Source organism: Lissotriton helveticus, chromosome 6 (assembly GCF_964261635.1).
Source record: "Lissotriton helveticus chromosome 6, aLisHel1.1, whole genome shotgun sequence".
Taxonomy (NCBI): Eukaryota; Metazoa; Chordata; class Amphibia; order Caudata; family Salamandridae; genus Lissotriton; species Lissotriton helveticus.
The window spans coordinates 1750879562-1750951650 of NC_136067.1; positions in this window are offsets into that span (position 1 = coordinate 1750879562).

The window sequence follows — 72089 nt, forward strand, 5'->3', positions numbered from 1 at the left end:
TTACATTAGTCAGCATAAAACCAAGGGGAGTTCCTGGCACATGTAAGCATGCAAAATGACTAATATGGGTATACAATATTTGCTTGCTCAACAAAGTGGGAGGACAGTTACTTCTCCTTACATCAGCAAGAATAGCCTGACAGTTCTATACTAGGAGCAGGTGCATTCTACTAGCTAGGCCTCTCTGAGCATGTGCAAGACTCTGGAAGAGGGAAACAGCACATCCCAAGCACATGGCTACCTAAAATGGCTACCAAGTACAAAATGGCTTTCAGCTCATGTTAATAAATCCCTACAATCTTCAACATGCTATCATATCAGGTGGGGGTAGGAGGCACTTCCATGGTCGTAGGGTCCCTTTACGTCCCCAAATCAGGTCCAGAAACCTTTCTCAAGGGAGCCCTGTCAGAGATTCTAAGCCCTCAAGACAGGCAGGTCCTAGTGGGGGGCGATCTCATCCTGATAATGGACCCAGAGAAAGATAGGTTGGGCCATCGCTATGGCTCCACAGGAGCTATATCAACTGAGGGGAGGAACTGGATGAGTCGCAGGGGATTGGTGGATCTTTAGCGAAAGGCCCACCATCAGAGCACACAATACTCTTTTTAATCACATGTGCACCATACCTATGCCAGGCTAGATCACTTTATTGGGTCCTCAGAGCTTAACACACTAGTAGACGAAGTGGACATCGTCCCAGCTGCACTTTCTGACCATGACGCTGTGTCAGAGACTATCGCTGTCCCTCAGACTCGAACACCAAAGGGGAGGTGGCGACTACCTGAGGTCTTATTACAAAGAAAGGGGGTAACCCAGCAGCTACACAAATGCATCACTGACTACCTCATAACCAATGACAATACCGACACGATCCTGACAGCACTGTGGGGGGCCCTTAAGGCGGTGGTGAGGGGGGGAATTGATAGCAATCTCCACGGCAGAAACCAGACAGCAAAAGCAAAAAAGGGAAACACTCACAGCTAAGGTGCTAAAATTAGAGAGAGAGTGCATAGTTGATCTCGATAGAGCTGAGTATGCGTCCCTGCGGCTTAAGCACACATACTACATAGGAGGAGATAAAACAGAGCGTCTCCTGGCAAGCAAGATTAGAACCTGCGTCCATCTGTCTAAAATCACAGCCCTCTCCAACGCCCAGGGTGAGATGGTGGAAAACGACGACCAGATAGCGGAAGCCTTTCGGGACTTCTATGTCTCTCTCTATAGCAAGGACTCGAATATCAACACCAGCGGGGAGGCATATCTCCGACAGGTAGCAATGACAGCTTTCAATGCAACCGGAGCCGCAGCATTAGACGTGCCTATTAGGATCGAGGAAGTGATCGGCGCGATTTCTTGCCTTAAACCCTTGAAATCTCCTGGGCCAGATGGCTTTTCTGACATTTATTTATTTATTACCTCCTCACCCAGTCTGCCTTAATCCAGGTTACTATCGCCTTGGTCATGTCCCGCCTGGACTATTCCAACAGCGTCTATCTGGGACTTCCAGTGGGCCTGTTGAAGAGACTTCAACTTGTCCAGAATCAGGCGGCTAGACTCATTTTACAACAGCCAAAATGGTCTTCTATTAAACCAGGACTAGAAAAGCTACACTGGCTTCCGATTTCCCAGTGCATAGCCTTTAAAGTAGGTTGTATCACCTTCAAGGCCACACAAGATAAAGGCCCTGCCTTTATTCATCGTCTGATTTCTAAATATATACCCACCAGAAGTCTGCGCTCTGCTCATAAATCCCTACTGGAGGTGTCTCGCTTTAAAAGGAAGCGACAGGGAGGCTGCTGCTTTCGCCATCTAGCAGCCTCACTTTGGAACTCTATCCCCTTACCGATTAGGCACAGTAAGGATCTACTCAACTTTCTTAAGGGATTAAAAACTTGGCTGTTCTCTCAAGCCTACCATTTGCCATTGTTAGCTTAGTGTTATGTTGGACGGATTCTTCACTTTTCCTATAGCGCCATGAAGCCCACGGGCGTACGAGCGCTTTACAAATTGATTTTAACATAACATATTATAAAGTTTTGTATAGCGCGAACAAGACCCGTGGGTATCAGAGCGCTTAACATAAAAAAGTAGGTTACATATAAACAAAATATTAACACTTATAAAAACAAACAGATATGAGGTAGATGATAATATGATTGTGATAGTGCGTAAATATATACATATTCCTAATAAATGTGCAATTTGCAAATAAGAGGTAAGTTAAGGCTTAACTTATGTCATAAGCCATATACACAGACATAAGTGAGGTAGGAGATTATAAGGTTATGGCTGTGAGATAAAGATATACTTTCACGTTGACCTGAGGTAGCGGTAAGGATACATCTTAGTCTAATACAAAGCGCCTATCTTGTGTCATTGATTAGCCTTCATATTATTCATGTTGAAGCTTACCCATCTGAAGACATAAATGTACTGTATTAGGGCAGCACTAAGTTATAACATTGAATTATATTTACATTACATTACATTTTTTATAAAACTTTTTTCCTGCTCCTGGCACTAATTGTAACCCCTTCCAGGCTGATGACAAGCTCAGCTCGTCATGAGCGTAACCTGCCGTGCGCTCATGACGAGCTGAGCTCGTCATGTAACGCGGTAATTTCAAAATTGCCGCGTACAGCGGGAAAAGCTGCCGCATCGATGCGGTTAACCCGACTTTTGAATTGCTTTCAGGGACCTGGATCTATCCCTGGAGGCAGATATTATTGTGTTGCCCAAACCGGGGAAAGACGTCACCCAGTGTGCCGCTTACAGGCCGATATCCCTACTCAACCTGGACCTAAAACTTTTTACAGGGGTCCTCGTGGCCAGACTTGGATCACGATTGCCTGGTATAATCAAACCAGATCAATCTGGTTTTATTCCAAACAGACAATGCAGCGACAACACTAAACGCCTCGTGCATCTAATCGACAAGGCCCACTACACAGGGATAGACGCCATGTTACTGTCGGTAGACACTGAAAAGGCATTCAACAGGGTGGACTGGGGCTTTTTAGACAAAAAAATGGCACCTTTTGGCATCAGGGCCCGCTTTAGGGCCTGGGTCGTGAGCTTCTACGATAAGTCGAGGGCGAGGATACGAGTTAACGGTATAAGCTCCCAACCGTACGACATCAGACAGGGCACGAGCCAGGGGTTGCCCGCTGTCGCCCCTCCTCTTCGCACTCTACGTAGAACCCCTAGCACAGAAGATCCGCGACAACCCTGAAATCTCAGGTATTCCCTTTGGAGAGGAACAGCGCACAATCAGTTTGTACGCAGATGACATCTTGGCAGTTCTAGAATCCCCCAAGCATTCAGTGCCGGCCTTCCTGCGGGAGCTGGCGGCCTTTGGGAAGGTGTCCAGCTTTGAAATAAATATGGGGAAATCGATGCTCTTACCTCTAGGTCTCAATGAAATATGCAACTAGGTGCATCCCCAGAATATGGCGACCTTCAACCTCCCGTCTACTGAGTAGACAGTCACCCTGAACTATACGAATCTCACCTCCCAAATACACGGAGATTTGCGAAGATGGCAGAAGCAACCGCTATCACTTCTTGCCCGCATCGCTGCGGTAAAGATGTCCGTCTTACCCAAAATACTATACACCTTCCAAACCATTCCAGTTGGGACCCCACAGGAACCATTCGTAAGCTGCAAGAAGCAGTGCAACACTTTATATGGGCAGGGAAACGGCCACGGATGTGCAGAGACCTCTCTTATCGACCTCTGGACGAGGGAGGGCTTGGGATTCCGTACATACTGAGCTGCTTTCAGGTGGCGCAACTCAGATACTTAGTAGAATGGAGCCGGTCCGAATCCGGGAAGAGGTGGCTCTTTCCTGACAGAGCCATGGCGCGGTTATTCCTCTGGAAGATACCCTTCTTGAGGCGACCCGACAGACCGACGTATCTTAAAAAATCCCCAATTACCCACACAGTGATGCATGTATAGGATATGGTAGCGACTAAGAGGGGGCTCGCCTCCTTTCCCTCGCCGCTCACACCATTGTTCGACAACCCTGAATTTGAGCCGGGATGAAAAAGCGAGCGTTCCCGCAGTGGCAGACCTCGGAGTGCAAATCCGCACGTCACCTATTTGACCTTGAAGGTTTCCTTAAGTTCTCTGATCTACCACAGCTATATGACATTTCTGAACTGAAACGGTTGCAGTACTTCCAAATCAGGCACTGGTTGACGCAGCCGGAGGTACGCCCAATGGTAGGTAGACAATTGATGACCTACGAGAAATGGTTTATTACCAAGGAGTCAGACCAAAAGCTGATTACTGAACACTATAAGATGATCTGTCTTTCAGCTCCCCCACGGCCTTCAGCCGGACTGAAACGCTGAGAGACAGAGTTGGGTAGAGATCTCTCTGAAAAGGAATGGCAAGCCATATACTACAGGGCAAACCACACCGTCAAGAACATGGCGAGTAGGGAAGCAGCGGTCAAAGTAGCCACTTATTGGTTCTTATCACCATTCAGACTGAACAGAGGTAATCGTGACCGTAGTCTGACATGCTGAAGGAGGTGTGACGAAGAGGGCATATTGACCCATCTATTATGGGAGTGTCGGGAAGGGACGGGATATTGGACGACAGTTCTTAACGACATCGACAAACAATTTGACTCTGAAATACCTCGCTTTCCTGCATACACGCTCCTGGGGTTGCCCAACGCACTTAGATTCCCACTGAAGTCAGTTATGGGGAGACAGATGGGACTGGCAATGGAAGCGGCTCTTCAACACATCCTATCGCTATGGGGTACACAGACTCGCCCTACACATAATGGTTGGCTGCACAAGCTATGGTACATTATAGGTATGGAGCGTATACAAGCCAACCTCACCCACTCCACTGCCTCTTTTAACACTATATGGCACCCTTTACTATCTCTACTAGCACTAGAATTAAATGAAATCACATGCCTGAAATATCTTCGCCTCCTGCGACTCACCGACATCTCCTAACCAGGGGAAACCTCCGAAGGGTAGATATACTTCAATCCTCTCGTACGCTTACCAAACATGAAATGATCAAGGTAGAGTGGTTCCGGGGGAGGAGGGATAAGGGGGTTGGGTGTTTTTGGTACTCGGAGTTTGCACATTGCTTATCTAGCAGATGCTTTTGCCCTGCTTGGCAGTTCTGGACACTTGCTTCACTGACGAACTCTCGTTTCGGACCGCAAAGATGTGGGGTGGCTGGGTTGGATCCGGGGGGGTTCCAATCGACTTAAAACGGGACTGCAAGGGGTCTGTAATGTGTCTATTTAGTTGCCTGAAACTCAATAAAACAAAGTTAAACCAAAAAGTAACATCACCTACCTGGTGTATTTGCAGACTCCATGGAGCCCTTTGAGGGTCCTTCGCGTGAACCACCTCCAGCCCCACTTCGAGAGGTCCGAAGTGAGTATGCTCATGGTGACAGATGATGGGGTGGAAGAGGAGATTGAGCCTTTCCCTGACCTCCTGTTTACCAAGTAGCATGATGGGTCAGTGGAGGGTGTGATCTTTTCCCCTACACTAGCTCAAGAGCAGCAGGGGGACTGTTGCCAGTTGTTGGGACAGTTCGCCCCAGTGTTCTCTTTGACCCCCGGTGTTACTCACTGGTGCACCCATGACGTGGACCCTGGTGACAGCCCTCCTGTAAAGCACAACATGTACAGGTTGACTGACCGGGTCAGGACCAGCATCAACGAGGAGGTCTCTAAGATGTTGGCATTAGGGGTGATGGAGCCCTTCAACAATCCTTGGGCCAGCCCAGTGGTCTTGGTCCCAAAAGCTGCTGCACCCGGTGCCACTCCAGAACTCCGGTTTTGTGTGGGCTACCGTGGGCTCAATGTCATCACTAGGACTGATGTGCACCCCATCCCCAGAGGTGATGGGCTCATTGAATGGTTGGGAGCTGCCCGGTTCCTCAGCACATTTGATTTAACGTCTGGATACTGGCAGATTGCCTTAACCAATGGGGCCAATGAGAGGTCAGCGTTCTCAACCCCAGAATGTCATTACCAGTTTCGGGTGATGCCCTTTGGGTTGAAGAATTCCCCTACCACCTTTCAGTGTTGCCTACCTGGATGTCCATGCTGTGTTCAGTTCCAGCTGGGAAGAACATTTACAGCACCTCGAGAAAGTATTGAGGGCTCTGCAAGGAGCAGGCCACACGATCAAGTCCAGTAAGTGCCAGATCGGGCAGGGTTCTGTGATGTTCTTGGGGCACCAGGTAGGAAGCGGCCAGGTGGCGCCCCCACAACCCAAGATTGACACCATTCTGGTTTGGGAGCCCCCCAAACACAGACCGAGGTGAGAGCCTTCTTAGGTCTCACTTGCTACTATAGGAGATTTGTTAAGAGCTATGGCACCATTGTTGCCCCCTTAACAGAGCTGACTTCCAAGAAGCAGCCCAGGAAGGTGATCTGGACTGAGTCCTGCCAGAAAGCTTGTGATGCCCTGAAGGCAGCCATGTGCACGGCGCCCGTGCTCAAGGCACCTGACTTCTCCACAGAATTTGTCGTGCAGACTGACGCTTCAGAGCATGGTGTGGGATCCGTGCTCCCCCAACTGAACGAAGAGGGCCTAGATCAGCCTGTAGTCTTCCTTAGCAGGAGACTACTCACCAGAGAACAGAGGTGGAGTGCCATAGTAAGGGAAGCTTTAGCTGTGGACTGGGCACTGAAGAAGCTGAGACCATACCTGTTTAGGACTCACTTCCAGGTTCAGACAGACCACAGGCCCCTCAGATGGTTAATGCAGATGAGGGGTGAGAATCCAAAACTGCTGAGGTGGTCCATCTCCCTACAGGGAATGGACTTTATGGTGGAACACCGCCCCTGCACAGAACACGCCAACGCAGATGGTCTGTCCAGGTTCTTCCGCCTTAGTGAAGAGAACTCCCAGGAGGTTGGGTACTTCTCCCTATTTTCAGCTGGAGGGAGCCCCAGACCCACTAGGTGCTTCAAGCTCTCTTGTCTATGGGGACGGGTCGATTTTTAATCACCTGGCTATACAAGGCCCTGGGAGTACACTGGCATCTCACTAGAGACACAGCGTGGCAAATGGGAGTATGACTTTGGATGAGCACTTCACAAAACTGAGTGGAATAAGACCCTGGAATTCCCTCAACTGGTATCCCAAAACGCGACTTTCAAGAGCATACAGTACAAAATGCTACAAAGGGCATACCTGACACCTGAACAACTCTTAACAACACATGCTATGATCGTGTTTAGCCCTCACCTCATACTGGCTCTCCATTCATGCCACACTCCGTGAAGTCACTGAACTGCCTGACAGCTACTCATGGGAAGCATCTGCCCTGGTTATCTTTAAATGCAATAAACGTACAGCTGTAAAGGCATGTTTTGCCTGCCCGCACTCCTCCTACCCAAACAAACCCTTCCTTTACACTGGAGAAAGACCGTGCCCCATGGGGTGGACAGCTGGTATGGGGCGATACAGCGTTGGGGGAGAGCTGAATATGAGGCCCTTCATTACAGAGAGGCTTGGTGTCTCTGGAAGCATCCCATCTCCGCAGCCCGGGACACATGCCTAGGCCATTGTCTTCTGCTCTCTTGCAACAACCACACACCAGAGGCGTAACACAGGCCCCCGCATCCCCAGCGGCTATTATCTTATCAGTCCGAGACACAGATCCTGGTGTTCCATGAGTGTCAGCTGTGCACCCCCTTAATGTTTATGTGTTGCCACTAATTAAATTTAACATTTCCAATATGCAGTTTTGTAACTATGCAGATAAGCCTTAGTTCAAGTTCAAGTTCAAGAATTTGTATAGCGCGCTACTCACCCAGAGGGTCTCAAGGCGCTTGAGGGAGGGTGTGTGCATTACTTATCGAATAGCCAGGTTTTAAGCTGCTTTCTGAAGGAGAAGTGGTTCTGTGTAAGGCAGAGGTGAGTGGGGAGAGAATTCCAGGTTTTGGCCGCTAAGTAGGAGAAGGATCTTCCTCCCATGGTGGATCTATGGATGCGCGGAACTGCGGCGAGGGCTAGGTTGGATGATCGTAGTTGGCGGGTGGGTGTGTGGAAGGACAAACGTGTGTTGAGGCATTCAGGACCTAGGTCGTAGAGGGCCTTGTGTGCGTGGGTGAGGAGACGGAACGTTATTCTCTTGTTGACGGGGAGCCAGTGGAGGTCTTTCAGTTGGCCGGAAATGTGGGCTTGACGGGGGATGTCCAGTATAAGTCTGGCTGAGGCGTTTTGGATGCGTTGGAGTTTTTTCTGTAGTTTGGCTGTGGTTCCTGCGTAGAGTGTATTTCCATAATCCAGTCAGCTAGTGACCAGTGCGTGGGTGACTGTCTTTCTTGTTTCGGTGGGAATCCAACGGAAGATTTTTTTGAGCATGCGAAGGATGTTGAAGCATGAAGCTGAGACGGCGTTGACTTGTCTGGTCATCGAGAGGGAGGAGTCTAGGATGAAGCCCAGATTACGTGCGTGATCTGTAGGTCTGGGTGCTGTACCCAGGGCCGGTGGCCACCATGAGTCGTCCCAGGCAGAAGGGGGATGATCCTAAGATAAGGACTTCCATTTTGTCCGAGTTTAGTTTTAAACGGCTGTTCTTCATCCATTCGGCTACTTCTTCCATTCCTTCGTGTAGATTGGTTTTGGCGGTGTTAGGGTCTTTGGTGAGGGAGAGGATCAGCTGGGTGTCGTCTGCGTAGCAGATGATGTTGAGGTTGTGTTGTCGAGCGATGGATGCGAGGGGACTCATGTAAACGTTGAAGAGGGTGGGACTGAGTGAAGATCCTTGTGGTACGCCGCAGATGACTTCGGTGGCCTTAGATTTGAATGGGGGAGGTGGACTCTCTTGGTTTTCCTTGTATTCCGACATTGCTGAGGCGTTGTATGAGGGTGCTATGAAAGACTGTGTCGAAGGCGGCGGAGAGGTCAAGTAGGATGAGGGAAACTGTTTCTCCGTTGTCCAGTAGCGTTCGGATGTCGTCTGTAGCTGCGATGAGGGCGGTTTCGGTGCTGTGTTTGGCTCAGAAACCGGACTGTGAGGGGTCGAGGGAGTTGTTGGATTCAAGGAAGGCAGCGAGCTGAGTGTTAACGGCTTTCTCAATGATTTTGGCAGGGAATGGGAGGAGTGAGATGGGGCGGTGGTTCTTAAGTTCAGACGGGTCTGCTGTGGGTTTCTTCAGAAGGGCGCTGAGCTCGGCATGTTTCCAGCTTTCTGGGAAGGTAGCGGAGTTGAAGGAACAGTTGATGACATCGCGGAGATGGGGTGCGATGATGCAGTCTGCTTTGTTGAAAATGTGGTGGGGACATGGGTCGGTTGGCGATCCTGAGTGGATGGAGTTCATCAGGCGGATGGTGTTTTCAGTAGTGATTGGGTTCCAGGCGCAAAGGTTGTGAGGGTGCTGTTTTGGTTCGGAGGTGGGTGGAGTGGACTGTTCTTCGGACTGGTTTTCAAAGCTGTTATGTATGTCAGCGATTTTGTTGTGGAAGAAAGAGGATAAAGATTCGCAGAGGTCTTGGGAGGGAGTGATGTCGTTGGTGCCTGCGATGGGGTTAGTAAACTCTTTGACGATGTTGAATAGTTCCTTACTGTTGTGGGCGTTGTTGTCGAGACGATCCTTGAATGCTGATTTCTTGGTGGATCGGATCGATTGGTGGTGTCTGCGGGTGGCGTTCTTGAGGGTGGTCAGGTTGTCACTGGTTGGGTTTTTTCTCCATGTTTTCTCGAGAGTACGACATAGCTTCTTGGATTTCTTAAGGTCATCGTTGAACCAGGGGGCCTTTTTGCTACTTTGTCTGATCTGGTGTTTTTTCAAGGGTGCTAATTCGTCAGCGCTGTGGGTGATCCATTGTGTGAGTTTTGCGGCAGCTTGGTTAGGGTCCGATGATATGGCAGGAGGGTTTTGGTTAAGCGATGTGAAGAGTTGGTCGGTGGAGATTTTGTTCCAGTTTCTTCAAGGAATAGGTTGTGGGGGGTTGAGGGTCGTGGTCTTTTTGTAGCTGAAGTGAACGCAGCTGTGGTCCGTCCAGTGGAGAGCTGTGGTGTGATCAAAGGAGATGTGTTTGCTTGAGGTGAAGATTGGGTCGAGCGTGTGTCCGGCAAGGTGGGTGGGGGTGTCAACAAGTTGTTTGAGTCCGAGATTGGCCAGGTTGTCCAGAAGGGTGGTGGTGTTGCTGTTGTTTTTCTTTTCCAGGTGGAAGTTGAGGTCTCCCAGAAGAATGTAGTTCTCGGAGGTGAGGGCATGTGGGCTGACAAAGTCAGTGATGTCTCGTTGAATTGTGTGCGGGTTCCTGGTGGTCTATAGATGAGGGTGCCTCTATGAGTGGTCCTGGGGTCGGTGTGGATCTGGAAATGGAGGTGTTCGGTGGTAACGAGGGTATCGTCGGAGCTGGTCGTGATTCGGATGGTGTTCTTATGGACGATGGCTATGCCTCCTCCTGTTTGGTTGGTGCGGTCTTTTCGGATGATCTTGTAAGCGTCCGGGATGGCTATGGCGATGTCGGGGGCTGATGATGCGTTCATCCAGGTTTCTGTAAGGAAGGCGACGTCCGGCGATGTGGTGTCGAGTAAGTCCCAGAGTTCAGTGGCGTGTCTGTGGAACGAGCGGGTGTTCAGCAGGATGCACTTCAGGTGGTTAGAGTGGGAGCCGTGTTTGGGGTTCGTGGATTTGGTGTGGGTCCTGACGCAGGCGAATTTGCAGGAGTGGCAGGCGAAGGGTCCATGGGTGTGTCCTGGGGCAGCTTCGCAGCATTGTGGTTTGCGGCCGAGATTAAGGGCAAGGAGGGTAGCGGCGTCATACGTAATGCGGGAGGAGTGGGTTTTGCGAGGACCAGGGGGTCTGGCTCTGGGCGCGGTCCAGGCGCGGACGGGCGTAGACGGGCTTACCTTTGGTGCACCTTCGGCGCGCATGGGGCGCGACCGCTGCGTGTGAACGCTGCGCGGAAAGGCATCTGTCATATGTGGAGAGAGGGAGGGGGGGCGAGGGAGGGTCAGCTGGGAGGCGGGAGCGGGGTGGAGCTACGGGCTGGGAAGCACAACAACAAACAAAATGGCTGCACCAGTTCAAAAGCGAAACTGGGTGAGACTGGGGCACAATCAAAGGCACAATCGAGCACAAATACTTAAAAATACAACAATGGTTACAGGACAATGCGCAGCGTGAATTGAGCAGCACTAAATATGCAAAATGAACAAAGCAGGCAGCAATGCGGGGGTGAAATAGCGCAATGCGAGGCAGCAGAGCGAGCGGAGCGCAGATGCGGTGGTCAGAGTCAGCTGGCAGGCGCTGCGATACCGCTTATCTGCTTCGAAGCGCTCAGCTATCTCAGGTCACCAGTTCTTGGGAGCGTGGGGGAGCGACCTCCTCTGATCGAGTCAGGAGAGTCACCATTAAGTCTAACATTAAGATGTGTCCATGTGGCTTGAATGGCTAAATGCATAAGAACTGTCGTAAACTGAATACATGGATAAACTTAGATTATGTTGTTGAACGCTCTTGATTCCTGCTGGCATCAAGAGTGCCAAGTTGCAAAGCCTCACAGATCCCAACTCTGCATAGTATGTTTCAACGTATATGTAGCTTTGTAGAGTGAGAGACGATGGAACTTGAGGCAATGGGAGTGACTGCCCCCTCAGAAGCCAGGAGGTGATCCACCCTGCTCCCCATTCTAAGCCCACTGCATGCCCCAATATACTTTTTCAGGAACCCACCCAAAAATTCCCCAAGTTACAGAAGCAGGGTAGGGTGTTTCCTGTCCCTGCATTCCCAGTGATTGCAAGCCACATTGTGCCTTCTTGCCTTGCCTTCACTCTCTTTGCCATCCTGCTCAGCACCGATCAGTGTGAAGTGGTTGAGGGCAGACGTTTTATGACATTTCCAGCTACCCACTGTTTCACCCATAACATCCTTTCAGCATGAAATCTTTACCGGAGACAGGGGATGCATAGTTGGAAAAATCCTGAATACTTTTCCTAGATTGGAATTTATTGAATTTCCCTACTGTTTACAGATATCCCTGCTCTAGAGATCGTGCGTGCTAAACAGCACCTGCCCCCCTTTAGAAAACCTACATTGATGGATGACCAGTTATGCATCACCAACTTCACAAGTGCCAAGGGAGGATCTCAGGATTATAGGTAAGATTTTACCACTTTTTCCCCACATAGGGCACAGGTGGTTCTTGAATAAGAAGAAACAAAACTGGACGACATCAAAGCTGGCTATTTTGAATGACCTCAAATCTTTTTTAAATTGGTGACTTCACGTGAAAAATGGCAGCTGGCATTTTGTTCCTTTTAATCTAAAGGGCTTATCCTATTTGGGTGTTCAATGATAAGTTTACGCTTACTTGCAGTCTTGCATACCCTTGTTTGGCTCTACAGGATTGGATAGGTCTTCACAAGTTCAGGAAGCCTAGATTCTGAGATCGTACGTTCTTTCTTCAGGCCTCCCAGGACTACAATGGCCTACCCCGTGGAGAGCAGGCTGACAGAGGGTCACCAAATCAGAGAGGTTTAAAGCAGGGCCATAGGGGGCAATTATCCAGGGGCCCCACCGGAAAGTGAAGATTCTCTTCATTAAACCTTGGTCTAATCAATTTCTCCCTACAAACCTCTCCCACTCTCTACCACTCACCCAATATCTCTTCCCAGTGCCATTTTGAGGATTTTTTTTTGGGGGGGGGGGGTTGGCCAAGACATAGGTTAACTGTTTTTTGTGACCCTATTAAAGTTTAAAACATAACTCAGTATTGTTTGGCAATATGCGGGCTTTAATTTGCACGAAAAGGGTCCTAAAAATCAAATTTGTCCCATACTAGGGCCCCAAAATATGTCTTGCCCTTGTTATTTCAATTCCAAATTCTCCCTTGCCAGTAGTTCTGACTAGTATGCGTTTTGTGCTTTTGGTTTCTTAGCGCTTAGAAGCTCTGCACGCACTAGATTTCATGCTTTATAAGGAAGGCAGCATGCCACGGGATACATTGAAGGTTATGAAAAAGCAGTATGACAAGAACGTCAATGTTTATGCAGCATTAAGTATGTAATCAACGCTGAATGACAGCAAGTAGAACAGACATACTGTAGTATCGAGGTTGTGGGTCTTTTCGCTCCGCTGTGCTTTACAAAATAGGTACATTTGCGTCTGCGATGGACCACAAGTTTAACAAACTCCAAAATAACATAGTCTAACTAAAGCCTTGCAAACACATTTTAATCAGGAGAATGTAAGCAGCGCGATTGGTTAGCCAGGATAAGTGTCTCCGTGCGGCTGTGTTTTGTCTGCCTCCTATCTTTCAACAGCTAATTTAAAATCTCCTCCCTCGCTGTGCTTACTCAGTCACACTTGCCTTCCTTGTAGAAGGTCAAACACTGAGGTCAGCCTTATATCTCGGATTGCTGGTTTTATCTCTCGGTGGTGACTCTGATGAAGCACCCTTTGGATCATAAAACTTGAACTATAATATAAAGTAGTTAAATGAAACACTTCCTTGGGACGCACTTAGTTTTTTTTCTTCACGGCAATGTCAACATTTAATCACACTGAATATGTTTAGACAAAATAGAATAGTTATGAAAAAAGGAAAATAAAATGAGTTATATATGGTCATCAACTGTTGAGGAATTATTCAAAAGAGTAAGAACTAAAATATGTTTAGAGTCTGTATTCATTCAAGAGGTCACAGTGCCCTTCAGTAGACAACAACTCTGTTGTTTCTCATTAGCTTATTTGTTTCGCCAAAGTGAGAGGAGGGAGGCATAATCAGCACATCGAGAGGGCGAGCTTGTAAGCATTGACTTTAAAGATTGAACCAAAAGCGGAGGTAAAGGTAATCCGGAGGATTTGTTGTTGGCTGCTTCATGCTCTCTCTTGCTAGTGGTCGATAAAGGACAGAGGAATATTTAGGGCGTGGTATGCTTGTGACGTGCCATAGTATGCTTGTGACGTGCCATAGTATGCTTGTGACGTGCCATGGTAAGCTTGTGTCGTGCCATGGCATGAGTGTGACGTGTCATGGTATGCTTGTGACGTGCAATGGTATGCTTGTGACGTGGCATGGTATGTGTGTGACGTGCCATGGTATGTTTGTGACGTGGCATGATATGCGTGTGACGTGCCATAGTATGCTTGTGACGTGCTATGGTAAGCTTGTGTCGTGCCATGGCATGCCTGTGACGTGCCATAGTATGCTTGTGAAGTGCCATGGTAAGCTTGTGTCGTGCCATGGCATGCGTGTGACCTTTCATGGTATGCTTGTGACGTGGCATGGCATGCTTGTGACGCTGCATGGTATGCTTGTGACTTGGCATGGCAATGGTTGTGAAGTGACTGCGGCTGCAAACAGTGCAAGGTCTAACTAGACATGGAGGCAATCTGCCATGTGATTACAGTAGGGAATGCACTTTCTACTGTGAGTTAAACTGCCTAATCCTTTCTAAAACAATGTTTGACGCTTTTTTGATGAGGCATGCAGGTTTTTTTGTGCATTGTTATTTCATGGCAAATTGCTTCAAAGGAAAACATCTGACTGATTCGAGATTAGTAGAGCTAACATTTGCACAAAGTCACAAATGGACACACGTTGATACACAATAAATCATGTCTCTTTATAGTATTGATTGTTTCTGCCAGGCACTTTAACCAGCCTCGTTAGCCCTGGTGTCACGTTATATACACGTTTTTGATCAAAATAAAATCAATGGATAAAGAAGGTTTCCCATCTCCATAGGCAGAGAATTGTCCTGAGTCTAAGGTTTGCAGGTGCCCAATCGAATAAGGGCAGATTCGATGGGTATGGAACATAGGGGAAGCTGAAACTCCAAGAGTAAAAAGCCAACGATGGCTCATTTTTCGGACAACTCGTTTTGATGAAATCCTTCAGCAGCATGATTGGCTTGAAGCTCTGCACAGACATCTGGTGCAATGAATTGCAAGACAGGTTTGTCCAATCCGGGTTTTAAACTTGTTTGGCATGTGTTGCCATTGGCCCAAACGCTCTACGCCTGCACGTTTCACACTAAGAAATTGCAAAGTACTTCATTGATATTTTCTGGGCCCAAGCCAATGCTATATATTATTCAACTGCCTTGACTTGCAAAGCAATTCGCGTCAATAGGAGAGAAGTCAGGACACCTCCTGAACTGTACACAGCAGTAGGGAGCAATAGAAAAGGCTGTATTAAAAAAAATGTTGATGATTAGTTCCATCCACTCTACCTTCATCGTCTCCCCAGCGTCCCTCTTTCTCCCACCCATTTGGCTGCACTACTGTTTTTTACACACTCACCCTGTTTCATTCCTCCTTTGACCCCTCTCCTGTTAATGAGCTGCAACTCTGCTTTCACACCTTAAATGGTAGTTGCAAGATATATGTTTACGGATCCTTCCTTCCCTTTCCCTTTCCCTATCCCTTTCCCTTTCCCTTCCTTCCTTCCTTTCTTCCTTCCTCCCTCCCTCCCCTTCCTCCCTTCCTCCCTCCCTCCCTCCCTCCCTCCTTCCCTCTCCTGATCTCATGTACAGGGTAGGCAGCACTCCATTCAGCATTACAGTGAGGGGAAAGTGCTATGTCTACAATAGTAGGAGTCGCAGCGCTAGAGTCTAATTATGTCCCAAACTATAGTGTGTCAACCCTGTTGAACATTCAAACGTCCTACAGGCAGTTTTGCAAAGGAATTCTCTACCACCCTCAGTGGTCGAGCTACAAAAACATTTTGATCCCATAGAAATTTTCGGACTTCTTAAGAAGATTAAGATTGCAGTGTTGTTAGGTTGATATATTCTAAGACACAAGTACTTTCAAACGTTCATCTGTGTTTTAAATGTGGGTATAGGGAAAGGCAAGCATTTCTCTGACCACCATCACTGTCATCTGTAGACACACATGTACACGCGCACATCATTCACAAAAACCAATAGACACATTTTGCATAGTTAGCGAACGCAACTTTGTATTTATAGTTAAATCGCATTCCTCACAGGAATGGCATTTAGTGAATCTTTGGCATCATTTGCTGAAACTGCAAAAAACTTTTCCTAAGTTTGCTTCATCCACAAGGAGATTCCAAAAGGGCTGAACCCCAAGTTATTTTTTATGGGGAAATATTTAGGGGGGGTAAAGGTAGTGAGCAGCAGGATTTTGGCTGCTTGAGTTCAGCGTCTCATGACACAAAAGGTCCTGCACCAAAGCCTCAGCGCAAGGAAGGGGTGGGGAAAGGAGGCTTTAAAAGGGTTTAACACTGGCCTCAAAAAAGATTTACTGGACAAATCCCTCCACTCCTGTATAAGCAATAAACTCAATACGAACTGTGTTTGAGGTCAATCTGATAGCTCAATAAGAATCTTAATAATAAAGAACTCTTGAGTAGAGATAGAATTTTGGTTAATTTATTTATTAATTTCTGAGAATTTTATGTTATTGGCCAACGCATGTTTCACAATATCTGTCGCTTCTTCAGGGCTAAAATATTAATATTACAAAATGTAATATAACGTTCTCTGGTTGTAGAAAAAATACTTTATGTACAGTAATGATCAGAATGAAGATTCTCTTGAGTATTGAACAGTGTGTTAATGTATATTGGATATTCATATAAGAAGCGCAAAGGAATGACACTTCACCCATGGTACGATGGTCATATGCAATGGTAATGAGGGGGGAAAGTTCCTTCCCACTTCTTATATAAATTTCCGTTGTATATGAACATACTGTTCAACGTTCAGGAGAATCATTACATTGCATTTTGTGATATTAATTTTTTAGCCCTGAAGAAGCAACAGATGTCATGAAACACGTGTTGGCCTAGGAAATAAACTTCTGAGAAATGAATACATAAATAAAAAAAAATCTATCTCTACTCAAGATTTCTTGATTATTCAAATTCTTAATGAGCTATCAGATTGACCTAAAACACAGTCTGTGTTCAGTTTACTGCACCAACCCCTGTTCTGAATCGGCAAAGGCAATGCACAGCACGACTTGGCCACATTCTTAGTTGGGTGCTGGTCCTGGACTGCGGATAGGGCCTGCACTCAACCATGGATGTTACCTACCTCTGCTGTCTGCAGCTTAAGGCCATGCACAGTAAGGGTTAGCAACATAAGGGTTAGGTACATGGCTTAGTTGTATGTCAAGACCCACAACCCACCTCTTGTGTGCCTAGTTAAGGATCATGTAAAGCAAGAGTGGGCTTCATACTGTGTTGGGGGATATAAATTGGCACAGCCCAGACCTGGTGGTCTGCCTCATTGCTCATGGCTGAAGGACATGTGTGGCTGGAGTTGGCTGCCCAGACAATGGGCGCAGGGCCGACACAGGATCAACCCTGCTGCATGGGAGATTAGTAGTGAGTTTGGTTAACTGCAGAGCTTTGTCTGTACCCAACCTCCTGTATGGCAAACCCCTGCTGCACACACTCTATGGCTATCCACAATAGGGTTTGACTGCAAAGGCTAGGCTGTGACAGACCCTGTACCCAACCTGAGGATGCAGCCAGTCCCCTGAGATTTCCCTCAGCTTTATGCAGTAGCAGGACAGAATACATTAGCCACTGCAAACTCACACACAGCCAAATCTCACTGTACATGGGACTCCAGGGGTTGGGCACAGGGTATGAGGTCAGGACCTACGCAGTGCTTCCTATGGGGCCAACCCTCAATGTTTACACAATTAGCAAGCTAAGTCCACTTCTGATGTCTTAACTGTCATGGTGACTCATCCATCACTGCCAAGGGTAATAACTGTCAAGATGTACTAATTTTGCAATCCGAATGCAATCAAACTGATGGCAGGTTCTGCACCAAACAAAACAAAAATCTAACTTAGCACTACCTCTGTGTAGGTTAGCAGAAGAACCTGGGCAAGGAAATGGGATCAGCTGGAAACAAAGAGCCTGGAAAATGTCACACTCCCTGGCTGCTTAGATAAGCTTAATCTGCTCTGTAAGAGTGTTGATATCTAAAAACAAGAGTAGACCTTTAGTATGGCTAGTGTGTTGACCTTGGTATGTGCTGAGCAGAGTTCTCTCATTGTGTTAAGAACACACAAGAGTGTTTTATTCCATTGGCAGGGGTCAGCCCCACTCCAAATTAATAACCCAGTTTCTGTCTATTAGACTGGGATTCCTTGTTGTCTGAGGTATGCATCCAAGCCAGACAGGAAGCACTACTCTAGTCTGGGTACGCTAGATACATGTTAAAATCTAGATTGTGGCGTAAACATTATCGGCGCCATATTGTCCCCTTTCGGATCCATGCGTGCGCGTAAGCAGCAGCCATTTTGAAGGCCATGACCCCTCTGCCCACTGCCGATAGCCAGCGCGTCTCACCCCCTCACACCCCGGCTTCGCAAGCACACCCCCCCCTTTTTTCGACAGCCCCGGCCTCTCCTGCTTGGCCCTAAATGCACTTCCAGCGTGACCCTGCCTCCGAGCCACATCCCGCGCTGAACCCCCTCACACCCTTTCATCTCATTCATGAAACAGGCCCCTTTGATAACCTCTTCCTCCTTGCCCGATTGTTCGGCCCGACCCCAGGCCCTCACTTAGCCCAACAGATGCGGTTTATTGCCTCTACAGTAGGACCTCGCCTCACTTCAAAGGAGCGGGGATTAATCAATGCCCTCACACCCCTAGAACCGATCGATTACCCGCATTTCTGTTCCCAGCGGAATACCCAGCTGCGCGATAGCCAGCATGCTGAGATTAGGGGTGGGGACTCCTACTGTAGATATGTGTGGGAGCGGACCTGAACCGGGGATTCCAAAGACGCCTTTCTCCGGACTTCAAAGCATTACTAAGAATGTGTTGCATGTAATAAAGTAATAAACCAGTGTATAAGAGGCCAGGCCTCAGAGATGTTGAGAGAGCACCTCGAGAAGATACCCTGTTGTCTGATTTGACGTGTTCTGTTCCGTCGGAAATAAAGTCCTGTTTCCTGCCTTCCAGTCTCCAGCGCCTGCCTCTTTATTTGGGTAATCGTGAGTTGGGTGAGAAGCGGCTAACGCCGGGCAAACCTAGCAAAGGGGTAAACGACCTGATCTGCCTGAACCCTTTTTCCACAATTGGCGCCCAACGTGGGGCCCATCAGCGACACGTGGATCCAGTGGGAGAGGTCCCGACGACGGAGTGAACGACTGCAACGATCGGGAAGAGCTCCTGCCCGATAGACCCTCGTCTGGCAGCCGATCATCCGAACTTCACTGGTTCCGAACAGACCTCTCTCGAGTGATCTACGGTCCTGACTGGGAACCATCAGGAGTGCCACAGCAATTACAGAGAATAGAGGACGATCGGGCGCTGGAAGCGGAAGACGAGAAACTGTCCATACGGTCCGGGTAAGGTCGTGTAACACGACAAACTAGGAAATATTTGATTGTTTGATTGGAAAATACTAGTATTGCTCTCCGAATTGTTGGTTCTCTTGGAGATTCTCTGTCTGCAAACTGAGAGGGATAAAAGTATTCTCTCTTCCTTTGCATGCAGTGAAGGGTAAATAACGCAGGCTTTTGCCCCCGTTGTAATCCGTCGTGCCTATCTTTTCTCCCCCACTGATTGATTGCTTGCCCGAACATTGTTTGTTCGAGGATTGTTTTTTCTCGAGAATTCTCTGTCTACAAACGGGGAAGGGTAAAAGTATTCTGTCCTCCTTTGCAGATAGTGAAGAATAGGTAACGCAGGCTTTTGCCCCCGTTGTAACCCGTCGTGCCTATTTCTTTCTCGCCACTGATTGTTTGATTGAACGGACATTAATTGTTCGATATTGGTTCTCTCTTTGGGTATTCCCTATTTTCGAATACTGTAGAATAGAAATATTCTGTCTAGTCTTTGCGAAGTAGTGAAGGATAGGTAGTGCAGACTTTTGTCCCCGTTGTAACCCGTCATGCCTATCTTCTCCCCATTGGTCAGTAGTTGGTTCAGCCCGGACCGCTTATTAGAGGTGGATCATCCGGCTCCTCTGGAGGGCACCCCTAATAAGGATATGTTTTTAAAATATGGACTAGTCACCGTAGCTTATAGTAAGTTATGGAATAAATATACTAAAAAGGATCAGGAAAGTCAGTGGCCACTGATAGGATCCTTCGATGACACAAAAATAAACGTGCTGGAAACAGCCCTTTGTAACAGTAAAACCACGCCCACTATGCTTGATAGTTTCGGCATGTGGCGCAAAGAAGCAGAACAACGAAAGAAAAGAGAAGAAGCGAGAATAGGAAAAGAGTTGCGAAAGGCAGCCCACCTGGCCGCTAAGAAACTAGAAGAAGACATAAAAGAAAGGGAGAAAGCCAGACAAAAACAGGAATCTGAATCGACAGGCCAGTGTCCTGTTAGGACCCCCTCTACGCTCTACCCTGAGCTGACCTCCAAACAACGGGCGAATGATGAGCTGCTGGAATCAACTCAGTGAACTAGATAGGCAACGGAAGCCCGGAAAGAAACCGGTAAAAGATATACTGGAACTCCCGGACAAAATAGTTCAGAAGCTAAAGACATTGATCCCAGAGAAGAAGGTAGACTGGTCGGTAGTCACGGCTTGCCGTCAGAAACCCCAGGAAGACGTATCAGAATACTTCTCCCGATTTGAGACGGTGTTCTCCGACTACAGTGGCCAAGACATGACCACTGCAACCGGACAACACCTATTCGTGCAAAACTACGTGAAGGGTCTATCGCAAGAGGTCTCCCAAAAGTTACAGATGAGCGAGAGTAGTTGGGGGGCCTCCAAACCTGCAGCTATCCTTCAGATGGCTCAGTATTACGAACACCAAAAGAACGAGAACGAGAGGGCGACTGAGAAAAAGAAAAAGGACTTGAAAGAGCGAGTGATGATTGCTCAATTACAAGGAGTGACGACAGGAAGGGAACGGTATAGAGGAAACTACCAACCAAATACACCCCCTAGAGACCGCACACCCACACCCGGCGCTCCACAAACAGACCTCGATGAGAACCAGTGTGCGTTTTGCAAAGGATTTGGTCATTGGAAGTCTCAATGCCCGGTCCTCCTGGAAATGCTTAAAAATAAAGAGACAAGAGACATGGCCCCAAAACTAGAGGGCAGGAGCGAGGGCACACCCACGACACCAACAATGACAGACCTGGCAGACCGAACACATTTGACCGCCCCCGACAGAACCAGTGCCAACAGTCTGACTGCGACAACACTCGCGACTTTGCATAGGGCTGCCAAGGGCAAGGAAGGGATCCAGTCGAGCTCTATGTTGACCAGCAAGGTCCTTACGTCACCGCTAAGGTCCTAGGTACGAAGTCTCCATTTCTGGTAGACACTGGCACGACACGTAGTGCGTTATCTAAACGACTGATTCCAAGGGCACCCTTGTCTGGCTCACACATAACATCAATAGGCTTTGATGGAACGCCCTCCACTAACCCTTTATCCGCACCGGTTTCCTTCGACTTGGACAGTAACCCCACTGACACAACGTTTCTGCTTTCCTCCAACACCCCCGATGCCATTATGGGTCTTGATTTACTAAAGCATTTCCGAGCTACTATCAGGTGTTCACAGGACGGGGTTCGGGTCATCCTGTACGATAACCCGACCCTGCTCAGACATCATCATGCACTACACATGTCTTCCATCTCAGACGCTGACGCATCCTTACTTGACTCTCTACCTCTGTATCTGTGGGCTAAAACGGACGCTGATGTAGGACGAATGATGATCGATCCCGTGCGCATAACTGTCCGCCAAGATGCGATACTCCCAAAACTCCCACAATATCGGATATCGCCCGAAGGTGAGAAGGCATTGGTAATGATAATTCAGTCCTTGGTAGAGGCAGGAGTGGTAGAGGAAGTAGTCAGCAATATTTGCAACAGCCCCATCCTACCCATTGTGAAAAAGCAGGGCGAGGGAGATGAGAAAGCGTACCTCTTCATCATCGACCTTCGAGAGGTCAACAAGGTAGTTGTACCCCAGTACCCTGTAGTCTCAGATATCGCCACCATTCTGACCCTGATTCCTTCCACAGCCACCTCCTTCACTATAATTGACCTCAAAAACACTTTCTTCTCCATCCCCATCCACCCGGACAGCCGCTACCTTTTCGGCTTCACGTTAAAATCCCGCTCATATAGATTTTGTAGAGCTCCCCAAGGCTACACAGAAAGTCCCAGCATCTATAGCCAGGCCCTCAAGAGACAGCTGGACGCCGTTCAGCTACCGGAGGGAGTGGTGTTGATACAGTACGTCGATGACATCCTTTTGGCGGCCGACACCACTCCACTTGCAGTCACAGCCACCCTCCAATTCCTGCACTTCCTCGCGGAAAACGGCCACAAGGTCTCCAAAAAGAAGTTGCAATTCTGCCAACCCCAGGTCACCTACCTAGGTCACCTCTTGTCCAAAGACGGGAGAAAGCTTACACCTGATCGGATTCAGGCCATTCTGGAAACCCCGTCCCAAAGACCCAGAAACAAGTCCGCTCCCTGGTAGGCCTCACCTCCTTCTGCCGGCAGTAGTTGCCAAATTTCAGCCTCATTGTAAAGCCGCTACTTTCCCTACTAGCCAAAGATGTCCCCTTCCCACTCCCTTGGACCCCCGAATGCCAATCGTCCTTCAAAGAACTTCGAGATGCCCTTTGTTCTGCACCGGTCCTAGGAACCCCCGATTACACAAAGCCCTTCTCTCTCTACACTCACGAAAGGGAGGGGTGCGCTTTGTCTGTCCTGACTCAAACCATTGGCCCCAAGCAACGACCATGTGCCTATTTCTCTGCCACCCTTGACCCCGTAGCGAGAGCCTTGCCTGCCTGCCTTCGAGCCGTAGCTGCCGCTGCTGTCTCTATCCGACAGAGTGAGGGGATCGTACTCTCGAATTCCCTCACGGTATTAGTGCCCCATGCTGTTGACACCCTCTTGAACCAGACCAAGACGCAACACCTGACTAGCGCCCGACTGACTGGATATGAACTGACTCTGCTTGCACCCCACATCACGCTGAAAAGATGCACCACACTGAACCCAGCCACTTTGTTGCCCCTGCCCGAAAACGACCCGAACGTCCCCCCTATACATGACTGTGTGACCCTCACAGACGAGCAGACTAGGAGTAGAGTTGACCTCCGAGACACCGCCTTCATGGACCCTGACGGAGAGCTATGGGTAGACGGTTCTTGCATAAAACTCCCCGACGGCACCACCTCAGCTGCCTATGCAGTTACCACAGCCCAAACCGTAGTTGAAACTGCCCGCATCGCGCAGCGATCCGCACAGGCGGCAGAGCTGATTGCCCTCACGCGAGCATGTATTATACCGACAGGGACTACTGCAAACATTTACACGGACAGCCAGTACGCCTTCGGAGTGGTTCACCATTTTGGACTTTTATGGAGGGAGAGGGGATTCCTGACGTCCCACGGCACGCCCATCCTCCACGGAGATTTAGTCTCCGCCCTGATTGAAGCAGTTCTCCTTCCCAAACGATTAGCGGTAATCAAATGTCAGGCACACAAGAAGGTGACAGACTTAGTCGGACAGGGAAACGCGTTGGCCGACATCACTGCCCGAACCACAGCTGAGAATAGGACAACGACACGTATGTATGTGACCAGGTCACAAGCAGAAAAATGGACTGACGTTAGGGAAACGATTAGGGACATCCAGATGGCCAGCTCACCACACGAATTGACCGAATGGGCACGGGTGGGATTGAAAGACGAGGAAGGCTGCTGGCGGATGAAGGACACCAACAAATGGTTGTTACCCAATTCATACTTGATCCCCATACTGACTATAGCACACTCCCCTGCACACATAGGATCTGCCCCCATGATCGAACTCATCTCCAGGGTTTGGCACAACGACAAGATTCCCGACTCAGCCAGACGCCTGGTCCAGCAATGCCTTATCTGTTTGCAACACAACCCTGGGAAAGGAACTGTGGTACCCCGGGGAGGGTTTGGGGTCCCCGACCATCCTTTTGAGGTCCTCCAGATGGACTACATCCAACTAGAAAGATGCCAAAGCCTGAAGTATGTATTGGTCATTGTGTGTGCTTTCAGCAAATGGGTAGAAGCCTATCCAACCCGTGATAACACTGCCATGACCACTGCCTAGGTACTGCTGAAAGAGTTTTTCCCTCGCTACGGTCTTTGTCGAATTCTATGGAGCGACAACGGCCCCCACTTCATAGCTGAAGTTATCCAACTAATCTTGAAAGGGTTGGGTGTAAAACAGAGGTTTCATGCAGTTTTTCACCCCCAATCTGCTGGCTTAGTTGAGCGACACAACGCCACACTGAAACTAAAACTGTCAAAGATAGTGGCCACCACGGGACTTAAATGGCCAGATGCCCTCCCACTGGCGTTGCTATTGATGCGCTCCACTCCCACTAAGCACCATTTGACCCCCTACGAGGTTGTATTTGGGCGACCGATGAACCTCTGGACTGCCCCTAAACCGACCTCCATTCACGACGTCCCGGACGTCCTACTGTCTGATTACTTGTGCAAATTGACTAAAACATTGTCTATCATTCATCAGCAGGTGCAGCAGGCCATCCCCGATGCTTCCAGGGGTCCGGGTCACGATATCCAACCGGGAGATTATGTGCTGATCCGGAATTTCCAATGGACAAAGAGTCTGGAACCCCGGTGGACGGGCCCCTGGCAAGTACTGATTACCACCCGAACGGCTCTTCGAGTGGAGGGGAAGCGACACTGGCTACACGCGCACCACTGTAAGAAGGTCTCCTCGACCCTGACCACAACAGAAAACGTCAGCACCCAAGAAGAACTGCTGGACAAAGACCGGCCATCATTGAACTGTTATCCTGATATCAAGGCACTCGAACTTGCAAAATTCTCTGATCCCACTGTACCATCCAGGGAAGGGTATTTCCTGCGTCGAAAGGAGGGAGCTTCGGCTAAGTAGACCACGGACTAAGTTGAATCTCAGAACGGTAGCCTAAACACAACCAAGGGTTACCCGAAGAGAGGCTAAACGAAGTCAGCGGTTCTGCCCACTACCGAGCACCTTGAAGATGATGGAAGCGCCAGATAAGAAGACAACGGAAGCAACAGGAAATACCCGTTATCGGAATCCAAAGACTGACAGTATACACAAATCGAAGACAATTGTTCTTTTCATTGTCCTCCTCTTTTGCCTCCTCCTCATGACTTCTTTCTGGATCATGGAAGAGAGCGCACCCGCTCATCGGATATTGCTGACCACTGCACAGCCAACTACTACGAAGGAGCATCACCTGATCTCCCTTTCGCCTCAGCTCCGAGAAAGGCGTAAGGAGTTCTGGAACAATTCCTTCGTGCAACTGTTGCACCAACACAACCTTGCCGCCAACGCCACAAACTGCTGGATCTGCGGGTTGCTCCCGCATGCCACCGGACACTCCATCCCTTTCATCCCTTCCCATTCTCAGTTCACGGTTCTTGCCTTGCCTGGTTGACCCTCTTGCAAGAGAGCTACAGGGACAACGCCACTTCTGGTCAGACAGTGTCGCACTTCTACCACGGGTTCTGGCTGAACAAAACCGGAAGGACTTCTGCTCCCTTTTGTCCTTTGACCTCTGGCTCCTCCTTCCAGATGGACATCCCTGCTAAGGAACGAGTCGAAATGCAGGTGTTCCATAATCCAGCCAGACCCACCTTCTCCTACTTACGGAAGCGAACTGCTGCCACTCTGACGGTGGCTCTGTCTGTTACCAATGTCACAGGCCTCGTGTGCCTCGAAGGCTTGGGAACACAGCCGGTAGGTCACAGCTCCTGCCACATCACCAGAACATTGGATGCCATCGATCCCCCCTCCTTTGTTGCTTCTCCGAATATGTACTTTGTTTGCGGCACCAAAGCCTACACTTGGCTTCCAAAAAGCTGGGGGGGTACCTGCTACGTCGCCTTCGTTCTCCCTCCAACGTACGTGGCCCCAGCAAACCACCACAGACAGAAGCGCGCAAAAGACATTGAACAAGCCGACTCCACTGGAGCACAGTTCTTGGATACAGTGAAAGGACTGGTTCCTCTGTGGGGCCCAATGGCAAACAGCCGCGCCATCCGCCACCTGACCCAGGCAGTAGAAACAACCATGAACATCACGGCTGGCATCCTCACTAACAATACGGCCGAACTTCAGGCAGTCCGCCTGGTGGCTCTTCAGAACCGCCTTGTTCTAGATGTGGTTCTAGCTGACCGAGGAGGAGCATGCCGCATCATTGGGTCCAGCTGTTGCACCTACGTGCCAGATAACTCGCCCTCAGTCTACAAAGCAATCGAACACCTCCACAGACTTTCCTCAGAGGTTCACCAGGAACAGGAAGGATGGTCGCTTGGAAGCTGGTTTTGGGGCACCTTGAAGGACTGGGGATGGAGGTTATTCACATTTATATTGATACCGGTCGTAATATTGTGTGGGTGTTGCCTAGGTATTCAATGTTTGCCACCTCTGTGTTCGCTCATTGCTAACTGCATGTGCCCTAAGACTTCGGACTTCAAAACTGAACACATGAAAGCATTGTATGACCTCGAAATAAGAAATATAATGGGGATTGACGTAAATAGACAAGCTGGCTAGATATGTTAAAAAGGGAGGACTGTTAAAATCTAGATTGTGGCGTAAACATTATCGGCGCCATCTTGTCCCATTTCGGATCCATGCGTGCGCGTAAGCAGCAGCCATTTTGAATGCCATGACCCCTCTGCCCACTGCCAATAGCCAGCGCGTCTCACCCCCTCACACCCCGGCTTCCCAAGCACACCCCCCCCTTTTTTCGACAGCCCCGGCCTCTCCTGCTTGGCCCTAAACACACCTCCAGCGTGACCCTGCCTCCGAGCCACATCCCGCGCTGAACCCCCTCACACCCTTTCATCTCATTCATGAAACAGGCCCCTTTGATAACCTCTTCCTCCTTGCCCGATTGTTCGGCCCGACCCCAGGCCCTCACTTAGCCCAACAGATGCGGTTTATTGCCTCTACAGTAGGACCTCGCCTCACTTCAAAGGAGCAGGGATTAATCAATGCCCTCACACCCCTAGAACCGATCGATTACCCGCATTTCTGTTCCCAGCGGAATACCCAGCTGCGCGATAGCCAGCATGCTGAGATTAGGGGTGGGGACTCCTACTGTAGATATGTGTGGGAGCGGACCTGAACCGGGGATTCCAAAGACGCCTTTCTCCGGACTTCAAAGCATTACTAAGAATGTGTTGCATGTAATAAAGTAATAAACCAGTGTATAAGAGGCCAGGCCTCAGAGATGTCGAGAGAGCACCTCGAGAAGATACCCTGTTGTCTGATTTGACGTGTTCTGTTCCGTCGGAAATAAACTCCTGTTTCCTGCCTTCCAGTCTCCAGCGCCTGCCTCTTTATTTGGGTAATCGTGAGTTGGGTGAGAAGCGGCTAACGCCGGGCTAACCTAGCAAAGGGGTAAACGACCTGATCTGCCTGAACCCTTTTTCCACATACACATTAAACGATAACCTGTGCCCACCCTCTGGTAGCTTGGCACAGAGCAGCCAGGCTTATCTAAAAAGCCAATGTGCAAAGTATTTGTGCAACACACACACAGTAAGACAAAGAATACACCACAAAACGACTCCACAGAGGATAGACAAATAGAGAATATTTTTCTGAATAAAACAAGATCAGAAAGACAAAAAGCCAATCAGTAGAAGTTGGGAGATGACTTCGTATAGATTAAATGCAAAAACAGAGCTTAGATATCCCTAGGTTACATGAGGTCAAGAGGGACTGCAAATCCAAAGTTCATGCCAACTGTGATGGAAAGCAGGCCAGCTACAGGACCCACGCAGAGCCCACTGTTTCAAGTTTCAAGTTTAGTTTATTAGCATAGTTAATTAAAACCATTGCAATAAAAGGACTACAAAATTCGTAAGCAGAGCCCACTGAGAAAGCACCTTTAATGGACCAAAGCATCAATACTGAGGGCATGTTGCGTCAATCTGTTCCATGCAGTCGGGTCACTGCATTGTCATCAAGCGTTGCTGAAGTGAAGGCAATGTGTGGTCATGAAGCCGCACAGAGCGTCATCATCAGGCCGCACCGAGTGTAGAACCTCTATCATCTAATAGCCTCTGAGCCGGCATCGAAGGGCACTGTGTTGGTTCCGATTGGTGCAAAGGTGACAATGCTTCGGTTTTGGAGCAAAACAACTGCAGAACCCACGTCTGAGGACAATAACTTGGAGATAGCACCTCAGGTAAGGGAAGACTCACAGAAGGCAGAGTCTAGCAGCACCAGCAGAATTACAGGACATCTTTTATGTCCCTGAGACTTCAGAAAACAGGAGGCAAGCCAGCAAGCCCTTGGAGATCACTTGGAGAGAAAGCAGAGTTCAGCTCTCATTCAGCAGAGTCAGGGAGCAGCAGCAGGGCAACAAGCAGAAAATTAAGTCCTACCAGAAAAACAATCCAGTTGAGTCCTTCAAGTAGTAAAGTAGTTCTACTGACAGAGGTTCAGTTCAAGATACAGAAGTGTTTGATTATTGGGGGTCAGAGACCCGGTAATTTTACCCAAAAGGGTCTCTAATGTAGGGGTGACTTCAAAGCAGCTCTCCGAAGTGCACACAGATCTCTTTCAACCCACTCCTGTCTGCCAGACTATCTGTGGGTGGGGGTTGAATCAGTTCATTGTGTGTGGACAGGACACTACCTATTGAAGTCTAAGCGTCAGCCCCTCCTATTCCTCCCTGCCCAGGCAGACCCATCAGAATGCAGATGAGTGTTCAGAATGCAGATGTGCCTCGCCTTCCTGTGTTTGTTGCTGTCCGGAGGTAATACACAAATGTTGCTGTCATCCACTCCAGACATGTATTGGGTACAGGCTGTCAGGCATATTCAGCAGTAAGTGCAGATTAATGTCCACTTTCTAAAAGGTTCATTTCTAAAACAGTAATGTTAGATCCAACTTCACCAGTATGGAGGATTTATTATTACCATTCCAAACATATGAAACATGATCGAACCACTCTTCTGTGATCAGGAATTACATCTTAAAAGTGTATTAAGGATTTCACAATGTTTGCCTATGAGAGGAGTAGGCCTCACAGTAGTGAAAACAACTAAATAGGCTGTTTGTCACTACAAGGTCATGCAATACTTACCAGTACATGTCCTACCTTTTATTTACACAGCACCCTGTCCTTATGGCTACCTAGGCCTACCTTAGAAGTGACTTATGTGTAATAAAAGGGGAGTCTCAAGCTTGGCAAGTTGTCCTAAATGCCAGGGTGAAGTGGCAGTAAACTGTACACACAGGCAGTGAAGTGGAAGGTATGAGACAGGTTTGAAAGGCTACTTAGGTGGGTGGACCAATTATTGCTGCAAGTCCACAAGTAGCATTTGAAGTACAGGCCATGGGTAAATGATATACCACTTTATAAGGGCCTTGCAAGTAAATCAAATATGCCAAACAGGTGTAAACCAATTATGCCATGTTTAGAGGAGAGAACACGTGCAGGTTAGCACTGGTCAGCAGTGGTAAAAGTGTCCAGAGTCCTAAAGTGAACAAAAAGAAGGTCAGAAAAAAAGAAGGAAGGCAAAACGTTTGGGGTGACCCATCAGAGAGGGCCATTTTCCAACACTGTTTTATATAATATACCTGCCGACACTCTCTTTAATTTCATCTCTCTATACAGAAATGAAACTCATTATTGATTCTGAGCTGAAATTCAGTTAAAGTTAACATAGGACTGTGAACTGTACTTTGAGTTTTTATATACTGTTTGCAAAAGAGAGCTACCTTCAATGTGATAAAATTACTTTTGGAGGTTCTGCTGACATTCAATTCAATATATAATTTGTTTCAAGCCTTGATAATAATATCCTTGCTTTTTTCAATATCCGTATGCCATATTTGTCAAATCGCAATAATTCTGTGCCAAAATGACTCCACTGTATATGCATAGAAGATATGCAATAATGATTAGCTTTTTTTTTTATTATTGGGAAGTATAAAAAGATTACAACAAACAAGGAAGAGATCAATACACATACAGTTTCTTGCATAACCAGACACATTTAAATATGAGTCTCAAAAAGAGGTGCTTTTTCTGATACATCACATAAATTCATGAACATGAACACAGCCTCTTTAAAACAGAATCTAAAAGCACAGATCTAGAACTCATAAAATGTAATTCAGGTAGCTGGCCATAAAAGCAGACTGGTTGCAGAAGCTCAGTCCTTTTCTGTGTATCTGGATGTGTCTGAATGATAGTGAGCTCAAACTCATAGCCGATAATGAATTCCTGCCACCAGACTTTAGGGTCTGGTGGTTCACTTTGAAGCCTAGTCTTGGCAATACCCAGCCTGGCAGCTCTAATGGCAAAAAAACAAATACTGCAATTTGAACAGTACATTAAAAGAGTAGCCCAACATAGCCATCTTCGGGTCCTAGTTGGCATCTACATGCGTCAAGTTCTTCAATTTACTAAAGATAGTTGTCTAAAATATTAGTAAAGGAAGACAGTTGGCAAAAACATGCTTGGCGTCAGCATCTGAGCCTTGGCAGAAAAGCAGTTAGAAGCCTCCCGATAGCCCATTTTGAATAGGCAGTAGGGTGTAGAATGCATATCATAGGAGCTTTAAAAGAGTGAGTTCTGAAATTTCTGGACTAGCTTTTTAGAGAGCTTAATGTCTCACGGGGAGACATAGAGAGCCAATTTTTCCGACCACTTGGTTGCTAAGTGGATAACTGCTTGTGGAAATAACACAAATGAGATAGAGTTTGTAATCATAATTGATAACTCCTTGTAATAAGGAATAAGTACGACAAAGTTTGTAATCCTTGAGGAAATCTCTTTGTGAAGAGGAACAAGTGCAAAATAGTTAATCCTGGTGAATGGCTCCATGTGAACAAAATATGTGCAATTGAGTTTTTACTCTAATAGTTGACTCAATGTGGGAAACACCAAAGGGCCTTTCTATATTCTTTGCTAGTGTGATTTCAAAGGTGTTTTTTGTTGAGTGCGCAGAATTCAGATTTCAAGGATTTCAATAGCAAATCCCTGCTGCAGTAACAATGATGATGATGGCCAAGCAAGGAGACTATGGAGCATGAGTAACTTATACTAGAGGCTCCAAGGGAAATCCACAATTCTATCTTCTTATATCTTTAATCACCTCCACTGCCAAATTAATGGGTAGGATTCTTCTGGAACAATTACAAATTTGAGTGGACAAGAATATCATGGAGCTACAATTTGGCTTTCGTTCCGGTCTTGGGACAATAGAGCAATGTCTCAAACTATATCTAATAATAAGCAAACACATGGTGGCCTAGGAGGGGAAGATTTATTTAGCATTTATGGACCTGAGTTTGACTTTCAACTCTGTTAATAGATCCAAGCTCTGGGACATTATGATAAAAATTGGGGTATAGGCGAGTACTATTAATTTCTTGAGGGAACTACACTCAGAAGTGACTGCCAGTGTGAGGTTTGGGCTGTGTGGGGAAGCAATTGAAGCTTAGAAGCTAGCTAGAGGTTATGGCAGGGCTGTGTCCTGGCTCCCTTTTTCTCACTGTACTTGAATGGGTTTTAAAAGTGCCTATTTGATATTAATGTTAATTGCCTTTGGGTAGGAAATAGCGATGTTCTATCCCTGATATATGCTGATAACGCAGTGCTATTAGCTAGAACTTTGATTGAGTTACAACGATTGCTAGATCAGTTCTGCATCTTCGTGATGATTTGGACCTTAGGATAAACCAGGAGGAAGTACTTGTGATGGTCCATTGGTCAAATGAAAAGAAAGATATGGTCTTTACAGTATATATTATGAACGTCAGCACAGTTACATCATCTCTATATTTGAGACTCTTGTTTAATGATACACTTACCTGGGGCCTTTTCAAAACAGCTAGAACCACTGTGCTAGCAGAAGCTCAGAAGTGGTCCTTAGTTTTGCCACCAGGATAGACAATGAACCTATTAGAGAACTGATGACAATCTATGAGGCTAAATGCTGCTCAGATGCCATGTATGGGGCTGGTATATGGGGAATCAGCAATCAACCAGAACTGGGAAAGATTGAGAAGGGCTTCATTAAAAGACTTCTGCCCACACCAAAAAACACCAGTACTGACACATGTCATACTGAAGGGGGGCTGTGCTATATAAATGACCTTGTGAAGCTTCAGCCTTAGCTTTTATAGCTGAGGATCTGTACTAAGATTGAGACTTCATTCAACTGGAAAGTCCTTGCTGATTGTCGTAAGCTTGACTGGAGATTAAAAATACATTGAATTGCATACATACACAATACTTGTATTAAAGTGAACTTATTTGATCTTTTTCAAAATCCAGGTACTTATTTGGCTATTTTTTCTAAACCTTTGAGGGGAAAGTTTTTGACCACATCTTCAGATGAAAAGCCATTCAAGCATGTTGGAAAATATGCTTTTCTATCTAATGCTATGATTTGCACCAGTTCTAACATTGAGCCTTACCTAGTTTGGTCAGACAGTAACCTGTATCACATGTTCCTGTTAACTAGATTAAGGCTAAAAGTTGTACATTTTCTCAAGGTCTACCCAGGCCAAGGTACATATGTTAGTAGTTTACCCCCTTTTCTATGTGATGGTTGTCCTGCACAAAGCACATTGCACTTTCTACGCACAAAGCCATCTATGGCAAGGCCCCAACCTACATTCAAGATCGCCTGGTAAGCTACATACCTAGCAATTGGCTCCATTCCTCGAAGGCTAGCCTGCTGGCATGCCCCCATTGTAACATGGCCTCAAAAGGAGGTAGAGCATTCTCAACCTCTAGTCCTCAACTGTGGAACAAGCTACCAGAGTATCAGCGTAAGGAACAGGCCCTCCTTCCATTTAGGAAGAAGTTAGAAACACTCCTTTTTGTGGAAGCCTGGGGCACAACTTAATCAATTACACCCCCTCCCCCCCACCATGTGCTAGGGTAGGGCTCTCTCTCACAGCTCTTAGAGACCTGAAGGTGATTATGCACTTTACAAATTACAATCACAATTACAATACAATTTCTATTATTATGTAAGTTTTACTCTGTATTTAGGTAGAGTTTCATTTTACCATTTTTAAAACGAGCAAATTGTAGACAATGCAGGGTTGTTATGGTGTTTCTGCAATCATTGACAAAACAGAGATTTTGCATTTTAGTTGCAACCTTCATGCAATGTGCAATACTTCTGAGGGCACAGAATGGCACAAGAATGTGTTTTTAGTATTGTTCTTTTTTCTTTCTTTTTAATCACCAAGTAGTTATTACTCTTTTAATAGTTCATATGTCTGCATATGCTGCTATTTTTTGTTATTTCATGTGAGATTGTATTGGATTGTACCTTTTATGATGACCGAATGATCAAATAAAGAGTGTCTTAACTTGACTATAGCCATTCAAGGTGGCTTGTATTGTTGTCAAGACCCAGTACAGTACTGTATCCTTCTGAAATATGAGGCTTCTATCTTTAAGGCATTCATTCTCTGAGCAACTCTCCATCATTTTCTGCTGCTTAAGACATGCAAGTTCAGGACCTTTGGAGTGGCGTATAACATGGGACATGTTCAGTAAGCGCAGACTGCTCTGCATCCTCATATTAACTAATCAAACCGCTTAACTTTGTCCCGTACATCAAATCCGTAGAAAATCTTGAGATCCCTGCACTAGGCATAAATTGCTAATGGTCTCACCTCCTTCCATTCAGTCATCAAAGTTATCATCGAAATGTTTTGCCCAACTCTTAACTTTGTATAGCTCATGATGGATCAGTTTGAAACTTGAAATACACTGTAAACCAAGCATGCCAAAGGTCTGCTACATTGTACGCATATTTGTTAAACCTTACCAAAGTTACATATGCCAAAACACATTTCCATTGGCAGGCTGGATTAGAAAAAATTTCAAAAGACATGTAGAAATACATTTTTCTACACCTATGTGGACACCGATCTCTACATCTGTATTTTTACTGCCAAGTGGAATGTTGCCATATGGTCCAATGCCACTTGTGATTTTCAGTGCCTCATCCTGATGGCATACAGTAATATTGTAGATGCCAAATCACAACGGCAGTCCATCATTTTCACTGTGAGTTTTGAGTAATGAATGTTGCTCTGTTCTGGCCACTCACAAGGTAGGGGCCCAATGGTGGCACTGGTCAGCCACCTACTGCCACCTAAAAAAGATGGTGGATGTCTGTAGGCTGAGGTAGACTCACCTGTAGTAAAGGAATACAGAGATTACATTTCTCATAATCCTAGGGTGATGGTCATTTTAGAGCCAAGCAAGTATGAAGAGAAACTATGTCCTTTCCTATTGGTCTGTATTGAACCTTGTAGCAAGAAGGAAGGAACGCTTGACGGAAGTTGTTGAGAAAATCATCCAGTCTTTGGGCCTGATTTAGAATTTGCTGAAGATCATTCCGTCACTACATGATGGATATCCTGTCAGCCTTATTACAAGGGCCATAGGATACAATTAGGGTAACCAACTGGCATGGGTGCAAATTCAGGACGGTCAGCGTAAAAATTTAGGACAAAGGGTCAAAATTCAGAACAAAAATTCAGGACAGAAGGTCAAAATTCAGGACAAAAATTTGGGACAAAATATAAGTTTTACAGACATATCAGAGGAGGTGGCACAATCATATATATAAGTAAATAGACAACCAAAATAAATACAAGTCAAAATAAGTTTATATAAGGTTGCGCCAATTGTGCACTTCACAGTTTTTCAGTATGCGTGCAGCTTTACAAAGCAACATCGAGCCCTTTCGCCAATCAAGATTTGTGCTAGTAACAATAAACATTAATAAATAGTATTTTTGTATTTGTATGTTGAAATCTGTCTTTAAAATGTACAGTGAAAACGCTGTTAGTTATTTTATTTTCTCCAGCATGGCGCCAAGACAAAAGCAGAATGCTTTGCCCTAGTCCCATGCAGGCGATGGCACACCACATGCTGTCACTACAACTGGGCCCATTCTCATTCTAAAGTGCTAATCAGCTGCAGTCTCAGAATGACAATGGGCCAGTCCACAGTCTGCACAAGGTTCAGGAGGGGCGGCTCCAGGCAGCCTCTACAGATTAAAAGATAAGAGCGAGAGGCCCGAGTGAAATCTTTTAAACTCAAGGGGCCTCTCGCACGGAAAACAGCATTCCTTACTGAAATTTCCTATTTCGATTTTAGTATGATGCCTGTAAGGCATCCGTAATTTGAGATCCCCAAATTACGGACGCCTTACAGACATCATACTAAAATGACGGACGGTCCGTGAAATTTACGGACGGTTGGTCACCCTAGATACAATGCAATGGTAATAAGGCACACTGGATATCTATCACATTGTGATGTAGTAATTCATTTGTCATACCCTAAATCAAGCCCTTTTCTTGCATCCCAGAATTCAGCACTCCTTAATGTCTGTGGGTTCCTCTTAAGGGTACAAATGGTATAGAGTCAAAATATCGAGTTTTTAATATCGACTAGACACAATATCGAGTAAAAAATATAGAATTCTCATAATATCGACTAGAAATAATATAGACAACAAAAATATCGACTAGAAAATTTTAATATCGAATAGAATGGACATAATATCGTATCAAAAACATAGAATGGACATAATATCGACTAGACATAATATAGACAACAGAAATATAGAATTTAAGGTAAGTTAATATTATTTTTAATTTTTTGTGTAATATAATTCTGTAGCGGGTTGTGGGTTCATAGGGGAATAGGGTGGAAAGTAATTTAATTATAATTAATTAAATATGTTAATTTATTTATTGTTATTGATTTAGAATTAATTGCTAATTAATTATTAATTGGTAATTAATTAAAATATAATTGCTAATTAATTATAATTGATTAATTGATAAATATGGTAATTATAGTAATTTATTTTCTGTAGCGGGTTGTGTGTTTATAGGGGAATAGGGTGGGAAGTAATTTAATTATAATTAATTAAATACGTTAATTTATGTATTGTTAATTATTTAGAATTAATTGTTAATTAATTATTAATTGGTAATTAATTAAAATATAATTGGTAATTAATTATAATTGATTAATTGATAAATATGTTAATTTTAGTAATTTATTTTCTGTAGCGGGTTGTGGGTTTATAGGGGAATAGGGTGGGAAGTAATTTAATTATAATTAATTAAATATGTCAATTTATTTATTGGTATTTATTTTGAATTAAGTGTTAATTAATTATTAATTGTTAATTAATTAAAATATAATTGGTAATTAATTGTATTTGATTAATTGATAAATATGTTAATTTTATTAATTTATTTTCTGAAGTGGGTTGTGGGTTTATAGGGGAATAGGGTGAGAAGTAATTTAATTGTAAGTAATTATATTTAATAAATATATTTTTTGTGTCTAATTTTTATTTATTTTTATATTGTAAATTAATTTATTGGTAATTGGTAAATAATTAGTATTAGTAGGTAATGTTTATTATTAGTTAATTTTTGTTTGTTATTTTAATTGAATAAATAATATATTTTATACAATTTTAAAATAATTTAATAATTTTGTAATTGAAATTCATATTTATGTTATTTATATTTATATATGAAGTATTTACTTTCCCTACTATTGCACTCAATGGAGTGGGATTAGTAATTTGAACCCCTACGCTATCCAGCGCTTTCCCTACTGTTGCACTCACTGGAGTGGGAATGGTAATTTTTACCCCTACGCTATCCAACGTTTTCCCTACTGTTGCACTCTCTGGAGTTGGAATAGTAATTTTTATCCCTACGCTATCCAACGCTTTCCCTACTGTTGCACTCTCTGGAGTAGGAATAGTAATTTTTACCCCTACGCTATCCAACGCTTTCCCTACTGTTGCACTCACTGGAGTGGGAATAGTAATTTTTACCCCTATGCTATCCAACGCTTTCCCTACTGTTGCACTCTCTGGAGTTCGAATAGTAATTTTTACCCCTACGCTATCCAACGCTTTCCCTACTGTTGCACTCACTGGAGTGGGAATAGTAATTTTTACCCCTACGCTGTCCAACGTTTTCCCTACTGTTGCACTCTCTGGAGTTGGAATAGTAATTTTTACCCCTATGCTATCCAACGCTTTCCCTACTGTTGCACTCACTGGAGTGGGAATAGTAATTTTTACCCCTACACTATCCAACGCTTTCCCTACTGTTGCACTCTCTGGAGTTGGAATAGTAATTTTTACCCCTACGTTATACAACGCTTTCCCTACTGTTGCACTCACTGAAGTGGGAATAGTAATTTTTACTCCTACGTTATCCAACACTTTCCCTACTGTTGCACCACTCTCTGGAGTGGGAATAGTTATTTGTACCCCTAAGCTATCCAATGCTTTCCCTACTGTTGCACTCTCTGGAGTGGGAATAGTAATTTTTACCCCTATGCTATCCATTGCTTTCCCTACTGTTGCTCTCTCTGGAGTGGTAATAGTAATTTTTACCCTCTCACTATCCAATGCTTTCCCTACTGTTGCACTCTCTGGAGTTGGAATAGTAATTTTTACCCCTATGCTATCCAACGCTTTCCCTACTGTTGCGCTCTCTGGAGTGGGTATAGTAATCTTTATCCCTACGCTATCCAAGTCTTTCCCTACTGTTGCACTCTCTGGAGTGTGAATAGTAAATTTAACCCTCTCGCTATCCTACGGAAAAAATATTGTATATGTTTTGTTAATAATATGTATATATATATATATATATATATATATATATATATGTTTTAAAAAAAATAAAGTTACATTAATTATTTATTAATTTTACGTTTATTTAAGTATTTTAAGTATGTTTAAATTAATTATATTTATTAATATTTTACTTTAAAATTACTTTTACGATATTTAAAAAAATTCGATATTTTGACTGTATATTTTTTCCTATCGATATTTTGGAGTCGATATTTTTGTACTTAGCTGTTTGTAGATAGGAAGTCGATATTCTGGCATTCTATATTTTTACCTCGATATTTTGGCAAGTCGATATTTTGACTGTCGATATTCTGTCAGTGATCCGGTACAAATGGCTCTTCAAACCCATGGACCTAATAGAGGCTCAGTTGGGTGAATCTCTGATAAGATTGAGTGGAGGGGCAGAGGGGCATCGCCCCACTGCTCTCAGAGCAGAAAGAAATAAAAATAAAATGTTACTTACCCATGTTATTATCATTTTCTTTTTCTTTGCTACGGGCCTGGGTTAGGGATGGGAGGGGCTGGTGGTGCGGGGGAGATGCAGTAAGCACACACTAAGGGGCCCATAATGATGGCATAACAATCGCCATCGCCGAGCCAGCGGTGGATACCATTACTCTATTGTAACGTGAAATACCCCCGCCATATTACGATGGCGGGGGTATCGCGGCGGACGCAAAGTCCGTCCATCATTCTGATTGCCGGCTGGGCGGTGTTGGGCCGGGAATGTGGTGGTGGTGCCTAGCAGGCGTCGCCAGCCATAATATTATGTGGGTGGGTAACAGGCCCTTCAATGGCGGCGATGCCGCCATGGAAGTGCTGGTGGGGATTGGCTTTGGGGACTCGTCACGGAGCCCCTGGGGGATGGGGGTGCACTTGAGGTCTACCCATGGTACCCCCCTGCAGTTCCCCGCACCAAGTGGCAGGCACCACGTGTTGTCTGCCACGTGGTGCAGGGAAATGCCAGGCATGCGACTTTGGCATTGCAGCGGTACCACCTGCCGCAATGTCAAAATGTGGAATGTGACCGCATGTCTGGCAGGTGGTCCCAACACCGCGATTATGGCGGGCAGACCCAGGTCTGCCCGCCATCCTAATAGGCCCCTAAGTGCGCATGACTGCTTGCCTAGCCTTCTTGGGCCGGCCAAATAGTCATGCGCACTTTACATGATCCTCACCAGGCTGTAATACACAGGTCACAGGTATAGGAAGCACATAACATCACCTGCTCCCTGCTTTTCTTTAGTCTCCACTCGCCCTACGGCAAGGTGATGATCAATGGGTCTTATATTACATTCAGCTCTGGCCAAGATTGGGCTAATTCAATTTAGAAACTCCTCACCCTTAAATATTTGCCATGAGGTGGCAACATACGCTGCCAGAGCCCACAAGGCATGGATAAATGTATATATGTTCACTATGCAGCTTTCAGGGGATGGGGATCAGCCTGCAACCACTCCTGCTCCACACAGCATTCAACCATGCACTCAGAAGGTTAGCCTCAAGGTCTGCACACTGAGGTTAGATGATTGCAATGGGGGCCAGACCGTAGGTAAGACCGTGCATCCATCAATCTTTGCTGTGCACAACTGCTCTGCCCATCGTCAAATTGGGGATTGGTTGGCTAGGAGGTAGATGCTGTATATCATCCAAATACTCAAAAATCTTTGTTACTAGTAATTTATGGTTTATGCTCATAACACATTATATATTACAGTTAGAGTGAAGTTATGGCTATGAAAAGAGAACAGAAATACAACAACACACCGAACCGGGGGTCTAACAAGCCTTATCTAAATGGAAAGACAAAACACGTCTCCAAATGGTAGAGTGTAACTGTATGTGCTAAGTGCTAAATTACAAGAAAAATCACATCCGGAACCAATGCCTTGTTAGTGATAGCGTGGTTAGGATCAGTTATGTGCTCAAAATCTGGATAACCATCAACTATTCTAAGTGATCAGTTTTATCATTTGGTCAACCAGCTTGGGGGCATGGTGAACCGCTTGATCATAGAGGACACCATGCCTGTCTGCACAAAAGTAAAGACCCGACCAAAAAATCACTAAGAAAAATCCAACAGGCAATTGGTTTTCTTTTGCCCATTAGAGCAGTAGGAAGAAACAAGCAGTGCAAAAAAGGGAGAGGTGAGTTAAAATAAGATGTTGTGTCCTAATGATGACCACTTTTATTCAAGGCAAGGACACAACCCTTCATTAAAAACGGATCAGCACAAGATGCAGCTTAAACAAATAACTGCCATACAGGGGCCAATATGTCTCAGCCAAACGGGCTTTACTTCCCTCAGGCTTTCTTCAGGGCCCCTGTTCTTATAATTGCTACTGCATTAATTCATGTGATAAATAAACGAAATAAACAAAATAGTGAAAAATACTTGCTGTGGTGTAGTAAAAGAGTATGTTCCTCCACATCAATGGGTACAAGTTACCTCCAAATTGATGGGGGACTGGACCTCACCTCACCTGGACCATGCTCAGGATATTGAGGCCCTGCTCTAATCCGTCGGTACCTCGAGACTTCCTCTGAGTCTATGAAAGAGAGCAGGAAATCCCCTTGAAACGGAAAATGAACAGGTATTTTGTAATCCTTAAGCTAGATCATGCTCACTGGAACATTCCTGAATCTTGGAAACATGCAGCTGTTGAAGAAGCTCTCTGTGGCCCCTTCAAAGTTCGCCAACTGCAGACTGTTCTCACTGCTACCATTCCCATCCAAGGACTTAGAGAAATTCATCAACAGACACTTCACCTATACCTCAATGACAACCAACTCCTCAACACCACTCATCTCAGTCTTGATTCAGACCCAAGGACAGCACAGAAACTGAACAATTTGATGCCATGGATGACCTCCAGATGACTTTGGACAGAGGAGACGCAGCAGCTTTCATCCCCCTGGGACCTCTCTACAGCGTTTGATACAGACTCCCATCCCATCCTCATCCAACACCTACATGACATTGGAATTCAAGGGTATGCGCTCTGTTGGATATGCTCTTTCCTGACTGGAAGGATCCAGTGAGTCACCTTGGCAGCATCCACCTTGGATGCCCTCAACCTCATCTGCATAATTCTGCAAGGATCCCCCTTCGGTCTGACACTCTTCAATGCATACATGATCCCTCAATATCAATATTCTGTCCTATGCTGAAGACACGCAACTCATTCTCTCCCTCATGGAAAATGCCCAGTACCCGGATCAAGTTCAATGCCTGCATGACTGAAATTGCTGCCTGGATGAAGACCAGTTGTTTAAAGCTGAAGACCAATAAGGCTGAAGTTGTGATCTTAGGGATGAGCACATCACCATGGGACTCCACAACATGAACAACAGAGCTAGGACAGAAAACCCCCTCTACCACTCACACCAAGAACCTCTGGATCATCAGCAGCAAATCCAACATGGCCAACCTAGTCAATGCCGTCCCCACCTCATGTTTCACTTCCGTGATGAGGCTGAGAAAGATTTTTAAATGGCTTCCATCAATACCCGGGAAACCATCACTCATGTCCTGGTCACTAGCAAGCTTGACTACAGGATCAACAACAACTCATTAGAATGTTGCTGACTATTCAGAACACTATAAACAAAAATGGTCCTAGACATTGATTCATCACATACAGTGTAAAATTATATCAAATATTCTTTTTACTTCCGATCACCATCCGATTGAATCCGTTATGGTTGATACAAGTCAAAACAAAACAAATATATTAGCCCGAGATATTAATTGATGCAAGAAAACCACACTTAGAGCAAACAACTGTGTCTCACCAAGGTCCGAGAGACTCTCTAATTTAATATATACTTAGAAAAATGACATAATATACTTCCACAACTTAAAAAATACAGTTATTTACACAAGGGGTTCACTGTCAAGTGACGTGCAAAGAAAAGAGTGATAGTAAGTGCTCGTGTAGGTAGAGTGACCAAGAAGGTCTATTAGAGGATATAAGTTGATATATAGTAGTGTTTTTTTGACAGAGACTAAGGTTCAATCCTTAGTGTAAAACATGGGTGAGAATGCCCTTGATGTTTTTATTGCAAAAAATGTAACTCTTTCTTGCTGGCACGTGATTGAATGATCCTCCGTATTCTAATTGACACAAGGGAAAAGGGCGTTGGAAGAATAATACAGGTACAGGCTCGGGGGAGAAAAAGGTTGTCGACGTTTCGACCCAAAAGCAAACAGGGTGGCTGATTTCCTCAGGGACGAGTCTTCATCAGGAGGGGAAGAGGGTGGGGACTCAATATGCACGGAAACAAAGCAACCCCAAAGTGAGTGGGCACCCTTCACTGGTGTGCCACTTGTGCAAAATCAATCAGCGCCCAATAGCTATGGTATAACTCAAGCTGTTCCAATGTGCTTGTCAGCACCACGATATGTTTCACATGAAGAATCCAAAGAATTGATTTAAGATGTAACTTAATTAGCATCTAGAGACCGCTAGTCGTCAGCCTAGCTCTGTTCGCACACACTGCAACTGAAGCCGTGACTCCGAACGGAGCTAGGCTGACGACTCTCATTTTGGGACCCTTACTTGCTGTACTAATCTTAGAAGGGCAATCTCTGCATAGCATTGGTCTCACTCTTTGGTGGGTGTGTGCATGTCAACCATAAACCCCTTCCTAACACTTTGGTAACCCCTCTTTACTCCTCCCTAAACTCTGCCCATTATGTAATAAGTATGCTCTATTTTTTAACCAGTCTCTCTGCCCTCCCCCCCATTTACTACTGAGCTTACATGTGTGATTATCTTTCCATAGACAGGATAGGAGTGGCGAAAATGAAATTTACACTTGAAGGTTTGTGAATAGCAATTTTCTAGCTTGCACAACTAAAAGTACAGCAAAATGCAGTTTGAGAATAGTACTTATGTATTCTTTTTTTCGTAATTATAAATGCAGCCGTAAGTTCAGAAAAATACACTATTTCTGTTAGCAGACAAACATCATCGCCTAGAATTCTATGGGGACCTTTCACATTTTCTATATCATCTATATCCATTGTTTGCATGCATTTAGCCCAGAGGGCTACAAGATCACCCGGAGGGACCGCGACAACCAGACCGGAGGAGGCATCGCCATCATCCACAGAGACACCATCCGCATCACGACCAACACCGACGACACCCTCACCACCGCTGAACACCTGCACTTCCAGATCCACACCAACCCGAAGACCACCCTCAGAGGCACCCTGATCTACCGACCCCCGGGACCGCGCACACGATTCAGCGAGGACATCGCCGACTTCGTCAGCCCGCACGCTCTCCCCTCCGCCGACTACATCCTCCTGGGGGACCTCAACTTCCACCTGGAGAACAACAACGACCGCAACACCACCACCCTGCTCGACAACCTCGACAACCTCGGACTCAAGCAACTGGTGACCACCCCCACCCACCTCGCCGGACACACACTCGACGCCGTCTTCTCATCCAGCAAAGACGTCACCTTCAGCCACGCAACAGGACTCCACTGGACGGACCACAGCTGCGTCCACTTCACCTTCAGAAGAACGACGATCCACCACCTCCAGCAACAGGTTGCTCGAAGAAGCTGGAACAAGATCACAGCCGACCAGCTCACCGCCTCCCTGAGCCAGCACCCTCCCGCCAACTCAGCGAACCCCAGCCAGGCCGCCGACAACCTCACGAAGTGGATCAGCAACTGCGCGGACGAACTCGCCCCCCTAAGGACCCCGCCCAGCAGATCCTGCAGCAGAAAAACACCATGGTTCACCGACGAACTCAAGTGCTCCAAGAAGAACTGTCGAGCCCTCGAGAAAGCCTGGAGAAGGGAACCAACGACGGACAACATGACCACCCTCAAGCTCGCCACCCGGAAACACCACCAACTGATCCGCGCCACCAAGAAAAATGCATACAAGGACCGGCTGGACAACAACGCACACAACTGCAAGGAACTCTTCAACATCGTGAAAGAGCTCTCCAACCCCAACGCCGGAAACAACGACATCACACCGTCGCAAGACCTCTGCAACTCCCTCGCGTCCTACTTCCACAACAAGATCACGGACATACACAACAGCTTCAACAACCAACCAACGCAAGCCACAACCGCAACGACGCCACCACCCACCACCCTCCGCACCTGGACCCCGATCAGCACCGAAGACACCATCCGCACCATGAACTCCATCCACTCCGGATCTCCGACTGACCCCTGCCCTCACCACGTCTTCAACAAGGCCGACGCTGTCCTCGCACCCCACCTGCGGGACATCATCAACACCTCCTTCGACTCCGCCACCTTCCCTGAGAGCTGGAAGCACGCCGAACTCAGCGCTCTCCTCAAGAAGCCCACAGCAGACCCCACCGACCTCAAGAACTACCGTCCCATCTCGCTCCTCCCGTTCCCGGCCAAAGTCATCGAGAAGACCGTCAACAAACAGCTGGCCGCCTTCCTCGAGACGAATGGATCCCTCGACCCCTCACAGTCCGGCTTCCGAGCGAACCACAGCACCGAGACCGCCCTCATCGCCGCCACCGACGACCTTCGAACTCTGATGGACAACGGAGAAACAGCGGCCCTCATCCTCCTGGACCTCTCCGCGGCTTTCGACACTGTCTGCCACCGCACCCTAGTACAGCGCCTCAGCAACATCGGAATCCAGGAGAAGGCACTGGAATGGATCACCTCCTTCCTCGACGGAAGAACACAAAGAGTCCGCCTACCACCGTACAAGTCAGAGGCCACCAAAGTCATCTGCGGCGTACCCCAAGGATCCTCGCTGAGCCCAACCCTCTTCAACGTCTACATGAGCCCCCTCGCGGCCATCGCACGCCAACACAACCTGAACATCATCTCCTACGCCGACGACACCCAGCTGATCCTCTCCCTGACCAACGACCCCGCCACCGCCAGAGCCAACCTGCACGAAGGGATGAGAGACGTAGCCGAATGGATGACGACCAGCCGCCTGAAACTGAACTCAGACAAGACGGAGGTCCTCATCCTGGGCTCCACGCCCTCCGCCTGGGACGACTCCTGGTGGCCCCCCGCCCTGGGCACCGCACCCAAACCGACGGACCACGCACGCAACCTGGGCTTCATCCTGGACTCCTCCCTCTCCATGACCAGACAAGTCAACGCCGTCTCCTCGTCATGCTTCAACATCCTGCGCATGCTACGTAAGATCTTCCGGTGGATCCCCACCGAGACGAGGAAGACGGTCACCCAAGCCCTCGTCACCAGCCGACTGGACTACGGCAACGCCCTCTACGCCGGAACCACTGCCAAACTCCAGAAGAGACTCCAGCGGATCCAGAACGCCTCGGCGAGACTCATCCTCGACGTCCCCCGACGCAGCCACATCTCCGGACACCTGAGAGATCTGCACTGGCTCCCGGTCAACAAGAGAATCACCTTCCGGCTCCTCACCCACGCGCACAAAGCCCTACACGACCAAGGCCCGAGCTACCTCAACAACCGGATCAACTTCTACACTCCCAAGCGCCTCCTCAGATCAACCAACCACGCCCTCGCCGCCGTCCCCCGAATCCGAAGAGCGACAACAGGAGGAAGATCCTTCTCCTACCTGGCCGCCAAGACCTGGAACTCACTTCCGACCAATCTGCGCCTGACCCAAGACCACCTCTCCTTCAGGAAGAAGCTCAAGACCTGGCTGTTCGAGCAGTAGCGGCACCCCCCCCCTCCCAGCGCCTTGAGACCCTACGGGTGAGTAGTGCGCTCTACAAATGACCTGATTGATTGATTGATTGATTGATATTCTCAAGAAATATGATTATTTTTGTTTAAGCGTCATAGTGTCAATGGTAATGGAGTCTTGTTTAGACTTAAGTGAACACCATGGACCTTTAATAAAATGAAGTTATGAGTTATGCGATTAAGGTCAAGGATCCGTAATAATAGCACACCTCGGGGAGCTTACAAATATGAAATGTGATGCCCTGGCGCTTAACTTATTGAGATCCATATAGTTCACAAGTGGATGTAGAATCCCTTTGGAACATTGCTAGTAATGTTAATTTCTGTGCAGAGTCCAAATGCCTGTTACTCTGGAGGTATAGGAAACAATACAGCATGTACCAATATCAAGCAACACTTTGACCTCAGATGCTCCGACGTGACTCTGTTGGTTTCAATTTGAAAAGTCAGAATTATTTTGATGTGATGCAACAGAAGGCGTGACATCCCTATGTGCATTGAAACCAGCACATTTTGTTTACTGTATTGTGTTACTTATGAACACAAAGGGGAAGATTTAATATTTTTAAGTGCAACACAGTGCACCAAACAAAGTTGCTGTGCAGAGCCATACTTATTAAAAATTGCCTGCTGCTGCTGTCATCCTCTGTGCAGATACAGAAACAGGCTGTCTGGTGCGAAACACAACCTCTGTACAATGGAGCAGAGGTGTGTGCGTGATGTGTAGCATCTGTGCTGTACAATGTAGTATACATGCAATTTGTGAAATATATAGTGAAATAAAAAAAGTTTCTCCAAGCTTTTGCCTGCTTCAAGGAAGGTTAATTTTTTTACACAAGCTTGGTCTGACTATCTTAGTGGACAGTGCTTTGCATCAAAAAGTATGGTATTTGCAATGATCTGCCCATTTCATGCCGTTGTAACTTCCCTTTGATGCTACATGATGCAAAGTAGCTGAAAAGTGCTTTTTGCACAGAGAAAAAGGCATCTTGAGGTGTTATGTCAGCCACCTTCAACTGAATCCTAGCTTCAATTGAGAGCAAGTTGAGTATTTTTAGTGAAGGGAAGAAGGGGTCATACTGATGTGTGCCTGTTAACAGTCTAGCTGCTGCATTCATTGTTGCTTTCATTGGAGCCTGGCTGGCTTTCGGTAGACCTAAGAGTGTGGCATCTCATAGTCAAGCATGATGAGACACAGTATGCTGATCTGATTTAGCTGTAAATGTAATTGACCTAGTTTCAGTGACATCTGGCAGATATTGTCTATGCACATGAATAATAAATATGAACATGAGCAACGTTAGTATTCATGTACCTGTACAAAACCCGTTTAAAGCCATTTAAAATGTGTATGGGTGGCAGTGTACACATAATTTGGCTCATCTCTGATTAACTGTGTTTCTGGTTCAAACTTCCCTAAACTCAAATTCAATCGTTGGACCTTCTTATAGGACTGTATTTGTTTCTTTTATATGTTTTGATTTCTCAAATCAATTTTCTTAATTTTGTCGGAAAGTGTGTACCTTGGTTTCGACATTTTCTTTTTTTATTTCTTCACTGTAATATTGTTTGGCTAGTTGTTAGACATTCACCATGTCCATTTTCTCTGAGGAAGGCCTCACATCGGGACCATAGCCTAGCTCTCCCACAGTCTAATACTGCAGTTCTCTATATTTGTGCATTTTTGGAACATGCATTTCCAGGGAACAGATACTTTTTACATCCAAATGGTCTCAAGTTCAAGTTGTAGTTCACATTAAGTGTGTGGTACAACTGAAAAAGTTGTCAGGACTTGAACCATTCAAGAGAACTTCAACCAGTAAAAAACATTGACAAATCCAATAATATCCTCCTGTGGGACCAAATACCTTAGCCATTGGATTTATGTGAAGTTGAACGGCATCTCCGATACTAAGCAGTATCGCTAAAGAGGGCAAAAGGGTGCTATGGCACAGTGGCATACGTCCGACTAAAAAACCACACTGGTCCCTTGTTTTTCTTCTTATTTACTGATCTGAGTTAGATTGGTAGATATACAGAAAAATGGCACAAAAGCATTTTTTTTACCGAGTGAGTGGAAGCAACACAGAGAGCACAAGTAAAGAGAAACAATACGGAGTTCGCAGGTGGGAGGGTGCAATTGGGTGAGCGGGGCAGCAGAAACACATGGAGGGTGCAGAAGCAACACAGAGGGCACAGGAGGGAGAAGCAACAAGGGGGCATGGGTGGGCAAGCAATAGATGGGGTAGGAGAGAAGAACAAGACATGGGTAAGAGAAAAAACATGGAGCGAGGGTTGGGGCAAGAAGAATAATAGCAAGAGAGGGCTATTGAGGGAAGAGAAGGCCATGGGCAGGAGAGGGCAGAACTAGTGCTAACGCGGGATTACTGGTTACTAATTATCTTACCAAATCCCAAACTATGTCGACTGAATCGTTGGTACCTGTCGTTGAGTAAAGGTAATCTCGCAATAAGTCAATCAATTTAAGAACTTACACCACTCTAAATGACCACCAACCAAATTTTAGTTTTAAAGATTTAATATAAAGTCAAAGATAACTGAAGATACAAACTTCTCAAAATGAGATTCAAAAGGTAAATTGGTATCACTATAAACATGAACTTCTTGAATAATCTAAGTCTGAAGAACAAAATAATAAGTACAAGCTCAAAGACCATAAGGGTTGTCAAAATAGATATAAGTTGCAATCTCAAAGTCATTACAGAAAAGAAAATTAAGGTTAGTCTGTCCCTACACTATTTTAAATGACATCCCTACTTAGCAAGATCTTAACCCTCTAGGTGTCAGCCGTGGTGACTTCCTAAGAAGATCACGCACTTCTCTTTGTCTCTTCTCTGATAATGGGTCTCTCCTGATCAGCCTATCTGCCTACCCATCCGCTTCCTTAGGCTCCCAAAATCATCTGCTCTGCTCTCCTCCCGGGTCGCTTTCCCTAATACCAAATCACATTTCCAATAGAAACGCCCCTTGGGACGCCCCTCACGTGGTACATCTTTGCGCGGCAAACTCCATGATGGTACTCTTGAAGACCCTCGTTATAGTTGACCTTGGTTCCCAGGCTTCTTCTTCAGTGCGCTGATACCCCCTGAAATTCCTGGAAACTCCTACAGGCCTGCGCAAGGCGCCACTGAACAAAGTCCCTTTCATTCGAGCTGATTAGGACCCTCGCACCTGCATACAGCTCGTCCTGCAGTGGGCCTCAAATTCCAGACTCCACCATATCTTTAGTCATAAAACACTCTCAAAGCTCGGTGCTGGACACCTCGCGACCTCTTCTCTAACGAGCACATGACGATTTACACGACATGACATTATCTCCTCTGGCCTACTTGATTTACATGCAGCAGGTCCCTGCACTCTTAAAACGTTAACTTGATTTAAACAGCAAACATTCTTAGCTAGCATACGTTTCTAAAATAACACATCTATAAAGCATATACTTTTAACCCTAAGTTCAATAGTACATTTTGGAAGAACCATGTCAACCTTATCTCACATTAATTTAGCAGCACGTTCAGGTTTGCTGTGAATTGCCCTAAGGCCTACACATAATACTGGATTTTCAAAGTTACATTTAATTCGGACATGATTCTTTTAACATGAGAACATGAGGTTTTCACATATATTCCAACATTTCTACATTAATCTCACACCGTTATAATTATAGTTACTCTACTTAACATTCTATACATTTCACTACTGAATATAAAACACTCGTGTGCAAAACATGTTTAAACTAACTACGTGCTTGTAAATATGGCGTACTTATACATTTTTTTTCTCAAACTTGTGCTCTCTCAGTCCCCCCTTTGATGACCTTCAGGGGTCATCATCACCAAGACACTAAAAATGTAGAACCTTTTAAAGTGAAGACAGGGCAGTTCCACCTCTTTTCATACTCTCTAATGCTTTCAGACTCTTATATTGAGTATCCTGCATTGCTGTCAACTCTTCCTCCTGTTTCCTCATAGTTCTCTGCAACCTATTTGCTTTATAACATTGATACAAACGCACCAATCCCCACAAAGTGATTACACAAATCACTATTATGATGATGGGTTTCAGTATGTACCAAACGATACCCTTCCCTAGGTTGGCAAACCAACTTCCAACTTTACCCATTCCATGGCCTACTTTTTCCCACACATTTACCTTTGCTAGGTCCTCAATTTCGTAGTGTATGGCAGTGATATTTTGTATATACTTCTCTAGAGGTTTTGAATTGTCTGGAATGTAAGTACAGCATTCCTGGACCTTCAAGGCCTTACAGACTCCTCCCTCTTTTGCTAACAGAACATCTAAAGCAAGTCGGTTCTGAAGAACCATTGCCCTAATCGATTGCATCTCACCTTCTATCAGCATCAATGATCTTGCAGTACTAGCAGATAGCCTATCTACGACTGTAGCTAACCTCCTAATTTTGATGTCATTCATTATCAATCCTAAGAAAGGGAATGCAGCACCGAGTACATCTCCAACTACTTCTGCTGCACCCAGCCCTCGCTTCCATCTAGTTGATATTTCTTTCGTAGGCGTGTCTAAATTCTCAACATGATATATTTTAGGGAAGACAACAGCCAGATAGCATGATCCGTACCAATTATCTGGTAACTTCACATAGGCACTTCTTCCACATACAAAATATACATTTGGTATTGCTTGCATCCCTTTCAAAAAGTTCTTAGAGTAATACTCCAATTGAAAGGCATGTTCACAATGGACTTGACCTACATAAAAGTTTTCATAATATGAGTAACTCCTGTGAATGCACAGTTTTCCCCGTTTATCCTTATCCAAAGCAATTGGACCAATACTACCCTTTCTTTGGTGTGCCCTCTCCTCCTTGGTCCAATCTGTTTCCCATTGTCCTGATGCTTTCAAAATCTTCTGCCTCCTGTATCTAGTATCTACCTGTGCTATAAACTTTTTCTCAACTTCTGATATTTGACAAGTCAGATTGTTCCTTCGAGCATGTGAAGTATCTAACGTTTTCCATGGAATAAACCATTTGTGCAGTCTGTCTTCGCTTTTGTAGTAGTCCCATTTGTTCAAATGCTTGAAATTCGGAACCTCTGGCAATGTCGAGTCGAAATTCGAGAAATAATACTCGAATCCTTCTCGTCCATAAAACATGCTCAACAATAAACTGCACGTTATTCCATATGTCAACGGAAGATGATGGTATCTGATACCCTCCTCCACTGAAGCTGGTAATTGCATACAAACGTAACAATCCTTTACTTCCATGGCATCAACATATTCATAAAGCAATTTAGCATAAGCATTTGACTTGTAATTTCCCTGTGACTCGTCGGTGTGAAGCCTTTTTATTTCTGCATCTAACAATGCTTTGTCTTTCTCATTGATGTTTCCCTTCTCTTTAATAATGGTAGTTTTCGGTGTTGATACTCCCTTATCCTCCTTAACTGCGGTTTCATCCCCTTCGTGTCCCGCTAGGAATGAAACAGTTACCACTAAAATTATAAGAGAAACCACTACTCCTAAAAGTGTAACAGCTATACATTTTGCCCTGCGGTTCGGGTTGCCAGCCTCCATGTTCTCAAACAGTGTAGTTTTTGACTTTCTTCCAGCATTCACTTCCTCTTCTTTTCAAACAAAGTCTTTCTCTCTTGCAATGTCTTTCTTTGAACACTTGGAAGCTTGACAATTTGTTTCCGCAAAACAGTTCAAAGTCCAGTAGAAAATAGACAACCCTAGCCCTTCTCCATCCACTAAAATGAAACCCCTATCACTTTTCTTCTTCCACTCGGCGCTAGGTTATCTTGCAACAAGTTTTTACAATTTCTTTTCAACAGTCTTATTTTCGTCTGAAGTTATGTATGACTCAAGGAGTGACACTACGTCTTCATAAATGTCCATCCGAAGTATCATTCCCTCAGGTTCTGGGCAGTTCGTCCCACAACATGGAAAGTCAACTTTTTCTAGGATTATTCTCCTTATTTCGCTCAAGACAAGTGGACGGACAAAATTGAGAGTTAGCGTTTTTTCAATTTCCACTCCTGGTACTATCAGTTCTACATCCACAATTACAAAGGGGTCCGTTCTAATCAAGATCACTTTCTTCACCTTTCCAGTTCTGCGCCCCTTTGAAGACATTCACAATATGGTATTAATCCACAACAATAAGCGCTCCTAGCATTTCTACTACTCGCTCAAGCATTTCCAAACGAAGAAGAGTTCCCTCCAATATTGGATACCGTGAACAGCAAACTGGAAACTCAACTGTCTCTAAAATCAATTTTCTTATTCCACTCAGGAGAGCAGGATGAACGATGTTGAGTGTCAGCAACCTTTCGGTCTCCGCTCCTGGTAGTAGAAACCTTATTTGCACTGTGATGATCGGGTCAGTTCTGATCAGTTCCACTTCCCTGATCCTCCCTGTTCTGTGTCTCCCAGACATCTGCAACGAGGTAGGTCCAATCGGGAGTAGAGTATCTTCTGCTAGGCACTCGCACCCTACTTGATCTTCTAAGACCCTCCTCGGCGTGATCCTGGATATCTTCTTCTGGATCTGAGTCTTCGGATATAGGAGCAAGCGTTTCTTCCTGGGCCGACCTCAAACTTAGCCTTCTTCTCCTTACTGGCCAAGTGGCAGCTCCCAGCCTTATTCTCCTATTCCTTGTCCTCCCACTTGGTTCTTGGTCGCTCCGATACGGATCTGAGTCTGAGTCGTATTCACTTCTGCTCTCTCCTTCAGTTGCATCTTCTGTCTCACTGCCGTCCTGCCTTTGCTCTTCTTCTGAATCCGTTGCGTTCCCAACTTCTTCTGACGCCCCCTCAGCCGCCTCTATCCCTTCTTGCGACTCTTCTTCCACTTCCGGGCTTTCGTCTGGGATGGGAGCTGTTCCTTCTAGAGGTGCTGGAACTCTGCATGGGAAGCATGGATCCAATTTGGCAGCCCCCCGCACTTCACCGCGGTGTTCGTTATCAGGATTACCTGAAAGGGCCCACGCCAGCGAACATCTAGGCAGTTCTTCCGGACGTGTTTTTTAACTAAGACCCAGTCCCCTGGGTTCAGGTCATGACACAGGTTCCTCGCTGCTGGAACTTCAACTGCATGCACCTGAAGGGACACAGAATGGATGGCGTCAGACAGTCCTTTACAATAATCCAAGATCAGATCATCTGTAATATTCAATAGAGCAGTAGTTGGAACTGTAGGAAGTCTCATGGCCCTCCCCATCAGGATCTCGTGGGGAGAGAGACCTGTCCTCCTATCAGGTGTGCTGCGCATGCTCATGAGCACTAAAGGAAGAGCATCTGGCCAACTCAAGGATGTGGATGCCACTACTTTAGCCAATCTATTCTTCAAAGTGCCATTCACTTGTTCCACAATTCCTGAAGCTTCTGGTCGATAACTACAATGCAGCTTTTGATCGATATTCAGTGTGGAGCACAACATCTTCACTATTTCGCTGTTAAAATGTTTTCCTCTGTCAGATTCCAAAGAGGCAGGCACCCCGAAGCGCGGTATCAACTCCCTGAGCAACAATTTAGCCACTGTGAGTGTATCGAACCTACGTGTAGGGTACGCTTCAACCCATCTGGAAAATACGCATACAATCACCAACACATACCGAAGGCGATTGACTCTTGGCATTTCGATGAAATCTAGTTGCATTCTATTGAAAGGCCCCCCCGACCTCCCAATGTGACTCAGTGTGACTGGTGTTCGTTTGCCTACGTTCAGCTGTTGGCAAGTAACACATCGCTTGCATACTGATTCTGCTGCTATTCTAAATTTTGGGCAATACCAAGTTTGCCTAAACACTCTCATCATGGCATCCCTTCCTAGATGTACTGGACCATGTATTTCTCTCGCCATGGGATTAGCTAATTCTTCAGGTAACACAGCTCTCCCATCTGCTGAAACCCAAAAATCCATTTCACTTCGCACACAACCTGCTATTTCCCATGCCTTTTTCTCTGTTTCAGGCGCGTTCTCCTGCATTATTCTTAAATCCTCCCAAGTGTCTACAGTTTCTAACATCATACTTAATTCAGTCTTTTCTTCTGCACCTTCTATTTCCACCTTTGAGAAAGAATAATTTTGTTCCGCACAATAGCGTGCGACTTCATCAGTGTATCTATTGCCTTGTGACACAAAATCTGTATTCTTAGTATGAGCTACACATTTTACGATTGCAATGTCAACTGGACCTTGTAATGCTTCTAACAATAATCGCACAAATTCTCCATTTCGAATGGGCGAACCAGAGGAGGTCATGTAACCCCTCTGAGACCACAACTGCCCGAAATCATGAACCACACCGAAACCATATTGGCTGTCCGTGTAGATGGTGACTCTCTTTCCATTTCCTGCTATGCAGGCACGAGTTAGGGCAATAATCTCTGCTACCTGTGCGGAATGTACTCCTTCCAGGCAAGCGGCTTCCACAACTCCAGTAATGGTACAAACAGCATAAGCTGCTCTCAACCGACCAGTATCGTCTCTTAAACATGAGCCATCAACAAAGTAAATTTCATCGGGGTCTGACAATGGCTCATCCACAATATCTGGTCTGGGTTTCGTGCATAGTTCAGTCACATCAAGGCAATCGTGGTCTTCACATCCTTCGCCTTCTATTACAGTGGGTAATGGCATCAAAGTAGCAGGATTCAAGACAGAGCATCTCCTGAGAGTCACGTTCTCTGCGGCAAGTATAACTTGCTCGTAGCGCGTGAGTCTACTATTGGTCAGATGCTGCGTCTTCGTCCTGGTCATTAGCAATTCAACTGAATGTGGTACATACACCACCACTGGATGTCCCATCACAATACTCTCGCTCCTTTCAATGCTGACACCCGTTGCAGCAACGGATTTGAGACATCCGGGCAACGCTGCGGCTACTGGATCTAATGTAGCCGAAAAATATGCAACTGGTCTACGGGCATTTCCGTGGGTCTGTGCCAAGACTGACAAACCACATCCCTCTCTCTCACAGCAATAGAGTGAAAATGACTTTTCGTAATCTGGCATTCCCAGAGCCGGAGCACGACATAAATCGTCTCTCAGCTGTAAAAACGCCACCAGACATTCTTCATCCCATGGTACCGGATCACTCACCTCCTTGTGCGTCAGTTTCTGTAAGGGCTTTGCTTTCAGTGAAAAGTTAACTATCCACTGTCGGCAGTAACCCACCATTCCTAGGAACATTCTAACTTCTCTCTGTGTTGTAGGCGCATTCATTTTCATTATCGCCTCAATCCTCTCTGGGGATACCTTACGTTTCCCTTTTTCTAACCTGTGCCCTAGATACTGTACTTCTGTCAGACAATACTGCAACTTGCTCGGAGATACCTTATGTCCATTTTCAGCTAAATGATTCAGTAAGGCAATTGAATCTGCTTTACAAGCTTCCTCTGTCTCTGACGCAACAAGTAGGTCATCTATGTACTGTACCAGAACCGAATTCTGTGGCAGTACTAGATTCTCAAGATTCTTTTTCAGCAACTGATTAAAGATGGATGGGCTGTCGGTGAATCCTTGTGGGATTCGACACCATGTTAAAACGCGATCTTCCATTTTAAAAGCAAAAAGATACCTGCTCTCTTCATCCAATGGGATTGAAAAGAAAGCCTGACAAAGATCTATCACTGTGAACCATTCTGCTTGACATGGTATTTGAAACAGTATCACTGATGGATTCGGTACCACGGGACAACATGAAACGACTATGTTGTTAATTTTTCGTAAATCCTGAACTATCCTAAACTTCCCGCTAGGTTTCTGCAAACCCATAATCGGGGAGTTACAAGGACTACCCACGATTTCTTTCAGTATTCCCTGCTGTATCATTGACTCGATCACAGGTTTTATTCCCGCAATCGTTTCCTGGGACAATTTGTATTGAGGCGTTCTTGGAAACTCAACATTTGGTTTTACCAATATTTTTACCGGCTCTACCCCCTTAATCAATCCTATTTCTTCTCCTGTGAAATCCCATACCTCTGACGCCACTGCATCTCGTAGGTCTTGAGGAAGATCTTCTATTGTCAGAGTAGGATATAGTTCTACACAAGATTTTGAATTAGCCACCTTAAAAGTAGCATCTTCGTCGGTAGTCTGTACCTCCACTCCTTGCGGGGTGCAGTATATGGTGCAATTCAGTTTGCACAACAAATCCCTTCCTAACAGACATACCGGACTCGAGTCACAAACCACAAACTGATGTTCGTTCATGTGGTTTCCAATTTTCACAGACACTGGTTCTGTCAAGGGACTAGTCATTCTTTTATTTGCGACTCCTACCACCTGAATTGTTTCCCCTGACATCGGCAAGTCTGGAACCACCGCTGATCTCAGAGTCGAACGAGTAGCCCCAGTGTCCACTAAGAACGTAGTGGGACACCCTGCCACTTCTGCCTCAACAAATGGCCCTCTTTGATCCACTTCTAGGACTGCCCCGAGGGTACAATCTTCTTCATTGCTCACCCGTTGTCCTGTCAATGGATCAATGTAATAACACTTTTCTTCCTCGATAAACAGAGGCATTTGTTTAAAGACCTTTCCCCCAGCTGCTATCTTCGGTGGCTGTGGGAATTGGGCCCGTGGAGCCGAAGTCCCCCCTTTGGCCACCTTACTGCTTGGAACTGTCACCTTCTGCACTGAGTCTTCTTGGACCTGCTCTTCTACTTCTAGCTCTCCATTTTCAGGGTTAAAGGGACACTCGCGTCGCCAATGCCCCACCTGGTGACACTGATGACACTTTGTCGTTTTCTTTAAAGTGGCAAAGTCTATCCTAGGTCTCTGCCCTTCCTCATTGTCCTTATTCTGACCGTTTGGCTTTCGTCCCATCCCCTGTTTCTGCTGGCCACCCTTCCCAGCGGACTGCATTTGCACCACCATCAATTTCTCCTTTAGATTCTTGGCTTTAGAATATATCTCGTCACTGCAGTACCTCGCATAACGTAAAATCTCATCTAGTGGTTTGTTCTGCCAACAGATTAAATGTTGCTGTATCATCAAACAAATATCAGGTCTCAACCCCAAGACAAACTTTGACACAAACTGCCCTATATCTTTGGGATCCATTACATCCAGTCCACTGTATTGCTTGAATGTTTTCAATAACCTTTCATAAAACTCGTGAACTGTCTCCTTGGGTTCCTGCCTTGTTCGGTCTATTTTTACCCAATCTATGTCCTGTGGTGGTACCTTATCTTTCAGCCATGCTATTACCCTTTCATACTTTTGCATGACAATCTCGGACGGTCCATTAGTCCGAGCATCCCTCACTGGTTCAGTATTTGGCCATTCAACACTAGTCTTGCAAGGGGTCCACAAATCAGATGGGACCACGATGTCAAACAACGTGTTCAAATCTATCCACAGTACTTTCGAGATTTTGACAAACCTCTCTACCTGTTTATACCATTCGACTGGATTGTCCCGCAACTTCGGAAATGAGTTGGTAAATGCAGCTAAATCTCCTCTACTCCAGGGCACATGTACATAATTTCCGTTTGATATTTCTCGCAAAGGGAATGCCTCCATCTGCATTACCCTTCCCTCAGGGGTCATCACATTTGTACTTCGCCTAACTGTGCCCTTTTTCGACCACCTTTCTTCCCATTTATCCAGTTCCCTCCACACTCTTATCCCTGTTACCAGCTCTCTTATGTGTGTTTTTAATCCAGTAGTTCTCTTCTCATCTAGATCTTGGTCTGCGTACTGTAATCTGTGGTTACTCTGTAATGCCCTTGTCCTAGACAAATCCACGGCATATCTGTCTGCCAAATCAGTCAATGTCTCATGAAACGCTCTAGCTTTCCTAGTAATATCCTTTGCCATGAACAATAACTCATCCTGTTCATACAATTCTATCCTTTCCAAAGGCAATGTTCCATCTATTATCTCGTCAACATCTGATTTTAAACTACTAACATCTAGCCTTTTTGCCTTAATTTCAGCTTTCAAGACACTCAATTTAGCTCCTCCATCCGCATCTCTCCCATCCCAGCTCCGAGATCTTCGTTTAGGTATTGGTGAGTTATAGGGAGTCCTCCCCTGTTCCCATCTCTCTAGGTCCCATGCCTTTCCATCTTCTCGGGGTGGGTGGTGAAACACTCCTTCATGCCTCATAGCCCCTCTCTCCCCATCCTGACTAGTTTCACGGGATGCAGGGTAAGATGTTCCATTACTCCCTCTTTCTTCCCTACTTCCCTGTGATTCCTGATTATTCGAGGCGTGGCGGGACCTATCGCTGTTCTCCTTTCTCCAATGTTGAACGTCTTCCCCAAGTGTATGATGAAGGCACCTAAACCTATTCTGAAAAGCCCGTACCGCCTCATCTCCTCCTTTCCCCCAGAGACGTGACATTTCCTCACATTCTACAATCCTAGTATTTTGTTCCGGCTGTTCTCTCTGATTTGTAGGACATGCATCCCCTCTATGCTCTTGACTTTGGCCTTCCCGGCCCTGACTGCTTTCGCTGGCCCCACAATGAGATACAGTCCCGTTACCCCTGCTTTCCCACTCTGGTTCTGTTCTTGTCCTGTTACTTGGAGATACTATGGACCCGTCCCATTCCCTCAAATCAGCTCTTAACTCTGAAAAAGATCTTGGCCGTGGTCCCCTTAGATCCATTGGTCCTCTCGGACCTCCCTGTTCTGAATTGGGACCGACAGTTGTGTCTAATGGGGTGTTCCATGTTACCGAACCTGGCAATTGTTTCCATGCATTTGTCACATTATTCCTCCTTTCCATCTCAATCCTTTCCCTATCCAATTGCCTTTGTGGTTCCCCTCTATCTCTCTCAGAATTATAGATCGAAACTATGGGTCCTATGGTAACAGGCACTTGAAGAGCGTCTGGCAATCCCACAGACTCAACCCTTTCTGTGGTTGGCGTTTTCTGCACCACAAACCTTCCCACTACACTCTGTACAGTGTTGTTTGGAGGTGTTTCTCCGCCTTTGATAGGTGTCCATTCCGATATAGGGAGTGGTGTATATCCCTCTATGTCATTATATATCAACAATTATCAAGATTCCCCCGTGGTCAGAACATAGTTTCTTTTCAGGCTTCGCTCTCAAAATTTATCAATCAATATTCACATTTAGTGCAGGAATAACAGTCTCATATTTTTCATTTGAATCTTTTTTATTTCTTTTTAGATTTTATCAAAATTATTTAAAACATTTATCTTATTTATCATTTTTTGAGTCTTTTTTTATGTGTAATTCATCAAATCATTAACATTTTTTAACATCCAAATAATTTAGACAATACAAATATCATCATTTATACAAAGTATATTGTTTGTTCTAAATAATGCATAAAGACGACAAAACCAATTGTACCCCTAAAGCACACAGAAACTACCTCACATACATCACATTCATACCGTTTCGCACTCTTCCAAGTTCTAAAACAATCTCTAAGTTTGGAATAACAAAGATCTTAAAAGTTTCCTAACGCCAGGTCTACGCGTTTCGGTGGGATGGGACCACCTTCCTCAGGACCAGCTTAGAAATAGTTTTATCCTCTCATTCTTCTTTGTGTGCAGGGTATCTGTAATTTAAAACAAGGGTACAATATCATATTCCTGTAATTAAATCCCTACACCAGGGCACAACTCTGTTTGAGTATTGATTGTTGCACTATATACAATTCGTTGCGACATTCACTAGGAGACATCAAATCACACCTAGAAATAGCGACACCATAAGCCTATAACTGTTCATTTTATGTGATCTACAGCAAGAACAACTCTAAGGAGGAATGATTTTACCAGCCCCTTATGTTGTGTTCAGTTTCTCAGGAACCTATTAATACTCCTTATGGACCCAACATTATCCTGTCAGTATACAGATCGTGTTCCTAATTTTTACCTTCCAATCAATTCCATACAAGACCTTTCCCGAACCCGTTCATTCGTGGTCAGTATGAGCAGTCCATATGTACCACCTAAATCAAAAGTAAAACATATCACGTGTTTGTTCTAAATTCCCAGTATATAAAGTTGTAGACATTTATCAATTTCTGCTCTTACCACTAATATTGCTGCAACTGTCCTGTATACGACTCTTCTTTCTGACTTCGTTAAAATTGTAGTGTATTCTTTTGGACACTCTAAATCAAGGTATTTGTATCATTATTTCACTCATTTGTTGGTTGTTTCAATTCTAAACACAGTGATCTGGAGCAATTCTTACCTCAAGGTATCTTGTCCTTTACATCCAAAGGGCCTATTCTTCAGATTTTACGACCAAGGGGCGCAGGTTTGGAGTATTTTAAATTTTGATTTCTATCCAATCTAGGAGACAGCAATAAACGCTTAGTTTTCTTGTTCTCCCTTTGATTACACTAATGGATTAAATCAATAAAGCTAACTCACTTTCGTAACTAATAATCCGGGGCTAACTTCCGAATCTTCTTATGTCTTGCCTTTCCTGGGCGCTGCTTAACTTCTCTGCTCGTCACTTTCTGGGTTGTCGCAAATTCTGCATAAACGGGTGGACAAACAATCACACATATCGTTATTGTGGCGTTTCCCTTTTTCCTCCCCCTTCGATGTTTCCAACATCGTCCGTTTTCTAACTTCTCAGCATAACTGTTCGTTTCGAAAAAGCCCTCTTTGCACAAAGGGGCTCCGACCTATCTCCCTAGCCCCGTGCTGCTGCTCACTCGCGTCTTGGACTTCTAACCTCGTCTTGCGTCTCCGTGTTAACTACCCTCAAAACTTTCTAAATTTCCCCGGTTTTTCAAAGAGACCCCGTCCGTAGTGCTTACCTCATTTACGGTGCGACCTTCCCTGAGTGGGTTCTTCCTGCCTGGTCTCCCCTTCTGCGGCCTGCGAGACAGCCAGTGCCTGTTGGATCTTAAATAGTAGCCCTCATTCCCGCTACTACCGCTTACGCCCTTTCACCGCACCGGAAGCAATTCCCATGATTTCCGGTTAGATTCGTGGGCGCCATATTGGGTAGGGATCGAATCATTAGTTTTTCTCGTGTTCTTAAGTCTTAATACGCTCCATCTTAGTCATGTCCTTATCATATTCCCATTATACTGTTGAGTACTGTATGTTTATGACGACTCCGTGAGGGATCTCCTTACCTTGCTCATTTTATGGCTGCTCCAAATTCTCTGAGTTATTAAATTGTATATAATAACAACCAATAAGTTTATAGAGAACTCTCTATTATTAAGCTGAATTATGGCTAGCATCCATGAAATTAATAAGTCTACTTCTGTTTAGTTACAAGCCACGAAATATTTTCGTTCAGTCCCTTGCGAACACTATCAAAGTGATAGATCCAAAAACACTCGCGTCTTTTGCGAGTGTACTCCATAGTCTGACCCAGTCGGAGTTGGACTTTCTCCAAAATACACCACCGCAGATCACTTTCACTGTGATCAAGATCTATACAATGCTGTACTAGTGGTGCTGCTATTTTCTGTAGTCTCACCGCAGATTTATGTTCGCTAAATCTGAGGCGAAACTCCCTGCCTGTTTCTCCAATGTAGGCGAGGTTGCAAGGACACATAATTACATACACAACATTGCTACTCCTACAATTTGTTAATGATCTCAGAATTACTTCAAAGTTATTATAAGTAATCCTTTCAGTTGTGATTGCTGCCTCGCAAGCATGACACGATCCGCATCTATGGTTACCTAGTACGGGACTATGTCCTGTAATTGAGCTCTGATTACTCTTTGTTTTCTGTTTGCTCCTAGTATGGACCAGCCGGTCTCTTAGATTTCTATTCCTCCTGTAGGCTACTAGGGGCTTTGTGCCAAAATTCTCACTCTCTTCCGTTTCCAGTATGTTCCAATTTTTGTTGATTATATTTTTGATTTTATGGTTCAAAGAAGAGTGATTAATGACACATGTGATGCGATCTGCCGGTTGTCTTTTTGTGCCACTTAGTAGAGAGTCGCGATCGAAATATTTAGCTCTTTTGAAGGCTTGTCGAATTAGGCGGTGTGGATACCCTCTATTGAGCAATCTAATTTTTAGATCTGTTCCGTGACGTTGGTATTCTGTTAGATTGGTACAGTTTCGGCGAATCCGAAGGAATTCGCCGAAGGGAATGGAATCCTTTTGGCAGTGTGGGTGGAAGCTGTTAAACTGGAGTATTGTGTTTTTAGCGGTGGGTTTCCTATATAAACTTACTTCTAATATCCCACTACTTCCATTTATCTCAATATCAAGGAACTCTACCTTCTCAGTGTGGTAATTGGATGTAAACTTCAGATTGGGGTCACTAGAGTTTAGCCAACCTATATAATCCTGCAATTGTTCTTCTGTACCATGCCAAATAAAGAAAATGTCGTCTATGAAGCGCCGCCATAGACGAACGTTCTCAAAAAAGGGGGCGACTTCATTATACACATGCTGTAATTCCCACTCGCCCATATAGGCATTAGCTATGCTCGGCGCACAAGATGCCCCCATGCTGGTGCCCTTCACTTGTTTGTAAAGGGCACCATCATAGTCAAAAAAGTTGTTCAGCAGGACAACCTCCAGGCATTGTAGAATAAATCTGTCAGGTCGGCTGTCCGGATATCTTTGCAGAAGCGAGGATACCGATTGTAACGCTTGACATTGGGGTATGTTGGTATATAACGCCTCAATGTCAAGCGTTACCAGTATGTTATTCCTAGCATCGAAGGCAGTACCCTCTACCTTTGTGATCATGTCTCCTGTGTCCCGGACAAATGATTCGTATTTTTGAGTCAGGGGGCACAAGAATTTGTCGATATATTTCGACAGAGGCTCTGTACACGAACCTATAGTGGAAATAATCGGTCTCATTGGGGGGTTGACTTCACTTTTATGGGTCTTTGGCAGACCATACAGAGCCGGGGTGACTGGATTCGTTTTATTTAAGAAAATTAATTCATCTTCACAGATGAATCCTTCTTCGAATGCATTGTTAGTTAATTCTCTTATTGTTGTGGTGAGTCGTTGTAATTCTCTAGGGTGGGCTGGCCTGTAGTGTTCTTCTACACTTAACATTTCCCGTATCTTTGTGTCATATTTATTCTTATCGAAGACTGTGATCCCCCCACCTTTGTCACATGGTTTTATTATCAGGGCATTATTTTTCTCAATGTTATTGAGAGCTAAGTTTTCCTGTTTTGTGAGGTTAAAGTTAGGTTTATTTACTCCTGTGAGAAGGCGAGTTATATCTTTTAAAACCATACGTTCAAAAATCTGGACCTCTGGTCCTACTGTGTCTAAAGTTGGTGTGAAACTAGAAGGTGGTTTACACCCTGATCGATTCAGGTTCTCCTCTTCTCTAGTTCTACCTTCGAAGTACTTTTTAAGCCTAACTTTCCTGAAAAATGCAAATAAGTCTTCGTGAAGTTTGAATTTGTTGAGGGGGGCACAAGGGACAAATGATAGGCCACGACTCAGAACAGAAAGCTCTTCTTTATTCAAATCAGAGGATGATAGATTGTAGATTGGCATTGTATCTCCTACTCTATCACTGTTTTTATTTTCTCCTGAGTCTACCACCAGTATTGCTGGTTCCTCGTTTTCACGTATCTTTGCTGAGGTTGTGGGCTCATCGTTTGGTGACCTCCTCTGTCTTGCTGCCAGTGTACATTCCTCCCCCTGTAGTTGCCTCTCGATAAAAAACCCCGAGTCTGGGTGTTCTGGTAACCCTGTCTGCCTCTATATGAAGGTCTGGAGTTGTAACGTCCTCTTCCTGAGTCCGGATAGTTATCCGGATCTGAGTCAGAGGAACCCGTGTCTGAGAAATTAGTATAGTTTCTCTTATGAGTGTTATCATAATTTGGATTATAGTTGGCTTGGTGCCCTCCCTGATAGTAATTGGGGTTTAAATATGGGTAGATCTTTTCCTTCGTAAACCAACGAACATCCTTTTTCAATTTTTCAGTTTTCTTATTAGTTAAATAAGTGTCAAAATCCTTCATCTCTAACTGGATCTTTTCAAGTTTATTCCTTGCATCATCCACTGCACTTGATGTTTTTAGCTTCTCTTCCAGTTCCTCAATTTCTTTGCTGAGTGATGTTAAGAGATCTTTCACAGTTTCAATAATCAACATCATCCAATCTCTGGAGCAACGGTTTGAAATCAGGGACCATCGCTCCAGAAATTTGCGGACTTCAATGAATAAGGCTGGGGCATTACGAACCCTAAGACCTGATGGAATCACTCCCTCTTTCAAGTATGCAAGCATGTAGAATGCATGTGATTCTATACGTTTCATTTTCTTTTTTAGATTTAGATTTGTTTGTCAACCACCACTAGTGGTGGTTGACAAACATTTATATTTCCTTTTATAATATTTTTCTATTTTGTGTCAAGCATTGCAGCCTAAACGCTGCACGGTAACAATATCAAAATAAGAAATATCCACTGCCCTTCATGTCAGCTATACAGCCTCTAGCACTTTTCCAATAGATTAGTACCACTAAACTATGCTTTTCTGGGTCCTTGATAGTAACATCTGTCATGTACTTGATTAGCAAAGCCTCAGAAAAAGGTTAAGATATGTATTAGACTATGATAGGCCTTTATTATGCCAGGTACGTATTAGAGTATGTTAGGCCTTTCAGAATTTGATGAAAAATAGTCTCAACTTGATATTAACTGCTTATATTTTGAGAAAGTCTAGCGTTTAGCTTTAGTCTTCACAACAGCTCATGAAAGAATTCTCTACGATGCTTAATTTGTGCATAGGGAGGCTGGACTAAAAATGCATCTTTATTATGTCAGGGTCCTAATGAGTAAGAGCACAAACTATTAGACAACCGCTCACCAATTCGAAACCCATTCACAAAAGCGTGTTTTTAGTTAAATTAAATTCTATTGAGAAAGGAAACACCACATGACTATGTGGTAATTATGCGTAATAAAACCCCAACCAGAATGCAAGTCCCATAGGCTCAAATGCCCATAAATTAGAGCGCACTGTGTCAGCTCCAGTGCAAATATATAAACAGACTACTGCATGCACCAAAATGGCAAATCGGTGCTTGTATCATTACATGCACATAATTTAATTTGAAGTTATATACATACTATAACATTCAGATATACCCACCTGGACTCGCCTCTATTGAAAAATATGGTTTAGTCCTTTTCAAAGACATATACCCACTGGGGTTGCACATTAAGAATTTTACATACTCCCTTTCTCAAATAACACTTTTTCATTTGAAATAAACTTAAACCAAAGACTTCTCTCTGACTAATAATCAAAGTATATAATCATTGTTAATATTTTGCTTGGCTCAAATTTGTGTTGTTACTAATGTATCCAATAGGATTATACTTATTTGGGATAAACATACATATTGTTGTAAAGACTTTGACTACTGGGAGGAGTTGTTGGCCGAGCCGAGGGTAAAACCTCCCCATAATTGATGATTCACAAGGATTAACAAGCATATTAGTTAGCGGGTAAGAGAATAACACTTAAAGCAGAGACATCTGTGTGAATGATTATCAAGCTAATGTTATTAAAGTCTATATTTAAGTTTTATTTCTGTTGCATGTTTAAAAAGGAAACAACATCAGTTTAAATGTTCTCCTTGAGAAAGACAGTTGTTGCTGAAATGCTTTACATTGCACCTTACTATTTTTCCTCAATAAGTTTTGATGCAAAAAGAACAATTGATGGATGTAATGCTGAACAATGTCAAACACTCACAACCAGCACAGAGATGTGGGCCTAAATCCATAATTTCTTTGCTCAACGTGCCACTCCAGTTTTGACCCATCCATGTGCAAATCAGTCTTGACCCTGCTCCCCATGTGAACAGTCCAGCCATCACTGCCAAGCCAGGTCCTTCCTAGAACAGAAACAAGCATCCTAGGACCAGTTTCGGGGTATCACTCCTCATCAGCCAGGATACCTTAAATCCAGTGACATGGCGAGCACGGGACCCACATCTGGGGTGACAAATGCACAATGCCAAAAGAACAATCAGTGGATGGGATGCTGAACAATGTCAAAGATTTTCACTCTGTGCAGAGACTTGGGCCTAAATCCATAATTTTTTTGCCCATTACGTCACCCCAGTTTGGACCTATTCAGATGCAAATACATCTTGTACCTGCTCCCCATGGGAACAGTGCAGACGGAACTGCCAAGACAAGTCCTCCCTGGACCAGAAACAAGCATCCTAGGAGCAGTTTCGGGGTATCACCCCTCACCCCTTTGAATCCAGTGGCATGTTGAGCACGGGACCCACGTTTGGGCATCGCCGTTTCACTTGGTGTGACAAATGCAAAAATAAATTGGACAGAATGCTAAACAATGTCAAACACTCACCCCCAGTACAGAGATCTGGGCATAAATTAATTGTTGTTTTTCTCACCATGTCTCCCCAGCTTGAACCGAGCCATATGCAAATCAGTCTTGACCTGCAGCCCATGGGAAGGGTCCAGCCCGAGGTTACAAGCCAGGTCCTCTCTAAGCTGGAAACAAGCATCCTAGGACCAGTTTCGGGGTATCACACCTCATCAGCCAGGATTGCTTGACGCCATTGGCATAGCGAGCACAGGACCCACTTCTGGGCATCCTCATCCCAATAGGGGTGACAAATTCGAAAAAAACAATTGATGCGCAGAATGCTTAACAATGTCAAACACTCACCACAGTACAGAGATCTGGGCCTAAATCCATTGTTTATTTGCTCACCATGCCAGCCCAGTTTAGACCTATCCATATGCAAATCAGTCATGAGCCTTCTCTCCATGGACACAGTACAGCTCGAACTGCCAAGCCAGGTCCTCCCTGGACCGAAAACAAGCATCCTCGGACATGTTTCGGGGTATCACCCCTCATCAGCCAGGATAGCTGAAGAGGAGGGACTTCCGCCCAGTGATATGCTACTTGAGACAGAAGAAGATCTCCTACTCATGAGGCCTATCCTCTACGTTGACTTTCTGATGGCAAGGTTGACTTCATCACCTCCGCTCTCTGTCTGAGGCATGCAAACTGTTACAGATTGACATCCGAGATTTAGAGCAAGAGGGTCCGAAGAGGCGGAACGATCCAGACAGTGGGAGACAGCACTGGAGACAAGCCAGACTGGGAGGGACTAAACCAGACTCGGAGGCCACTCTATCGGATAGGAAGCCCTGTAGGAGAAGCTGTCCAAAGACTCCGGGACACAGGTACCTGCCTGAAGATAAGCAAGGCTGGCTTTGGGGTCCAGCAGGTTGGGGGGTGCTGGAAATTAACAGTAAAGGAAGCCATGTTCCCCAACTTCATCTTTTCCACTGGACTGGGACTGGGTCTATACCCAACTCCTCACTCCAAGGACAATGGTACTGTCTGTTGTTGTTTAGGGGGGTTTTGCTTTTCGGGGTGCTCAATAGGGTTGCATTGCGTTCACAGCATTGTGGATGCGACGGTGGGGGCGTATCAGGGAGATGGCGTGGAGGAGGGGCGTGGAGAGGGAGAAGGAGCAGTGGGGAGGGAATAGATGGGGTCCCGTAAGGCTTTCATTGCGAGGGGGGTTTAAGGACATAGACCCTTAATGTGAAAGAACTCGACAACCCGGTCAAGATACGGGTCATTATATCATATTTGGAACACACACAGGCTGACATTTGCTTACTTCAGGAAACCCACCTTCAAACTAGAGACTGGCATAGATGTAAATCTAGGGCATTCCCACACCTGTTCTTTTCTTCTTTGACCCATAAGGCGGCATGGGTGGCGGTACTCTTTTCACGCTCCTTTAGGCGAAGGTGGGGCCAAAAGTTGCAGAGATCAGGGGCCACCTTCTGGAGTTTTGGGTCCACTTTGGCCAGCGTTTTCTTATTGTAGGCTCTATTTGCATACCAAATGAGGGCCAGGAACACTTTGTACATAGAGCAGCAGCTGAAATCATGTGGCCCGAGGATCGCTGGGGGGTTCTGGGTGGAGAACTTAACCTTGTGTTTCATAACAAGCTAGATCGCTTATCACAGAGACAGGGGGGCATGAACGATCTCTATAAAGAGCAATTTGGCTACAGGAGCTTTGCTTAAAGGTCCTATTGAGATGCACAAGACTGCACCTTCTATTCCCATGCACATTAGTCCTACGCTAGGCATGATTATTTTCTGGGCTCATGCGAGGTCCTAGATGCAGTGGCCTCGATCGATATAGAAACCCATGCCTTGTTTGACCACTCAGCGGTCCTGCTGTTCCTGTCTCTCCCACGAGGTGACCTTTCACCCCACCATTAGAGGCTGCGGGAGTCTCTACTTGGTAGACCGGAAGTGACCAATCAAATTAGAGATGCAATAGTGAACTACTTGGCAGCCAATGACATACCGGGATTGAGCTTCACAATGGTTTGTGAAGCAATGAAAGTCATGCTGCGGGGGAATTTATAGCCATCTCCATGGCGCATAATTAGATTCAAAAGGGAAAACACAAGCAGCTCCAACAATATGTGTGGGAACTCAAACGCAATTACCATCTAACTGGAGTGCCTAGGATATAGCGACAACTTGAGGCAGCTAGAAAACAGTTAGCGGGCTTAGACTTGGACCACCCGGAGTACACACTCTTGCATCTCAAACACACATTTTATGTGGGGGGGAAATAAGTGTGGACAGTTATTAGTGAATAAACTCAAAGGACTGAGACAGGTCTCCGTAGTAAAATCACTGCAAAGGGAGAATGATATCGGCATTATGGGAGATAGAAGAAGAGGCAGCGATATACGGAAAGTTATCAGGATATAAGCTAAATGCAGACAAAACGCAGATTGTAATAAATCAAAAAGTAACGATGGTAGACCAAAGAATTACTGGAACAGCGGTATATTTCGGGGTTTTAATTACCTCAGACATTTCGACAGTTGTGGCAAAAAACATAGACCCGATAATAGGAAAGGCCAAGCTTGATTTTAATAGAATGAACAATCTACATTTGACTACAATTGGCCGGTGTAATTTGATAAAAATGTCATTCTTACCTAAGGTGCTTTATCTTTTTAGGACTATCCCCCTTTTATTTGACAATAAGTGGTTTAGGGAGCTGGAAGGAGTAACAAACAGATTCATCTGGCCTGGAAGAAAAACACGCCATAGTCAAAAAATGTTGTCGCTACCCCGAGAACGTGGCGGGCTGATGCTTCCCGACTTCAAAGCATATTATTGGGCTACAGTTTTGCAGTATATAAGAGGGATGTTGGGGGGGGATATAACGGATAAATGGAGAGGGAGGGATGGGATTCCAGACGTGTATGAACTCTTGGTTAAAGACTCAGACAGATGGCTTCTTAAATATGATGAGAAAAGCTACTATAAGAAGGTACGTTTTAAGACCCTGGGGGCCGCAATAACAGTATGGTCCATCATTAAGAAGAAGATAAAATTGGGGAGAATGAATGACTATACACCGCTATATGGGAACCCATCGCTCCCAGGAGTATTTCATGACTCAATAATGAAAGGATGGGATAGGCAGGGGGTAAAAACTATAGGAGATCTCATAGGGGCGGCAGGGATAATCACTTACGAGAATGCGCAAGGGTTATATAATCTAGGGCATAGAGATTTTTATAAATATCTACAAGTGAGGTCCGTCTTATTAAAGAAGCGTGGTGGGGGTGCTGATATGCAGGAAATAGATTTAATTGAAGACATAAGAAATGAGACAGGATGCTCCATATCACAACTATATGGTGAAATATGTAAATACAAAGAGGATGACTCTGAAAAAATGTATGAGAAATGGAGAACCAAATTAGGGCTGACAGGGAATGAGGCCGAGAAGTCGCTAAAACTGTCAAATACTGTGCTGAGAGCAGCAAACGTGCAAACCCAGCAATATAAAACGCTGTTTGAATTATACCATACCCCCCACAGGGTGGCACAGTGGGGTGGAACGAGTGGTGTAACCTGTCCAAGATGTCAGTCTACCCAAGCCGATACTATCCACATGTTTGCTTCATGCCCTGCTTTAGATATGTATAAACAAGAATTGGAGCAGTTTTTTAAGAACTCACTGGGAATGAATATAGCATTACTAGATGAAGTGATGATCTTAGGGGTAACAAAGGATGGCCTGGAAGTACCTCATTACGAGTTTTTGTATATGGCCATGGCACTAAGCAGATTATGCATAGCATCGTTATGGAAAGACCCCAGCCCGCCGACATTACAACAATGGGTCTCCAGGGTTTTGGCCATATACACGCTGGAACAGGCCCTATTTGAAAAAAAGAGAAGGGCAAGAAGAGAGGCTGCGAGACGGATCTGGGCTCCAATAATAGAATGGAAGTTAAGATTGGGGGAGGCTTAAGGAAGTAGCAAGATATATAATGGCCTGAACGACTTTGAGTTAACAAGAATCAATATAGCTAGCATTTGCATGGTGAGCTTATTACAGGGGTTAATTTGCTGAAATGAATTTTTGTTTCTTTTCTTTTTCTTATGAGATATGTAATGAAAATGTATACTTGATGTTGATGAACAATAAAAAAAAAAAAAAGCAAAGGGAGAATGATACCTTAGTCCAGGCCACACTCTCCCCAGCAGCTTCGCCACATCGCCGCTCTGCTACAGGGCAGAGCCTCCCCTGAAGCAGGGTTCACGCCAGTAGCCATCCCATCTCTGCTGTTGGTGTCCCGCTAGTCCGCTGTGTCCCGTGTGCCTTTTTTCTCCCCCTCACCTCCTGGTTACAGGTTCTGCCCCATTGTATCTTAGCCTGTCTCTGAGCATTTTAGTTCTGTATTCTGTATTTTGTTCCATCAGCTCCGTCTTTCGCTTCTTGTTGTCTTCTGCTACCCGGCGGCCCCTCAACCCATCACAGTCCCACTCCCGCCTTCCTACCTCTGGTCCCACCCCCCTACCCTACTTATTGGCGACCCCTGCTGGGGGAGCGCGTGTGAAACCTAGACCTCCGTCCAGGCCACACTCTCTCCATAGCTTCGCCCAGCAGCTTCGCCACATTGCCGCTCCACTTCAGTTCAGGGCCTCCCCTGAAGCAGGGTTCACATCAGCAGCCATCCTATCTCCGCTGTTGGTGTCCCGCTGTGCCCCATGTGCCTTTTTTCTTCCACTCGCCTCCTGGTTACAGGTTCTGCCCCATTGTATCTTAGACTGTCCCTGTGCATTCATTTTATTTCTGCATTCTGTATTTGGTTCCTTCAGCCCTGTTTTTCGCTCGTTGTTGTCTTCCTGCCGCTGCTGCCCTGCGGCCCCTCCCCCTGACACAGTCCCCGCTCCAGTCTCCCTACCTCTTGTCCCGCCACCTCTCCTACTAAATGGCGACCGTCGGCAAGCCCATCTGTACCTGTCCGCGACCAGCTCCAGAACCCCTGGTCCCAACGAGTACCACAACGCCATAAGCCGCTTCAACGCCAACCTCCTCAACGCCAACCGATCCACCACCTGCTTCCAGGCCACTCCAAAGATCACCCACGGACCATTCACCTGCTGAAACTGCAGCTTCACCAGCCAGTGTACACCAGAACCCCCCACCAAGGCTGGCAACAACCACCTGAGATGCCTACTGCTCAACACCCGCTCCATCCACAGGCACGCCGTAGAAGTCTGGGACCTGCTCGACTCAGCCTCCCCGGACGTCACTTTCCTGATGGAGACCTGGATGAACTCCTCATCGGTACCCGACTTTGTCATAGCCATCCCGGATGGCTACAAGATCAGGGACCGCACCAACAGACTGGGAGAAGGAATCGCCATCATCCACAGAAATACCCTCAGAATCTCAACCAACACCGATGACACCCTCAGCACCGCCGAAAACCTGCACTTCCAGATACATATTGATCCCAACACCACCCTCAGAGGAACCCTTGTGTACAGACCGACCGGACCCCGGCCACAGTTCATCGATTCCATCACAGACACCATCAGCTCACACACACTGGCCTCCACAGACTACATCCTCCTCGGAGACCTGAACTTCCACCTCGAGAACACCATCGACAGCAACTCCACCACACTACTGGACAACCTCGCCAAACTCGGCCTCGAACAGCTCATCACGACATCCACCCACTCTGCCGGACACACACTCGACCCCATTTTCTCCACCAGCAGCCACGTCTCCGTCAGCCACACCACCAAACTACACTGGACGGACCACCACTGCATCCACTTTTCCTACATGAAAACCACCGCACACAACCACCAGCAAAGAATCCCTCAACACAGCTGGACAGGTCACCGAAGACCAGCTAATCACCACCCTCCCCCAAGACCCACCAAACAACCATACCGACACAGCCACCCGTAACCTCAGGCAATGGATCAACAACTGTGCCAACACTCTCGCCCAGTCAAGAAACCCTCAAACAGACACACCGAAAGAAGAGACATCTGGTTCACCACCGACCTCCAGACATCCAAGCAGACCTGCGGAAGACTAGAGAAGAAATGGCGCCACGAGCAAACACCGGACAACCATGCAGCCCTCAAGAACGCCAGCCGCAGACACCACCAACTCATTCAAATGGCCAAAAGGACCTCCTCAAGCAACGCATCGAAAACAACGCACAAAACTGCAAAGAGCTCTTCAACATCATGAAGGAACCCGCCAACCCCAGCTCCACCGCCATCCCGCCATCACAAGACCTCTGCGACTCTCTAGCAACCTTCTTCCACCGCACGATTGCAGACGTCCACAACAGGTTCAACTCCCAGATCTCTCCAACTGCCGCCGACACCCAAGACTCACCACCCCCCAGCCACACCGGCCGTCTGACC